General features: G+C 36.8%; 6 protein-coding genes across 7 annotated transcripts; 2 read left to right on the top strand and 4 right to left on the bottom strand.

Moving 5' to 3' along the window:
• Positions 1-2057: 2057 nt before the first annotated feature.
• On the top strand, positions 2058-3011 carry LOC128101408 (olfactory receptor 4C15-like). Its single transcript, XM_052724494.1, has one exon. The coding sequence runs from the start codon at positions 2076-2078 to the stop codon at positions 3009-3011; it is 936 nt and encodes a 311-aa protein (XP_052580454.1). The 5' UTR covers positions 2058-2075.
• Positions 3012-16377: 13366 nt separating this feature from the next.
• LOC128100920 (olfactory receptor 4C6-like) lies at positions 16378-17313 on the bottom strand. Its single transcript, XM_052723660.1, has one exon. It carries the CDS (start codon positions 17311-17313, stop codon positions 16378-16380), a length of 936 nt encoding a protein of 311 aa, XP_052579620.1.
• Positions 17314-35666: 18353 nt separating this feature from the next.
• LOC128100919 (olfactory receptor 4C6-like) lies at positions 35667-45615 on the bottom strand. The gene is made up of 2 exons (XM_052723659.1): positions 45419-45615; positions 35667-36648 (listed from the first exon to the last, which is right to left on the bottom strand). The coding sequence occupies exons 1-2, from the start codon at positions 45613-45615 to the stop codon at positions 35676-35678; spliced, it is 1170 nt and encodes a 389-aa protein (XP_052579619.1). The 3' UTR covers positions 35667-35675.
• LOC128100798 (calmodulin-1-like) lies at positions 45438-46198 on the top strand. The gene has a single exon (XM_052723436.1). It carries the CDS (start codon positions 45614-45616, stop codon positions 46061-46063), a length of 450 nt encoding a protein of 149 aa, XP_052579396.1. The 5' UTR covers positions 45438-45613; the 3' UTR covers positions 46064-46198.
• Positions 46199-51933: 5735 nt separating this feature from the next.
• LOC128102420 (olfactory receptor 140-like) lies at positions 51934-52900 on the bottom strand. Its single transcript, XM_052726179.1, has one exon. It carries the CDS (start codon positions 52861-52863, stop codon positions 51934-51936), a length of 930 nt encoding a protein of 309 aa, XP_052582139.1. The 5' UTR covers positions 52864-52900.
• Positions 52901-61312: 8412 nt separating this feature from the next.
• LOC128102293 (olfactory receptor 4C6-like) lies at positions 61313-64335 on the bottom strand. 2 transcript variants are annotated; one of them, XM_052725908.1, is made up of 2 exons: positions 64327-64335; positions 61313-62461 (listed from the first exon to the last, which is right to left on the bottom strand). In XM_052725908.1, the coding sequence occupies exons 1-2, from the start codon at positions 64333-64335 to the stop codon at positions 61550-61552; spliced, it is 921 nt and encodes a 306-aa protein (XP_052581868.1). In that variant the 3' UTR covers positions 61313-61549. The 2 variants fall into 2 exon arrangements, with proteins under 2 accessions (XP_052581868.1, XP_052581869.1); XM_052725909.1 differs by lacking the exon at positions 64327-64335 and having other exon boundaries at positions 61313-62478.
• Positions 64336-72089: the final 7754 nt, after the last annotated feature.

Below are 72089 nucleotides of genomic sequence, written 5' to 3'. Positions count from 1 at the left end.
AGGTATAACTCATGGGTGGAGATGGAGTTTGTATTATAGACACTGGTGAAGATTGGGGTTGAGAACACATGGGAATTGTTGCTTTAAGGCAAAAGTACATTGTTGAGTACTATAGTTCTATAAACATGCAATAATAGGTCCACTGACTCTGCCATCCCTTGAAATCAGCTTATCTTTCTTCCTTTCTATCTCTGTTTCTCTCTCTCTGTATGTATATATGTATATAGACGTATATATATTTAGTAATAAATATGTATTACTCTATTCAGACATTTTAACAAATGCATATATAAACATATGTATGTACATATATATGTATATGAAAATGTGTGGGCATAAAAATGTGTTTTACTAATGTATTTCAGTTGTCTATACAAGAGAGGACTCACATACAGTTGCAGCAGTATATGCCTGTGGAAAATGAATTTAAGAGCTGGAATATTTATCTGGTGATCTCATGGGAAAGCTATCTGAGAATAAGGCAACTGACTTTAGAGATGATTTATAACTAGAATTGGTAAGGACATTTAATGTGAGTCCTGTTTTCACATATTCACATTTTATGTTTTTCTTCAACCTTGCAGTCGATGAGGTAAGCTATTTATAAACATCTCTGCTATAGGAAGTCTTCTAAATTTCAAATCATATATCTTGAAAATCTTTGTTTGCATAAACAAGGCCAAAACTGACTAAATAATTGGCAATTATAAATTTTCAAGACTCTTCAACTTACAATTTCTCCTCCTTACTTATGTGTCTGCTGACAATTTCTGTATGTGGATGATTGAAACATTGAGTTTTCTTCATCATTTTCTCTGTTAGCTTGATCAAGAAGTGTCACTCACACATAAACAAAATAATAATTTATTTTAGTTTTTATACCTGGAAGTAGAGTGTATAAAGACCACCACTGTTCTGCAATTCCTGTCTGAAAATATAAATTCCCTTTCTTCTCTGTTTATCCCAAGGAGAGATTTTTCACTTTAGAACTAGAAAGTCTGTACTAAAATACCAGAATAAGTATCTTTTGTGAGTTTGAATTTAACACCTTCTAGCAAACACTTTCTACCATGAAAATAGTAGTAGTACACCTACCACTTCTTGTTAGCTAAGTTCTAAGCAGTTTCTTAACTTGCGGTATCTCATTTATCATGACAAAAAGCATTATTACATCACATTCTAGGCACACTTTAAAATAATGAATTAAAAGAAAAATCTCTGCACTTTGAACATGCACATTATAATTAGTGACAAACATTTCTGGTAGGTCTTTATGCTTTTTAAGAAAAAAATTAGTTCATCTGAGATTCTAATTATCCTTAGGATGTTCAAGATAATTTAAAATGTGATGAGGATTTCCAATTGCATTCTACACTATATTTTGCCCATTTTTCTGATCAGACATGACGGAATATTCATCTCTGCCTCATTCCAAGTAGATAGCAGATATGATTAATATATAGTCTTTTCTCTATGGGTATAACATGTAAATATCTCACAATGCTTTTTGATACTCTACTTCAGGAATCCACTAGAGAATCATAAATGTCAGCATTTCAAGGACAAACTGCATGTGAATACTTTGCAGAATGAAAATAGCCAGCACTTTAATTCTACATGATCTCTGAATACTGAGTTCAGGAAATGACTTTTTTTCTTTTGTTAAAAACAAATTCATACATGTATGCCTTGTCTATGTCATTTCTACCCGTACTTTTCTCCTTCCCCTCCAGACTCCTACTGTAATCTTCCCATAAGATTCATGGTCTTTTCCTTACTTATTATTAATATACATGTAAATATATACATATATATGCCTATCATCTATCTGTCTATATCTATCTAACTATCATCTATCTGTCTATTATATGCATAAATATATATATATAAAACGTGTTGAATTTACTTAGTGTTGATTGTATGTACATATGTTGGGCAATTCACATAGTTTTTCTATTCTCAATTCCAGGAAAAAATTATTTACTACTACCCCAACTTTTTGATGATAATATACACTTAATTGAGGCAATTTTTCCTAATATTTGCAGATTCACTTCTAGATTCTCCTTGAAATTATGCAAAACCAGAGTTTTGTAACAGAGTTTATATTCCTTGGACTTTCACAGAACCCTAAAGTCCAGAAAATAGTTTTCATTCTATTTTTGTTTGTCTACATTGCAACTGTTGGTGGCAACATGATAATTGTGGTGACCATTGTCTGTAGCCCAGCACTGATAGACTGCCCCATGTACTTCTTCTTGGCATTCTTGTCACTACTGGATGCATGCTTCTCTTCCGTTATCACACCAAAAATGGTTGTGGACTCCCTCTATGAGAAGAAAACCATCTCCTTTGAAGGATGCATGACGCAGCTCTTTGCCGAACACTTTCTTGCAGCAGTAGAAGTGATTGTCTTGACAGCCATGGCCTATGACCGTTATGTAGCCATTTGTAAGCCCTTGCACTACTCTTCCATCATGAACTGGAAGCTCTGTGGGACACTGATGGGGATAGCATGGACAGGGGGATTCTTGCATTCTATCATACAAATTATCTTCACTTTGCAGTTACCCTTCTGTGGACCCAATGTCATTGATCATTTCATGTGTGACTTGTTCCCATTACTAGAACTTGCTTGCACTGACACACATATCTTTGGCTTTTTGGTGGTTGCCAACAGTGGGTCTATCTGCATAATAATCTTCTCTATTTTACTAGCATCCTATGGTGTCATCTTGTTCTCTCTGAGAACCCATAGTTCTGAAGGACGATGGAAAGCTCTCTCTACCTGTGGATCCCACATTGCAGTTGTGGTTTTGTTCTTTGTTCCATGCATATTTATATATGCACGGCCTCCATCTGCATTCTATTTTGACAAAATGGTGGCAATATTTTATACTATCCTAACTCCTTTGCTCAATCCTGTGATTTACACTTTTAGGAATAAAGACATGAAAAGCGCCATGAAGAAAATGTGGAAAAGACTGATGGTGGTATCTCATGGGAAGTGAGAGATAGAACATTATCAGTGCTGGAGATGAGCTCCTGATGAGGGCAGGGTCTGAAGCTGGAGGATGCAAGAGTGGAGATGGAGAAATCAGACACAGGACACCTTTCAGTTTGTTTTATGAGAGATAGACAGAGAGAAAGCACAACTCGGCATGGCTTGACCTACTCTGACAATCTGCCTCTCTTACAGGTTTTATTCATATGTGAAATTTCCTCAGAGATTTTGATAATTGATTACAAGACCTTCTAATGGTACATACTTTTCCTAAAGTCTCCTTTGATTATGTAAGCATATCAAAGTAAAAGAAGCAAATGAACCAACAGCAAATTTCATGAGAACTAAAATCTATATTTTAGTTCATAAAATATTATGATAAAATCAATTTTTCATTTTTAATTTAAAAGCTTTTTTACATACCAACCACAGTTCCCACTTCCTCCCCTCCTCCCATTTGCCTCCCACCTTCTCCCACCCCACCTCCCATCTGCATTCCTCAGAGACAGTAATGTCTCCCATGGTGAGTCAACAAAGTCTGTCACATCAAGTTGAGGCAAGGCCAAGCCCCGCCCCTCTGCATCAAGTTTGAGCAAGGTATGCCTCCATAGGGAATAGGCTCCAAAAAGCCAATGAATGTCCTAAGGATAAATTCTGGCCCCACTTCCAGGGGCCCCACAAACTGTCCAAGCCACACAACTGTCACACACATTCAGAGGACTAGTTCAGTCCCATGCAGATTTCCCAGCTGTCATTCCAGAGTCAGTGAGCTCCAACTAGCTTGGGTCATCTGTCTCTATGAGTTTCTCCATCATGATCTTGACCTAAAATCATTTCTTTTTAAACTCAATGACTTTTTCCTTAAAATCAATGTTGTAAAGCCTTGCAGTTACAGAATACTAGACAGAATGTCTCTATTAAAGTTTGACTAAGTTAACAGAAGTTATTTCCTACTACCTGTTATATAAAACTACTCCTGTAATTTTCTATCAATCTACTATAATGAATATCTGATATTTCTATGGAAACCTAATCCCTCAGTTCCTTGTTTAATTTTTTTCCTTTTTCTATTTTCTTTCATCTCTGACATGAGACCACCATACTTTCTTCTGACTTATGAAGTGCTGTGCTCTGCCCTTTATTCTTTCTACAGTATCAGCAAAGTCCTGATCCAACAAGTCTCTCAGGAAGCCAGGCAGTTTACTCAGCCAGAATATTTCCCTTTGTGTCTTTGTCATAAACTCTTGTTTAATATAGTCCCCATCTTTATTACAACCCTGAAAAAAGTAGAAGAACATAAGATTCCTAAACTGCTTACTTTGCCTTCAGGAGGGTACCAAGGCTTGTCATTAGTTTTATAAACAAAAGCTTTTCCTGTCCATGCTAGTTCTGTGTTTCTGAGGCAGAACATGAAAATCGAATGATTCAGTTATAGTTTGGCAGCTTCTGAAATTTCCCTAAGTTTTTCTTCTTTAATGATTTTTCCAGATCCTATGTCTCATGCTTACTAATACTACTTAAATAAAAGGTTCTGTAGAAGACTCTTTTTTTTTGGTATAGCTGATTTTCCTAGGGAACTACCATAAGTTTTATTCTTTTTTTTTGGTTTTTCAAGACAGGGTTTCTCTGTGTAGCTTTGCGCCTTTCCTGGAACTCGCTTTGGAGACCAGGCTGGCCTCGAACTCACAGAGATCTGCCTGGCTCTGCCTTCCGAGTGCTAGGATTAAAGGCGTGCGCCACCACCGCCCGGCTAGTTTTATTCTTATTAACATCAACTTCTATAGGAATTGTTACATTATCCCAGTCTTAGCCCTCAGTGTAGGGCCCTTAACAAAAAGGAATTCAAACACTAAACCTTAACAACAAGTAATTCAAACATTAAACCTTAAAAACAAGGAATTCAAACATTTAACATGTAAAAGACACAGCAAGAGTTGTGTGGCAAATTCCACCATGGCCAGGGAAGGGTCAGTCCAGGCCATGCAATCACTGGAGGTTTGTCAGGCAGTGACTTCAAGATGCTTAGCATCACCATTTCAATAAAGAAGCCAAAATGATTTTAATAAAAAACATTCTGGGTTTTCCTTTGTACAGAAGAAGTCATGTCTGTTACTCGCAAAAAATCTTAAAAGGGTCAGAAATGATGTGTTCATTTTATTTTAAGTATCAGTTTTTACCTGGCAACCCATTATTTTCAAGTGTATATTAATGAGATTTGAAATTTGTGCTTCTTTATGTTGAAGTAATTTTAGAACAATCAAAAGGGAATTTATGTATTTAGTTATTTGTCATTCACTCTACACTAAGCACAATTAAAAACATTTTATAGATTTCAGTGACTCCTGGAAATAACCAGGGCTCAAGACAGGCACATAGGAAAGTCCTCACAGAACCTCAGTTGTAGATGTTTTTGTGTGATAGGATGCCAGCATTCAGTGTGGGATTATCAGTAGCAGCTACATAGTGTGAGTACCATCTTTAATTTATTGAGATATGTAATTTGATTAAGTCAATTGTGTGGGTTCCTCTACTGACAGGTGAGATACTCTTTTCTTCTGACTTGGTACAGGAATTGATTGGGGAAGATATTTTTATTCAAGTTTCAAGAATGTGAACACTTAAGCAACCACAAACTAGCAACATATGAAAATGGAGGGACCCAATTTTCCCAGTTCCTATAGTAACAAGGTATCCAGAGAACCAAAAACTAAAAAGTTGAGCCACATATTACATATTAACCTCTTAGTTGAGTCTTATTAATCTCAGCCAGCCATGTGGTTTCTGAAATAAATGTATTTTCCAGAAAAAAAATGAATTTCTCTTGTTATATCAATAAAGATGAAATGCCGTTTAAACATGTATTATGGAAACAATAATGAAAAATCCATTTGTTCTTTTCTTAATATTTCATGCCAGTTCAAAGTAAAAGAGTACATTTTTCCCTCAAAGTGAATGTAGCATAATTTTTCATCAATATTTGGAAGGAAAATTTCATGAGGGATTATGCTTAGGGTATAAACAATCATCTGAAACATGCTTATGTATTACATATGACCACATGGGTAACAGAAGCACAGGGACTTTAATGGGCCTCCCCTCTCCATTTCTGTGGTCCATCATCTTTCTTCATCCTAACAGGTTTGATTCTTGATGTCTTTTTCTCTCCAAACAATGATTTTTACTCTTGATCAGTCCCTTTATTTACAAGTAATAATGAGGAAAACTAATTCTGGTTAAATTGTTTTATGATTCTTTGGATCCACATTTTGAAACACAAAACAACAAAACCTTACTCAGGACAGAGTATAGTGATGGATATAGATTTATGACAAATTCAAACTTAAAAACAAGTACTTGCTTATAGTTTTATCCTCTCACAGCTCTGTGTAGACTCTGCCAGTGATGCACAAGGAGAGGAATTCCTAATACTTTTCTTGGGGATAAACAAATGCTGAAGGAGGGTTAGTCAATACTTTTCATTCTGACGTGTTTAGTTCATAGTTTGGCAAAATTCTTTCTATAACAATTGCTGATTTAGGTTTTCATTTTGTTTCCTAAGCTGAATTTCCATAAGCATGGTGAAAACCATTCTCATATTTTTAGCTCTTGGACAATACATTTCTTGAGCTCACGCTAAATTAGCTCATTGCTGTTACTATAAGTATTTAAATAAATTTAAATAAATGATTTCCAATGTTAAAATATAAATTAAAAAAATCTAGAGACATATAAATCTCTAGAATATACTATATATGTGTATGTACTCAACATATATTAAATATTTATGTATATGTGTACATGTACATATACATACACACACACACAAACAAACACACACAGAGCAAGAGAAAGAGTATTTCTCAAAAGCTCAGGTTCTCCTTGAGTGTTTTAGTTAGCTATGCCCTTGATTTGATATCCTGCATCCATCTACAAAGTGCCAAGATTCAGTCATTCGGCATTGTGCCTTGTTCTTGAAGCGTTGGCACATAATCCAGCAACTTGTATATACCAGGCATGGATTCAGCCATCTGAAACACATTAGTAAATCAAATCTATGAAAGGAATCTAAGTGGTGTGTGTGTGTGTGTGTGTGTGTGTGTGTGTGTGTGTGTGTGTGTGTGTGTGTATGCCTGTACATAAGCACAAACATCTAGTGCATTTTCACTGTGTGCTTGTATTCATGAAGAGAAGAGGTCAACATTCAGTGTTGTATCTCAGGAGTCATCCTCCTAGTTTTCTTGAGCCATTGTCTCTCATTTGTGAAGAACATTCCAATTAGTTAGGCTGACTGGTGAATGGGCCCTAGGAATTAGCCTGTCCATGTTTCCATAGCTCTGTGATTATAAGTGTACCATTATTTCTGGATTCTTTATATAGTTTCTGGGCTTGGAATCAAGATCTTGTTCTTGTAGAGTGAATTGTATCCCATAGAGCATTTTGTTGGGAAAGGAGCAAGAATGACTGGCTAGATAATTTTTTGTCAGCTTGAAGCTATTAAAAGTCATCAGGAGGAGGGAATCTTAATTAAGAAACTGTCTCTATAATATCAGGCTGAAGGCATACCTGTAAAACATTATCTTATATACTGATTAATGGGGGAAGGTCTACTTCATTGTTGTTTGTGCCATTCCTGGGATGGTGATCCTGGGTTCAATAACTAAGCAGGATCTATAAGCCATGAGGAGCAAGCCAATAAGCAGCACCCTTCCATAGCCTTTACATCAGCTTCTACCTTCAGGTTCTTGCCTTGTTTGAGTTTTGTCTCTTGTCCTACCTTCATTTGATGATAAACTGTGCTATATAAGTGCATGCTTTATTTAAACTCTTTCCTCCCAACTTACTTTTTTGTTATGATGTTTCATTATAGTAATAGAAACCCCAACTAAGACACTGACTGTGGTGGTTTGAAAGAAAATACCCCCCAAATGAAGTAGCATTAATGGAAGGTGTGACTTTGTTGGAGTAGGTTTGGTCTTGTTGGAGGAAGTGTGTCACTGTAGAGGTGGGCTTTGATGTCTCATATACGCTCAAGCCATGCCCAGCGACATGAACCACTTCCTGTTACCCACAAGTCAAGATGTAGGACACTCAGCTACTTTGCCAGTACTGTATCTACCTGAATACTACCATGTTACTATACGGTGAGAATGGACTAAACTTTTGAAAATATAAGGCACTCCAGTTAAATATTTTTCCTTTATAAGAGTTGCCATGGTCATGGTGTCTCTTTATAACAATAGAAACCCTAACTATGACAGAAGATTATATCAGGAGTGAGGTATTGTTGCTATAGGCCTGACCATACTTTTGTGTGAAGAAATATGAAACCTGGGACTGTGGATTAGAAAAGCAGTTGGACACTTTAAGTGCTGCTTAATGGGCCATATTAGTAGGAGCATGGAATAAAGGGAGTGGTGACCTCAGGGCAAGATCGCACCTAGCTAAATTGGAAATTTCTGAAAAAGTGTAGACAAATTTCTAAACAGTCTAACAGTTTCTTATTAAATAAGAAACACAGAGCCAAATACAGAGGTAACAGCCAAAGAGATCAGAGCAAATGGACATGACTAGCCTTAGCTTACCACCACTCAGTAGCTTCCACAGAGAGAGTTTCTTCCTGTCTGACCTGTGTTTTTATTGCTTTCTTGTTCTGCCTTCTCATTGGCTCTAAGCCTAACTACATGATCTCTTCATCACTGCCTGTCTATACAGACCTCCAGGTCTCTATGGTTGGTAATGGGATTAAAGGCTTGTGTCACCATGCTTGGCTGTGTCCTTGACCACACAGAGACTCTGCCTACCATGTGATTGGAATAGGGGCATGTGCTACCACCACCTGAGTTCCGTTTATGGCTATGCTGAGAAAGCCTGTAAACAGAACTGCTAAATGCTGGCACACACTATCCCAACTGCATCCTTGAAGCCTTCAGGTCCCTGTTTTAAATGTGGTTGAGAAGGCCACTGGGTTCATGCAAGCGGGGTCCAACATGGGCCACCAAAGGGCCTTGACTAAAGTGCCACCAAGAGGGACATTGGTCAGCTGACTGGCCCCATGCGCCTTGTGGCATGAGGACATCAAATGAAGACCACCCTCTAGCTGATCTCCTAGGCTTGGTGTTGGGCAAGGATTGAAGGTGCCCTATTCCCAGCCTGACCACAGCCATCTCTCACAGGGAACCCAGGATAGCCATTACAGTATTGAGGTGATCCATTTCCTTTCTTTTGGACACCAGAGCCACTTACTCAGTATGAGGGAGTTTTGGGGTCCCACCTCTCCTTCTTGTTTCCCTATTGTTGGGGTAGGTGGACAGCCTTACCCACTTCACCAGACCCCTGAAAATACACTTAATTGTATTTATCCCTCTCACCCACACATTTTTAGTTGTGCCAACCTGTCCTGTATCCCTAATGGGAAGAAAATTTCTAGCTAAGGTAGGAGCTTTTATTTCATTTGTTCCCCCCATTTGCTTCAATCCAGACTCATCAGAAAAACCTTTTCTCCTCCTCCTAGTCACCCAGCCCACTAGCTCTATTTCCTTTCCCTTGACAGTTCCCTGTGACTTCTTCTTAATTTGTTTAAAAATTCTCCAGAGCTCCAGAGCCAGCTTGAATCCACCTGGACAGGTCAGATCCACTCCAGACAAGTATAATTCAAACTTTCCTGGTCCAAGGACCCCCTCCCTCACCTTGGGATACTTTGGCGAACTCCCCAAGATAAATTTTTTTCTAAACTTCCTCTTCTGCCTTGCCAGCATGTTGTCAGACCCAAACAGCCACAGAGCCCTAAGCAGCAAAAGAGGATGGGTGATTCCTAATGCAGCAGAGGACAATCTACTACTTCGGGAAGTCTAGTTAACTCAACATTCCCCTTTCTTGCCCCCAAGAGTTTAACCAATGCCCACTGAGTGAGCAGGAAGCAGTTTTGGGAGACATTGCACCCCTATTCCTGTTCACCAGTCATTTTTTACCAGAACAAAGAGTCTGGAATGATAGCCACTCTCCCATGACTACACATGTGCTTGCAAGACAATTAATCATTCCAGGGCCTTATATCCTATGTAATCTCTGTGCTACATGATCACTTAATTTATGTGCATGCATGGTGTAGCTATGTAAGCCCATATGCACATGTGTGGTAGAATCCATAAACAAGGGTCCCACATACCACTGCCCCCTCCTCCTACACAATCTTTCAGTAGGCCTAAGCACCCCCTTCTCTTCCCTTCCCTTAATAAACTCTTATAGTGGGTTTTGTTGTGCCTCATGGCTTTTCTCACATGGTAGACAGTGCGGCTTAATGAATAACATTGTGCTGCATAATAAACAACACAAGCCCTTGTGGATCAAGGAGTGGAATGTGGTAGTTTGAAAGAAAATGGCTCCCAAAGGAATTAGCATTAAAAAGAGATATGGCCTTGCTGGGGTAGGTGTGGTCTTGTTGGAGGAAGTGTGTCACTTTGGAGCAGACTTTGAGGTCTCATATATGACCAAGCCATGCCCAGTGATAAAGACCCATTCCTGTGGCCTGCAAGTCAAGATGTAGGACACTGGGCTCTTTCTCTAGCACCATGTCTGCCTGCATACCACCATGTTGCACCATGATGATAATGGACTAAAGCTCTGAAAATGTAAGCCACCTCAATTAAATGTTTTTCCTTTATAAGAGTTGACATGGTCATGGTGTCTCTTCACAGCAATAGAAACCCTAACTAAGATGCTGACTAATGAAACTTTCTAGGTCATATGAATGTCATATGATTCAAAAATCTTTATCCTGTAATGTGAACATATTTCCCATATGTTCATCCCCACTGACACTTGTGTTGCCACCTGAATTGAGGCCATTCCCAGATATCAAAGTGGTGAGGCTATCCAATGTCAACCTCAAATAAAGTACACAGATATTATGCATTTGGTTATAAAAACTTGGTTATCATTTACTTAATGGCTAATATCCATTTGTAATCAAATACATACCATATTTATCTTTCTGGATCTGGGTTATCTCACTAGAATGATTTTTCCTACTTCCATCCATTTACCCACTCTTCTGTTTAGGAATATCTATGCTGTTTAGGAATGCCTGGCTATTATGAAAAAAATGCAATGAACATGTGTGAGCCAGTGAACATTTTCTGGTCCATGCATTAGGATGGAATAACCTTAGGGTACATGCCCAAGAGTGGTATAACTGGATTGAGGTAGATGGATTCCCAACCTTCTGAGAAAATGTCACACTGATTTCCATAGTGGCTGTACAAGTTTACATGACCACCAGCAATATGAATACAGAGTACCTTATTCCACATCCTTGCAAGCATATGCTGTCTCTCATGTTGATGTCTTAGTCATTTTGACAGGTATAACATGGAATCTCAAAGTAGTTTTGATTTGCATTTCACTTATAGCTAAGGATATTGACCATTTCTTTAATGTTTCTCAACTATTTGAGTTTCCTCTAATGAGAATGCTCTGTTTAGATCTGTATACCATTTTTTATTGGATTATTTGATATTTTGATATCTACTTTTGAATTCTTTATATATTTTAGATATTAGTGTTCTATCAGATATGGATTTCGTAAAAATCATTTCCCATTTTGTTGGCTGCCGCTTTGTCTGAATGACAGTGTCCTTTGCCTTAGAGAGAGTTTCAGTTGCATGAGGTCCTGTTTATCAATTATTGATCTTAATGTCTGAGCTATTAGTGTTCTGTTCATAAAGTTGTCTCCTGTATTAACGTTTTTCTTTTCTATTTCTCTTTTGTCAGTGTCAGTGTATTTGCTTTTATATTGAGGTCTTTGATCCACTTGGACTTGAGTTTTATGTAGGGTGGTAAGTCTGGATCTATCTGGATTCTTCTACATACAGACATCTAGTTTGACCAGCACCATTTGATAAAGATGCTACCTTTTGTCTAGTATGTGTTTCTGGCTTCTTTACCAAAAATCAGAAATCCATAGGTGTGCTAGTTTATGTCTGTATCTTCAATCTGTTTCCACTGATCAACATGTCAATTTTTATGTGAATACCATATGGCTTGTAATCCTATAGCTCTGTAGTACAACTTGGAATCAAGAATGTTGATACCTCTAGTAGTTTTTTGTATGTTTATTTATTTGTTTTGTTGTTGTTTGTTTTTTTGTTCAGGATTGTTTTAGCTTCCCTACATTTTGTGTTTTTCTATATGAAGATTAGAATTGTCCTTTCAAGGTTGAAGACTTATGTTGTAATTTTTTATGGGAATTGCATGGAACCTGTAGATTGCTTTGGTAGATGTCCATTTTTACTATACTAATCCTACTGATCCATGAGCATGGGAAATACTTTCATCTTCTGATATTTTCTTCAAGAATTTGAAGTTTTTATTATATACAAGTCTTTATCTTGTTTGATTAGAACTATCCCAAACTTTAAATGTTATTTGAGGTTATTGTGAAAGTTATTGGTTCCCTGATTTCTTTCTCAGTCTGAGAGGAAGAGGAGGACCCATGAGCCAGCCACCCAGCCACACAGCCAGTCATAGAGTATGAGTAAGATTTATAGAAGTAAGAGAACAGGAAAAACCCAGAGGTAAAAGGTAGATGGGATAAGTTATGTTAAGGAAAGCTGGCAAGAAACAAGCCATGCCAAGTCTGGGCATTTATAATTAAGAATAAGCCTCCATGAGTGATTTATTTGGGAGATGAGTGGTAGCACACACACACCCCGCCCCAAAGGAGCAAAAACAAACAGCAACACTGTCCTGACTGTCCTGATAATAGACTGGATTTTATAAGGTGAAATAAACTTTTTCTTCTCAAAGTTGCTTTGGGTCATGGTGTTTTATTATAGCACTAAAAATCCTAACCAATACACTAGATGTGGTGTTCTAGGGATTGATATCATAGTCAAAGCAGAGATAGATAATGGCTCACAAGATCTCATAAATAGAGAGAATGCCAAAAATTATCATAGCCTAGAAACTTGACCATGGCCAATATCAGCTAGAATAATCATGTTCATAATATTGCAGTTATCAATTTAGTGCAGTCTTATACAGAAACTAATATGGAAATAATGCCCTTGTCAGATAGTTCTCCTTCATCTATGAGACTGAGCAAAAATACTCATATAATTTGATATGTACATCAGTCAAAATATTTTGGACATGAGTATATTACATGATATTATGTTGGAGATCACTTCCATGTGGAAAAAACTGGGATGAAGTTCATATGTATAGGTTTCTGGTTGTGGCACCTCAGGAGACATACTACCTTTTCCCCCACACTGAAGGAGAACTTGGAGATACAAACATGGTAGGGTATGAAGTCAATAAAAGCAAACTACATGCTCAGTTCCAACACATAATATCCAATGTGTCAATTATTCCTATCATATAATATACACTGAATACAAATAGTCATACAAATAGGAAGGGACACATCTTCCAGATAGCCAGAGTAGCTTATGTGAAATGCATATAAGAAGATGATGACTTGCACAGAAGGATCAGTTTAACAGATTTCAGAAAGATAATAACATAACTGCATTATGGCTCTTACCTTAAGAATTACAGACATGCAGTTTGATCATATTTATGAATTTGAAAGATAACCATCTTTGTTTTCTGTTTCGAGGACCAAATATTAGACTCATGGAATATTAGTTTCAAAGCAGGGAGTCTATCTAGGAAGCAATCACAATCACCCAGGGAAAATATGATGTTGAGTTGACATGAGATAACAGTTGGAAAAGGATTAAAAGTGATATCCTTTAGGATATATGTGGAAGATGATGTCAACAGGATAAGGTCTTTGAAATAAGAGATAGAGGAGCACTACCCAGGAAAAGGAATTTAATTGGCTTTCAATTGGAACACAGATAACTAATGCAGAGTGGCATGTAGGAAGTGGCACCTAGGTGGTTAGATGATGAACTCATGAGATTAGCTTTGTATTCTTTTTTTTTTTTCTCTCAAGACAGGGTCTCTCTGTGTAGCTTTGGAGTCTTTCCTGGAACTCAACTCTGTAGCCCAGGCTGGCCTCGAACTCACAGAGATCCACCTGCCTCTGCCTCCTGACTGCTAGGAATAAAGGCGTGCACCACCGCTGCCCAGCCTAGCTTTGTATTCTTACATTGTACCTCTTTAAAAGCACAAATCATGTTGATGTTTGTACATTTTAATATATAATTTTATCAGTAATTAACAATAGCAGTAAGTTCTTATATTTTACCACCTAGTCAAGGTTTGTCCTAGAAGTCAAGAAGACTGAAAAAAATTAAGATGTTCAGCTGTTAAGTAATGTGTTTAATGAGTCATCCTAATGCAAATTAATTCAGTGAATATACAGAACATAGAAGAGAAGAAATTTTTGAAATTATATTAACAAAAGACCTGTCATAATTTCAGTATGAGTGATGAGCAAAGCTCATTTATGTAATAAAATGTAAAATATTATTATTAGGAAACATATCTCCTTTATTGAAGTGTCAAAGACTAAATATAAGCAAGATATAAAGGTTTTTTTAATGCTAATTTCTAAAGCTATCTGGAACTACATGAAACATTTTATTTTTAATTATAGTGGATAAAGTCAATTTGATATTTACATTGTGTTTGAATTTAATGATTTAAAAAATAATAGAATTTTCTAACCAGCACTCAGCCATGTTTCTAATCTCACCTTGGCCTTGATCACTGTCACAGACCAGCATATACTCTTATTTCTATCTTGTTTCCTTCAGGCTTATTTCTAATAGCCTTCCCTATTTTGCCTACCATATTATTCCCATATATTTGCCTTTAGAGAATTATCTTGCATCTTTAATGTCTTAATATAGTAGTCCCCCTGAAAGCCCCCCAAACACAGCTATGCAGCACTTCAAAGGCATTTTGTGAGAAGCAACATGTGCTCTGTAAGTTTTTAACCTAAATTGTTTTAAATTGCCTCCTGCCTTAAAATACGAGCTCCAAGCTATAACACAACATTCTCTTATCTACTAGATTTTATATACAGCTCCTAGACGAGCCTCTGAAATAAATAACTGAAAATGAACACTGTGTTTACTGCAGATATTTGATGTTCATTGGGGTTAAAATGCCCATTCAACAAATATATTTTACAACTGAATGTTATAATTTAAATGTTTTAATTCCATAACTGATCCTGCAATTTATTGTCACATTATCATCTACATTTGCTTTAAGAAAATGTGATACTAAATTATCTAGGCCCCAAGGATTACCACGTACCCCATCATGGCATTGTAAAATGCCAAATATTTCTCTCTAATATTATCATAATAGAGCCTTAAAGGAAACAAGCACCCTTTGTTTCTGGGAGCCTAGAAAATATCTCTAGTCAACTAGGAAGCATCGTTTCTGTTTTCTTCTCTAAATCAAAGCAAGAGGTATTTTATTAAAATAACACACTAGGCCGGGCGGCAGTGGCACAGGCCTTTAATCCCAGCACTCGCGAGGCAGACCCAGGCAGATCTCTGTGAGTTGGAGGCCAGCCTGGTCTACAGAGTGAGATCCAGGAAACCCTGTCTTAAAAAAAAAAAAGAAAGAAAGAAAAAGCACACTAATGGTCTGAAAAATGTTTCCTGAAAGAATACTTGGCAGCATGCACACTGGAGAATTTGGTTTCCTAAAGTATTTAGATGTATTGAGCCTTTCATTATTTTCTTATTGTTTATTTGTGAACATGTAGGTCTCTAAGTCATTTTTAGGCTTAAATTCCATCACCAGTATTCATGAGAATGCACCTGACCACTAGGAATGTTTTCATTGATGGGATTTCTACCCTCAGAAGTGACTGTAACCCATATGGTCTGAAAGATTACAACTTGTGAGAGTAAAGACTGTAGAATCCAAGAGATATTGTAAAGAAGAGTTTTTAATAATGAATCTTAAGGATACCACCTGGATATAGAAGTGGAGAATAAACAATGGCAATGGATGAGAAAGCCAAGAAATACTTCACTTTTATTTTCAAGTAGGAATTCACTAGGAACCTTGAGAATACAGGGGGAGGTAGTCAAGTAAAACCTCCAGAAGAGATCATTTCAGCAGAGAAGAAGGAAAGAAGTTAGAACATTAAACTGAGGAACTTTATACTGTTCAAAAAGCAGGTGTGAACATGAGTGTGTGTTAATGTGCATGCTTGTATGTATGTGTGCATGTGTGTGTATGTACATCCTTTTCAAGAAGAATGTGTATCATAAAATATCTTGGTGAACTGTCCCAGAAACTAGACAATAGCCAAAACACAACTTTATCTGGTTGTTAAGTTCAAAAGATGCTCCTGGATCCTTTGTCCCCAGAGGACTGGAATTAATGGGGGGAGTAGATCTTCACTGGCTTTGTAGGAAATATTTCTTCATGCCTTAACAGTTAGTGGCATCCCTTGTCCCCAGCTTCGTGCACATGTTCTTCAGAGCATTTTTCACCTCTGCATTCCTCAAGGTGTAAATCAAGGGATTTAACATTGGCTCAACAACAGTAAAGGACACAGCCATTGCTTTGTCTACTGGAAATGTCACCACGGGCCTCACATATAAGAAAATACATGGCACAAAGAATAACACAACCACTGTGAAGTGTGAGCTACATGTGGAGAGGGCTTTGCGTCTCCCTTCAGAGCTATAAGACTTGAAGGAGCAGAGGATTACTACATAGGAAGCAATGAGAATAAGGAAAATGGACACACACATCACCCCACTGTTGAGAATGACTAAGAGACCCAAGATATGTGTGTCCATGCAGGCCAGTTTCAACAATGGAAACAAGTCACACATGAAATGGTCAATGATATTGGGACCACAGAATGGTATTTGATACATAAAGAGAAGCTGAATGGTTGCATGCATGCATCCTCCCACCCAAGCCCCTCCTACCATCAAGCTGCACACCCGAGGACTCATGATGGTTACGTAGTTCAGGGGCTTACAGATGGCCACATAGCGGTCATAGGCCATCACAATGAGAAGGATGATGCCCACACCACCAAAGAAATGTTCTGCAAATAGCTGGGTCAGGCAACCTTCAAATGAGACAGTAGTCTTCTCAGAAAGGGAGTCCATAATCAACTTTGGGGCAATAACAGAAGAATAAGTGACGTCCATGAGTGATAGAGATAAAAGGAAGAAGTACATGGGTGACCACAGACTCGGACTTCTAGTTATAGTTACCACAATAAGTAGATTTCCCAATACTGTGGCCATGTACATAATTAGAAACAAAACAGCCAATATTTTCCTCAGCTCTGGATTCACTGTAACTCCCAAAAGAATGAACTCAGTCACATTGTTTTGATTCACCATTTTTACGGTCTGAAGGACATAGAAAATTCTGCACTGGAGGATCTGTAAAAGGAATATTACTTTTAATGAGTCATCATGTAGTGCTGTGGACATTTGTTTCTTCTTGTCTCATACCTTCCTGACACATGTATTCTCCATCCATTTGTGCAGAAGCCAATAGCATTTAGAAAAAGTCTGATAGTAGTTTCAGTCTCATTGAACTCAAGACAGCTTTGTTTCTCATTAATTCAACTCTTTTTTCTTTATAATTTAATTTTACATATCAACCGTGGATTCCCCTGTCATCCCTCCTCCTGCCACCCCTGCCCTCTGCCCAACCCACCCCCCATTCCGATCTCCTCCAGGTTTCTGTCCAAGTGCTTGATGCTTGGACAATTTGGAAATTCTTCTTCACAGCTCAGTGTGTGCATATTCCTAAGAATATTGTATAATTAAATTCTGAGAAAACCTTGACATTGGAGTATAGGTGCTAACAGCTACTTAATAACTTGTTTTGCACACTCTTGGCTTGCTCCTTTGTCATTCTCTTTCTCACACTTCTTTGTTCCTACATCATTTTTTTTCACACACAATAAAAGAAACATTACACATGCAAGACTTCCTGAACATCTCAAAGGCTCTGCTTTTGCAGACTTGAAAGTAGAATGTTAAGCTTAACTTACCATTTCATGTACACATGGACAATGTTTGAGTCTGAATGGACTCATGCCATGTATTTTTTGAACATTTACCATGTTCTAGTTGTAGAACCTCGAGAAAAATCAAACACCAAGGACTAAATACCAAAGACAACATCTTTTACACATGAACATTTACTTTATAAAACTGGACTAGTAATAACCTTATTACATATTGCTAACATTTGGTGAGTGTTGTGCCTCATGAAATTGCATGTTTTACAATTTTTTTTTTCAGTTTAGAGAATAGAAAAAAGTCTTAAAGAGGTGGCAGGAGATGATACAAAATTCTCATAAATAATAAATACAGAAGTCAAATCCAAATTTAGTATTTCTGCTTCTAAAGCTAAGAGCACTTCCAACCTATATTATTTCTCCCAGGTTAACGGCTAGTGCTCAATATGAATGACATTACTATATAATTATCATTAGGAGAATGGTCCTCTGAAATAAATTCATGCTTCCTATGTCTACTTCATTCATCAATTCAGTAGTAAAATTCAATGACACTCCTGTAAAAAGTTAATATTCTAATTTTAAATTATGCACACATACATACCTACATATATGAATATATATATATTAATAACAAATTTAGAATATGAAGCCATCATTTAATTTGTCAAGTATCAAACAACTTTCTAAAATCCCCTTTTTAAATTAATTAAACCTTAAATGCATTTCTCACTTCCAAAAGTCCATATCTATAATGTGTCTGATATTATCATTTTATATGCTCTAAGTCAGTGGGATGACATAAATATTCTAGTATAAAGGGTAATATAAGGAATTATAAATCCTCCATCATAACCCACTTCTTTTCTTCCTGTTTTACTTGTGAAATCACCAGAGGAAACAAAGGATTCTAAGTGAGAATGGAAATGTCAATTTCTACACCTACTTTATTTTGTGCTTATTATCTTCCTTCCAGATAGTATACCAGTTATTTATTATATCACATGAGATGGACACAATTAAAATTTTATGTTGAGAATAAGGAAGTTGAGTCTTAGAAACATTAAGTTATATAGGAATACAACTTAACGTGTCAAGTGCTTGCCATGAGGTCTATAGAAAACACATAAAAGAGCTGAGTGCAAGTGGTTATGATTGTATCCCCAGTTCTTGAGAGGCAGAGACAGCTAGAAATCTGGGGTGTGAAAACTAGCCACCTAAACCATTTGGTGAGATCCAAGGTAGTTAAATATCACATTTCAAAAAGAAAGATGCATGACATATGAGGAATAATTCAGGGGATTGACCATTGAGCTACATACACACACGTACACACATGCACAGGAGACAAGTGAGAAAGGAGAGTCTCATATCAGATGAACTGGAATTATGAATCAGGTACTCTCATTTTGAACTACACATTCTGAACTACACTAAAACTCTGAAGAAATAAAGTGACCACAGATAGCTATAAAAAAAAAGAGTTACAACAGTCAAATATATGATTTGTAAAAAAAAAAAGTCTTAGTAGTAAAATTGTCTTTGCTGGCCACAAACATAAGTCATGTGTTATTTGGTTCACATATATTCTTTTTGCTCTCCCTATTACTACTTAAAATAGACTGCTGCCAGAAAGTTCTTTGTAAACCTAAAATAGAGACTAACACTGATTCCTATCACAAACTGAAGGACCTCCAAATTTTTGAATACTACTAAGTAGAGGGAACACAACTTTAGAAAACAGAATAAATGAAATTTATCATTTCACTCTCTAGCTTCTAGTGTATGTTGAATTGCTAACTTTCTACATCTCAAAGATATTGTTATAAACCAGTGGAAGGCTATGTGCTCAAGGAAGTCATGTATGGGACTTCTACATTAATACATAAAACATTTCAGATCTTACCTGCATTCAGTCTTAATGCTTCCAAGTAAGATTTCCTATAAGCAATCAGAAATCCTAAATAGTTTAAAATAACAGGTAGCATGTCCTTGTAGTAATGTATAACAATGCCCTCCTTTTTTCTTCAATCTGGAAATCAGTCACAATTATCTCTTCATTTATAATAATAGATCTAAATCAAATTAGTCTGGCAGTCAAACTGTGTTGATAATAATCAAATCAATCTCCATTCTCTTCTTTTCATGGGTCATCCTCCCAAGGCCTGGAGTCCAAACCTCGGCATGCATGTTGCAATGGGCAAATCCCTGAGGTAGAGTGAGCATTGTCAACTCTCTACAAGACTACTTACTGACTACTGAACACTCAATCCTGCAGAAAGCCCCTGTGCAGTCTAGATTTTATGTAGATTCATAAGAACTTGTATGAGTAAATGAGGTAAATAAAGAAGTGAACCTGTCTGAGAAATGGTTAGAACTAAGAACAGTGGGGAGGAAGAGAAAAATGAGTATGTGGGCAGAATATGGTCAAAGTATACTTTATCTTGCATGAAATTGTGTTTATGAAACCCACTACCATGAATGATAAATGTACACCAAGAAAGAAAAAAGTTATGAGCATTCACTTTGTCTTCAGTCTTTCTAAATATAAAACACAGTAAATTGACTCAATGCAGATACAATAGACATGAGATCTTTCTTAATTTTTAAGTTGGAAATGGCAACACAATATCTGAACACATGTGCTTCCACAGGATTTTATGCTTATTAGTGCAACTATTCTAAGAACTTTGTGCACAACCATGTAACTATTTACGTGTCTATAAAGGAAATAAAAAGCACGATCTTCGACCACCCTTTCTAGTTACTTTACATAATTGTAATAGTCTCACCTTCCCACTATCTCTGCTTAGATTCTCTATCAACAAATCCATGACCTTTTCTTCTTCATCCATTTATTTCCCACCATTGTCTTCATTACCATCATCCTAAGCACTTGTTAGATCTTACCTGTATAGTTCCCATATAAGCAATAATTTATCTTTCATTATTTTAATTCAGTTTTAGCCTTTTAGGGGTATGTTCAAACATGACCAATATATTCTATTCCATCAAACTTCAAATTATATATATATATATATATATATATATATATATATATATATATATTCATTTGATTATATTAAATTGATCCATGGCTCCCTAGCAAGTCAGATGACATTCTTACCTCCAGAAATGGAAGTATCACCAGCAAAACATAGCTGTCAGTCCCATGGCATACTGCTTCAAATAGCACATTCACCATATTTCATAATTACTATTCCAGCTCTTAGACATGTGATAACCAAGTTCAGGAGCTGAACCACAACTTGGTGTCTCAATTCAGCCTTCATATCCTTTTCACATATGATCTTTTTGACAACTTCCAAAAAGAAGTAAAAATTCAAACTATAAATTTTTATTGATAGCTCAGGGCTCTTCATCATCAGACCATATTTGTGCACATAATAAAACACCCAAAAAATTACTGACACATCAAAAAGTATATTTGTGAGTATATTTGGTGATTCAATTATTGCAACAACTTGAACTGTATCTCAGATTAAAAAGAACATATTTAATAATCAAGTAATTAAAAAATGTCTTCAATTTCATTTCTTTATGGTCTCTGTGACCATAAAGGCCAGTTAGCTGGATGACGTCAGTAAGTAAAAGAAAAGGTTGTACAGGTAATTCTTTAAATCTAGGTCAAGGTGATAAAAAGCACGGCTCCAGCAGAGATGTTCTCATGTTGACTCCTCTACAGAAGAGCTAGGAATCTGAATAGAAGCAGACAATCCAGTTCCACAAGGAAGTTATATTGACAGGAATAGAGTTTCTAACAATCTCACAGAAAGATTAAATACAGATGCTCTGACTGTTCATGTACTTAAAGAGAAAATAGCTCTGAGTTAGGAAAAGGGACTTAAATTACCTTTACACAGGAAAAGTTTTCTAAAACTCAGCTGTTGGGGACCGACTCTGGACAGCTGTGTCCTGGACTTTGTCAAGCCTTGACAGAAGGTTCCTGGCCTAACTGCAGGATATGCGATTAGATAAACTTTCTGGAGCCTGTCAGCTGCAGGGGGCCTGGGATCAAAGCGACCTCACCCTGACCCCTCCCTTAGGAATTTTCTCTCTCCCTGCTTCCCCTGCTCCCCCTCCCTACCTGAAGCCCTGCTTATAAGCCTCAACACCCAGTCAATAAACGAGACCTCTGTCTTCCCTTATGCTCCTGGTCTCCTTTCTCTCTCGCCCCCATTGATCTTTCAGGAGGTGCCTCCTTGGGTCTCATCAAATAACCTGGCCCGCGGGATGGGCCAAGTGGTGCCCGAACGTGGGGCTCGAGGCACTGTGACCTGCTGGATGAGGGACAACGGAAGGGGCCCTGGAGAGGATCAGGGTAGAGATGCCCGGACCGCATCACTTGTGCAATGCGGGAGAGTCTTGAGGTAAGTGTGTCGTCCCATCGATCATGGGCAAAAATTTATCTAAAGAGGCTGTTTTTCTAAAGGAGATGAAAGGTAATCTTAGGGAGAGAGGAATAAGAGTTAAGAAAAAGGATTTAATAAAATTCTTCCAATATATGGAGGAGAAATGTCCCTGGTTAGTGATTAATGGACCAGGAATTCACCCTTTGACTTGGAACAAGGTTGGAAAAGATATTAACAAATTAATCAGAGACGGGAAAATGTCCCCGACGCCTTTTTTAGTTTTTATGGTGTGATTAGAGATGTTCTAAAGGAAGCAGAGGCAGATAGGCATGTTTCACATTTACTAGCCCTTGCAGAGGATTTTCTCTCAAACTCCCCCTGCCTGACACCCAAGGGTCCAGAGGTTTATTGACATCTACCGGTAAGAGCGCTCTCTGTCTTGTCTGTGTCTCTCTGTCTTGTTACTTTTGTTTTGTACTTTGCAGGCTTGATTTTTACTTTGCAGGCTCTCACTGGGACAGACGTGTCCGGACAGTGAACCTGGCGGCCAAGGGAGACGTCCCAGAGCCCTAAGGCCACCTCAGAGGTGACCATTTGGTTTAGGAGCATCTTTGGGTATCTTTCCCCACGGTGGGAGGAAGTGCCACTTTGTATTTTGTCCCGGGAATTTGTCAGAGCCATTTTGTGGTTTTTTTTTTTTTTTTTTTTTTTTTTTTTTGTATGTTTTGTTGTGATCATTGTTACTTTACTCTCTCCTTCTCTTCCAAAAAAAAAAAAAAAAAAAAAAGGGTGCATGTCTGACTGACAGGGATGTGGAAGCCCCTGATGTCTGTTTGATTAAGGACAGAGATCCTTGAGTCTGGATTGTTTTTGGTGTGATTGAGCCTGGAGGGTTACCCTTCCCCCCCCTCCCCCCCAGAGCACATCAGGCTGTCATTGTTCTTGGAGCTTTGTTGGTTGTTTTGTTGGGGCAAAGTTTTTTTTGTGTGCCTTTGGTCTTGTGTGTAATGTATTAACTGTTCTCATTGTTGACTTGACTGTGATGGACGCTATGGGACAGTTCCCTTCTTCTCCACTAGACCTTTGCCTAGCCCACTGGAAGGATGTGTAAGCCACAATAGAGGGAACTGGGTTCCCCACCCCCACTCCCCGATTGAACTGAGATAAACAGGTAGCTCCTGCCAGGTGGGCCTTGCATACTGCAAGAGGGGCTTGCTGGCTGTGAATGAGGTCCTTATCTCAGTGCTGATGTTCTGGTTCTTGGATTGTCTGTGTAAATGTTATTTGTTTCTGTCTACTAACCTCCCTTATTTTCCTAAAGAAAGAGGAGGAAAGAGAGGCATGACAAAGGCCACCTCCGTCCCTCCCTAGCTCTCTTGCTATAAGGACTGCAGCCAGCTGGCTGCTCTCACGAGGGTGGGGGGTGTGTGCTCTCCATATAGGCGGGCAAAGACAGGAGCTCTGGACAGGGCAATGGGGACTGCCTGCAATTGACAAAAACTGTGTGAACACTGAACAGAGAATCTGACTTTAGTCAGAGGAGTTAACAAAACCTTTTTTTCAGGAACACTGGCAGCCAAGGACATGCTCTATGCCCACTGCTCCCCCTCCCTTCCTTTACTGTGATAACTTTAAGGTCTCTTCTGCCGGCCAGCAGCTTCTCTTGTTAACCCTTCTCTGTCCTGATATTGCTTAAAAAGAAATGTTAGGCCGGGCGGTGGTGGCGCACGCCTTTAATCCCAGCACTCGGGAGGCAGAGCCAGGCGGATCTCTGTGAGTTCGAGGCCAGCCTGGACTACCAAGTGAGTTCCAGGAAAGGCGCAAAGCTGCACAGAGAAACCCTGTCTCGAAAAACCAAAAAAAAAAAAAAAAAAAAAAAAGAAATGTTAAATTACCAGTTCAAGATACTGGGAAAATTATGCTTTTGTTTCCACAGGAAAAATAAAAATTTACATGGTGTGAAACCTCAATAACCCCCCTTCCTTTATCCCCTACAGACAAAGAGGAGCCCAAACCAGGATTCCTAAGTGTAGATAAGAAGTTAGACCCCTTTTTTCCCAGGTGGCTTTATCAGCTACAGAAACTTAAAAAAACAGAGTCCGAATATATGACCATCTGGCAGAGGCTAAGTGGTCATAAAACATCCCAAACTTCTCGAACCCGGGAGACAGCTCGTAAAACTCCTAGACACGGTTTTTTAACAAACAAGAAATAAAGATAACATGAAAAATTACTGATGTGAACCAGAAAGAAGGGAGGCAGGCTGTGAGAGATGAATTATGTGGTCTGTGCCTTTAAGAACTAGCCTCACAAAGAAAGGGCATGATCCTTCCAATCTCCCTGCTGTGTATGAGAGATTTGGAACTAGCCCCCTGCTGAGGCTTGTAAACTTTGACTTCATCTGAATAAACCTTGCTTTTTGCATTCTGTACCTAAGTCTCCAGGTGGCTTCTTTGGGGCCGATCTGGGCATAACAATGGGTTTTGGTCATTTGAGTTCAATGGGTTACAAATACTTGCCATCATTTAAGAGAATTGGTTTCAAATTATTGTTGGTTAAGATAAAAAAAAAGTTTTAAAAAATATGTAAAATGCAAGTTATTAGAATACGTAAAAGCAAGGTATAAAGGTCTGAGGATAAAAAGGTTTAAATAATGATTTAAAAAAAATGACTTGAGATATATAAAAAAAATGAAACGTGTTTCAGATTTCTTTGTCTTGCTATTCTGCTGTTACATTGAGACTCCAAAGGGTCATAGTTGTAAAAATGTCTGTCTACTCTACAGGTATGAATGAAAAATGTGGCCACATGTATGTTTGGTTTTGAATGTCTGAGTTTGCATGTCCTTTATGTTAAGGAATACAAGTTAATACTAGTCATCTGGCTATTCAGATACTAGTTTAAAGCATAAACTGTTCTATCTTAATAAAAAAAAACCTGAGAGGTATATTTAACTAATATATCTATAAGAGAACAAATTGACCTGGTTATTGTTACCAAACTTAGAGATATTTTCAAGATTGGGCCTAGATTTGTTTGGCTCAGATACATTTAATAGATAATGGTCCTCAAACCTGTCAAGATCTGATGAATATGGCATTTGCATTATTTGATAAAAAGCTTGCTATAGCAAACAGAGACTCCAAGCTCCCCAACTCCTAGCAATGACTCCCAAGGTCTCCAAAGAAGATATGGAACAACAACAAAAAGATGCCACCTGAATTGCGGACAACACCGACCACTGGGCAAGACGCTCTGACTCAACACCTGCTGCCAGGGATCTGGCCTAGGAGACACTGACAAGATAAGGTCAGTTTTTACCAAGTTGCTCCTCAACAGGGAGAATTTCACATTATGGGCCCAGCAGCCAAGACTGATGCTGTCCTGACACCTGTCCTGCCAACACTATGAAGACTATAGGAGCCTGGGATGATGACAGTCTGGGTAGTGGATAGTCTATGTTGTTTTTTTAAATAGATTTAAAAGTCTGCACTCAGGTAAAGTTTATCCTTCTCAGATCTTTGATGACATTGATGACTAGACTAGCTATAGCTTTCTCAGCTTAGTAATTGATTGATCAATGGATTAATTAATTAAAGCTAATAAGTCTCTTTAAAAAAGATAAACAGGTTCTAAATATAGACTTACAGATGCTTTTCATTGGGCCAAGGAAATTTCAGTCTAATCTATACTTGGCTCTCTAGATAGAAAAGACACTGTGGATTTCAGGGCAAATTGATAATACTACAATTATTAAGACTATGGGTCTAAAAGTTCCAAATAAGTTTGTAAGTTTTAACTCCTGTTCCTAGTTTATATCTATCTCAACAGGTTTCCACTTGGCTGACAGATACATCCTAGCATCATTTGCTGGTGACAACCTACTGCAAATGACTGTGAGCCCTGAACTTGCTGAAAGCTGATATGGACCAATTCAGCCGATATGCATACCATCTCTTCAGCTGGTCAATAAAACGTTCCCTCTTGTCTTTGACTAACATTCTGGCTTTCCAGGGCCTTGACAACAACGTCCCAATGTCAGCAGGAAGTAATTACAGAAGAGAAAACATCGCCCTTGTTTCCCGCCCCCCTGGAATGTTAGATCAAAAGGGAATTTCTTGTCATAGGGAACCTGAGATAAAGTTCCAAGTTCCTTGAGGATAAGGAACTCTGTCAGCCATCACAAGGCTTTTGGCCCTTGTGCTTCTGCTAATTACTGTTGGCTCTTATATCACTGATGTCTTAACTAAATGATGATTCATGTCTGGGTACCACTAAACTGAGGATGCTAGAATTCCAATATCCACCTCTGAACCCATGACATACTTGCAGATGGTAAAAACTAAATAAGGGGAAGCTCGCTTTGCCATTGATAATGAGAAAACTCTTATGTTCTGGTCCAATTAGTCTCCAATATGGAATTCTTTGAGCAGAGAGGCAGATACACTCGAGAACCTGTGTCTATGACTATTGCCCTCCTGTTAGGTATTGGGGGCATCACTGCAGAAATTGGTACAGGAACTACTGCCCTCGTGCAGAGCAACCACCTTATGCAGTTACAAATGGCTATGACTACTGACCTAGAGGCCATAGAAAGATCCATTTCTGCTCTGGAGAAATCTTTAACCTCGCTCTCTGAGGTTGTGTTACAAAACATAAGAGGTCTGGATTTACTATTTTTAAAGGAGGGGGGATTATGTGCAGCCTTGAAGGAAGAATGCTGCTTTTATGCCAACCATACTGGTATTGTCAGGGAATCGATGGAAAAATTAAGGGAAAGGCTAGCCCAAAGAAAAAGGGAGTTTGAAAATTGGCTGCAAGGGTCCCCCTGGCTCTCCACCTTGCTACCTACCATTTTAGCCCCCTTAATTGTTTTTCTCCTTCTCATTACCTTTGGTCCCTGGGCCTTTCAGTAGTTGACTCGGTTTATCAAAAATCAGATTGATTTGGCCTTACCACGACACATCTTGATTCATTATCACAGAGTAGATTCTGAGGAGGCCGGCCAGGAGCCCCATCAAGGACTCAGATTCAGTGTCCTAAGGCCCTAACATCCCCACGGTCTTGCTAGAGGGTACCCAATGATGGGAATAGTACAGGGCTCACGGCGGAGACAACAGCATACAGAGGTCGTCGAGACTGGCTCAACATGGCACACTGCCGAGCGTGGGAAGCCCCCTGTGTAGCCTAAGACAGGGACTCTCTCGGACCCTAGCCACCCCGATCACAATGGACTTGGTCCATTTTTGAGAAAAGAGGGGGAACTGTTGGGGACCGACTCTGGACAGCTGTGTCCTGGACTTTGTCAAGCCTTGACAGAAGGTTCCTGGCCTAACTGCAGGATATGCGATTAGATAAACTTTCTGGAGCCTGTCAGCTGCAGGGGGCCTGGGATCAAAGCAACCTCACCCTGACCCCTCCCTTAGGAATTTTCTCTCTCCCTGCTTCCCCTGCTCCCCCTCCCTACCTGAAGCCCTGCTTATAAGCCTCAACACCCAGTCAATAAACGAGACCTCTGTCTTCCCTTATGCTCCTGGTCTCCTTTCTCTCTCGCCCCCATTGATCTTTCAGGAGGTGCCTCCTTGGGTCTCATCAAATAACCTGGCCTGCGGGACGGGGCACTCAGCCAGCAGCTTTTTATAATATCCCTCATCAAACCATGTCCATCATTCAGCCGTATTTTGAGCTTATTATTGAAGCGTCTTCCTAACTATAAACAACAGTAATATATTGTCTCTTGGGTAATGTACTTGGGGACAAAGAGGTCACAGTGAATATTGCAAATGGTACAAATTTCTAAGGCATGTGGGCTTTTATCACTTTTACATCCCTTAGTGGCCACATCTCTACTGATGATCCAATCACTTTGCCAGTAAATTCCTATCTACACCAGCAGTGATTATGGTTTTCCCAGCAGCAGAGATACAGTGGAACTGGGTCACCTGATACTTCAATAGCAAATAAAACAAAGAAATAGTAATGATATTGGTATCACCTATTTAATTATTGACTCTAATATTAAGTTGTAACAATTGCCACACAGTTATCTACTTGTCTGAAAATACACAAGAAAGAGAATACTGCTTGTCTAGGACATATACCAAGGTCCTTGTATCAGTGTTCGTTATCACTTATTTTGACAATCTCTTATCTGTTCAGACAACTGCTGAAATTTTGTCAAAATTAAGAATTTTGAAAATGTACCTTACTTAAGAAAATTAAGAAATAAATTATTTCTATCTTCAAAAGAGTAACAGTTCAGAAATGTTTCAAATTTAGAAATATTTGTAGTAATATGTTTAAGTAATATTTTTAAATATTTATAATTATAAATATTTTAATATTTTTATTAATTTAAATATTTTAAGATTATTTAATTATTTTACATTTAAATATTAAATTTAAATAATTTAAATACTTTTTGGGCTTCATGTTGAAAAGTACTAATATTCTCCATTCACAATGTTCTTCCATGATTACTGCTGACTAATAAGCATATTGAACTAGAAAATGTCTTGAGGGGGCAGTATTATACCTAATGATCTAGACATGGGTAAGATCAGTGTTCCTCAGTTCATTATTATCACCCACACAATTGAGGATAATTTTTAGATGTTTTGTTCTTCTAATAATCCTGTCTCTGAAATTTCACATGCTGCTACTACTTATGTTCATATATTATTTATACTTGTGCTTTAAATATAAAATGACTATGATATTTTCAAATATTATCATGCCGACTTTTAAAAATTTAGGAGACTATGGATTTATTTATTTATTTATTTAGAGGCTATGGATTTATTCCAGATTAAGATACATCAGGTTTGACCAGTCAAGACCCCCTGAAAGGTGACACCAAGGCCCAGATGATCCAACATCCAAAATGGTTTGAAGGCATCTGGCTCAGACAATACAGCCTCATGGACTATTCCATAATCCTAAAATTTTCTTTGTGTCCCCATAAGATACAGCGCCTCCCTCCAACAGGAAGTAGTAAGAGAAGCTACGCCCAAATTCCCAAATTATATGTAATTTTACTTTGTTAAGGTTAAAACCTTCCTTTTTGAAAAAAAAAAAGGGGAAGTGCTATGGGATGTTCTGTATGGCAAATGTGTTGCTGATTAGTCAATAAATAAAACACTGATTGGCCATTGGCTAGGCAGGAAGTGTAGGCGGGACAAGGAAGAGAATAAAGCTGGGAAGTGGAAGGCTGAGTCAGAGAGACACTGCCAGCCACCATGATGAGAAACAGCATGTGAAGATGCCAGTAAGCCACGAGCCATGTGGCAAGGTATAGATTTATAGAAATGGATTAATTTAAGCTATAAGAACAGTTAGCAAGAAGCCTGCCACAGCCATACAGTTTGTAACCAATATAAGTCTCTGTGTTTACTTGGTCGGGTCTGAGCAGCTATGGGACTGGCAGGTGACAGAGATTTGTCCCAACTGTGGGCCAGGAAAGAAAACTTAAGCTACAAATGGCATCCAATGTGATGGCAAGAGTTTCCACCTAAAACCTGAGAAAAAAGATTCTAAAACGGAGCTAAAAACAGTTCCTAATTGTCTCTCTCAAATGAGCGGCAGCTGCCAGTTTGAGCTACTTGTGGGTTCCTAGCTCGACCCACAGTATGGCGGGAATGAGGCCTCTGCAAGTGGCACATTAAGCTGCATGGTGGATTTAGACTTTGCTAGTACAAAACAAAAAAAGAGGTTTCTGGACTACACGTTGCTTGGCTAAAAGCATAGACCCATGATAGCTCCCAGAGCTGGTGGAAAAGGTAACACCGCCATGTTGGGAAGCTGAGGTGGGTGGAGCCAGCAGCCACAGCTGCTGCAGTTTAAGGCAATAGATTCACAATAAGACAGATTCAGATGTAATAGTTTACATTGTGTATAAAAGATATGTAGGCTTGAAAGAGACAAAAAAGATGATATATAGAGTTATAGAAACAAATACATAGTTTTAAAAAATAAAGTCTTTAAAGAGACAGTAAAGGTAGTATAAAAAATAAGCCATGTAAAAATGGATATTACACAGAGAATCTGCATTGTGTTGTCTTTGGGACTTTTAACTGCAGAAAAACATTTGATTGTAAAAGCTGTTGAGTTATGCCAAAATGTATATTTTAAAGGTACCTTGACTTCAAAATTTGAATATAAGGATATGTTGCTTTGGAAAGGAGACTCTGCTTTTGTTCCCACAGAAAGCCAGAGGCTATGGATTTACTCCAGATTAAGATACATCAGGTTTGACCAGCCAAGACCCCCTGAAAGGTGACACCAAGGCCCAGATGATCCAACATCCAAAATGGTTTGAAGGCATCTGGCTCAGACAATACAGCCTCATGGACTATTCCATAATCCTAAAATTTTCTTTGTGTCCCCATAAGATACAGCGCCCCCCTCCAGCAGGAAGTAGTAAGAGAAGCTACGCCCAAATTCCCAAATTATATGTAATTTTACTTTGTTAAGGTTAAAACCTTCCTTTTTGAAAAAAAAAAGGGGGAAGTGCTGTGGGATGTTCTGTATGGCAAATGTGTTGCTGATTAGTCAATAAATAAAACACTGATTGGCCATTGGCTAGGCAGGAAGTGTAGGCGGGACAAGGAAGAGAATAAAGCTGGGAAGTGGAAGGCTGAGTCAGAGAGACACTGCCAGCCACCATGATGAGAAACAGCATGTGAAGATGCCAGTAAGCCACGAGCCATGTGGCAAGGTATAGATTTATAGAAATGGATTAATTTAAGTATAAGAATAGTTAGCAAGAAGCCTGCCACGGCCATACAGTTTGTAACCAATATAAGTCTCTGTGTTTACTTGGTCGGGTCTGAGCAGCTGTGGGACTGGCAGGTGACAGAGATTTGCCCCAAATGTGGGCCAGGCAGGAAAACTTTAGCTACACATCTCATGTATATTCTATTTGTATTGGGTCATATATTGTGTTTTATAGTTAGAGTGAAGACAAGATGAATGCACATAAATTATTTTCTTTCTTGGAGTATATTCATTGTTCATAGTACTGGGTTTAATAAATGCAGTTCCATACAAACATATAATATACTTTAACCATATTCTTCCTTCATTCTCCTTATTCTCTTTCTCTGCACTGCTGTTAGTTCCATCCATTTCTCTAGATAGGTTCACCTCTACTTTCATTTCTCAAATATGATCTTATGAAGCTACATAGATTCCCCCAAAGAGAGAAAACATATTTTGTTTTGACTGATTCCATTTACTAACCATAATAATCTCTAGTTCATCCATTTTCCTTTAAACAATATAGTGTTTATTCTTTATGGCTACATAAAATCTCATGTATCACATTTTCTTTATGTATTTCTCTGTTGATAAGCACCTTTGTTGATTCCATAATTATGTTGATTGTGGATGTTGCTGCAATAAAGAAGATGCTAGTATTTCTATTATATGTTAAATTTGATTCCCTCATGTTGTATGTCTAAGGAGTGTTATCACTGGATTATATGCATATCTATTTTCAGTTTCTGAGTAGCCTCTGTGCTGATGTTCATAGTGAGCTGGCTAGTTTAATTTCCCTGCAGCAGTATGTCTGAGTTTAGGCAAACTGCTGTTACACTTTCAAACACAGAACTGAGTCCTCTGATATGAGATTCACTCTTCAATCCATGAGGAAAATATGTACTGTTTGTATGATATGGTGACAAGGAGTGAATACTGAAGAGAGATATTATATGTAAATATGCCAAGTGGTATGTACAAAGCAAAACATTGTTTTCCTCAGAATCTACATGTGAGAGTACATAACTTTAAACTGAAAATACAGTTTCTAAAGAAGGAATTTTTCTCTTAATTTTATTTAAACCACAATACTGAAGATCTGTCTAATACAAGGATAAACAAAATTGAGGTCACAGTTTGAGAGAAAACTAGGAGAGATTTCTATGGGGCCCTTTAGAAAAGGTCCACATTTAACAACTATTTTGTAGTACACATTTTAAGTACTTTATTCCATATATTTTTGTGTGCATTTACAGCCTACAGAAAAAAATGAAGACTTTGATGATTCATGAGAAAAATTAGACAAAAGAAATCAAGGAATAGCAACCCACCCACTAAAGACAAGGCCAGATATCAACACCTATAATTTCAATAATATCAAACCCAGAAGCCTAGGCACCAGCACAAAAACTCAATCATTAGCACTCAAGACAATATGTCTTTACCAGAACCCAGAAACCTAACTACAGAAGATCTGAGAAATGCAATATAGCTATAACACAAGTCAAGTACTAAATGGCTGTTAAGATTATGTTCACAGTCCTTAAATAGGATATGAATAAATCCATTAATTACATCTATGAAAAAAATAAATGAACAATGGAATAAAAAGATGAAAAGAGATCAAGGCATGAAAATAGAAGTTGAATCACTAATAAAACCCAAAACTGAGGTAAAACTAGATATGAAAAATTTAGGAAATCAAACAAACCCTCAGAGGTAAGGTAATAGGAACAGAGCAAGGAAGAGACACTCAAGTCAAAGGGCAGAAAACCATAGGGGAGAGGTTCTAGTCCTCAGCCCCTACCCAGATTTCTCTCAGAAATCCTTCTAGGAATGAGGGAGAAGTGAAAGATATCTACAATAATTTCATACATACAGGCAAATGCTTTCTATTCTATAGTCTCTTTATTGTTGTGTTCTTTGGTTCTTCCATCTTTATTGTTCTCTACATCTTTATTCTACTACATCTTTACTCCACTATATCTCTAGTCTATTACATCTATATTCTACTACCCATTGCAAATACATATATTCATTAAGCAACTTGTTAGTAAAAACTACAAAGCAAACTCTCAGGAACAAGCATTCTGATAAAAGTCACACTTGGCAACGACTTGGTCAGCTTAATTGGTGATGGACAACAGCTGCAGATTGTAGAGTATTCTGACTCATCTATTAAAGGGATAGCTACAAGGGTACAAGGAAAGAAATTAAACAAGAGATTTAAGGAAAAGGCAAAGAATATATGTACTATTTTGTGTGATTAATAATATCTGGACATGGTTAATCAGTCTTTTTCTGTTAATCACCTGAATTTGAGTACCTATACATAATTAGTCTACTGAGCCTAAAATCTTACATTAAAAACTGATGAAGAAATAAATATAAAGTCTTAACTGTTTTTTGAATCAGAGCAGGGAGGTGCCAGTGGAGTGTACTTAGGGTAACATAGGTGCTATTAATCTCTTGAAAGACTAAGATATAAAAAGACCAGACACCTGCACTATCACTTCTAGCTCGCTATAATTCTTTTGAATGATTTTGATCCAACAAGGCCAGGCACCCGCTATTCTGCTATGTGAAAGTTCTACTCATCATTCAGTAATGAATTGTTTAATTTCTGAGTTAGTGCAGTTATTAGATATCAAAACAATCTATCAATTTTAAGTGTTATTGCATGTGGTTGTATAGGATAAAAGAAGTAATTTCAGTCTTCTTGAATTTGCAAAGATTTGTTTTGTGCCTGAGGATTTTGTCTATTTTAGAAAAGCTTCCATCTTACATGTGCTGATAAGTAGACAGTGCATTCTTTGATTTGGGGTTAGAATATTCTATAGACATCTGTTATGTCCATTTGATGTATGATGTCAATTAGTTCTCAAGTTTTTCTGCTTAATTTTTTGTCTAGATGACCTGTCTGCATGATTATAGGAAATAGGATATTACAGTCACCTACTCTTACTAGATTTATGTTAATCTGTGTCTTTAAATCCAATGTACATTTAGGATACTAATGTCTCATTGTTTGTTTCTTTGATCAGAATGAAATATCCCTCTGTAGGTGAACTTTTCTGTCCCACCTGCCAGCTCCCAAATAACCACAAGGAGACTTATTATTCATTGTGAAATATCGGCCATAGCTTAGGCTTGTTACTAACTAGCTCTTATAACTTAAATTAACCCATTTCTATTAATCTGCATATTGCCATGTGGCTCGTGGCTTTACCTATTCTTCAGCATTTCTTGTTCCATTTGTGTCTCCTGTTGACCTCACTTTTCTTCTTTCCAGAGTTTTCTCTGTCTAACTTTCCTGCCTATACTTCCTCTCTAGCTAATAGCCATTTAGCTTTTTATTAAACCAGTCAGAAGCTGCCTTGGCAAAGACACATCTTCACAGTGTACAAAAAGATAATTCCACAATAGTCCCTCTTCATCTCTTCTGATTAGTTTTAGTTTGAAATCTATTTTGTCAGATGTCTGCATTACATCCTTAGTGATTAACTCTGAGTTACTAATAATACATTGGTGTCACTTTAAGGAAAGAAATATAAGCTCTTCTCTTGGAGTCATTTAACCGAGAATGAATCTAGATTTGAATTCTCTATATCATCCTCCTTGTGTTTTCACCCCTCTATCTATTGTATGAGTCTGAATCTGTACCTGTCTGCAGGTTGTCTTGTGATTCTATGTAGATCTAACATACATATATTTCTGTCTGTGCTCGTGTGTCTCTTTGTTCTGATGTGTGTTTGATGGGTCTGTTTGTCTGTCCTGTGACTGTATGAATAGTGGGTATCTCCCTGTGTGTGACTGTATCTGGGTTTCTGTCCCCCCAAAAAATAATGGTTCCACAACATTTTTATTTGAACAACATGGAAATCATCACATGTAGGAAGGAATGGGATACATTACAGAAATCTTAACCAAGTTTTACAAGGAACTAAGTAACTGACTCAAATTGAGTCCAACTGATCCAGATAATAAACAACCTTGTTTATCAACCAACATTAATAAATAGTTGTTTTCAATCTTTATGGAAGGTATTAGGAAGTTGATTTCAACCTTTGTATTTGTTGCTATTAGCAAATAAAATACACATTGTCCAGATCATAGACATGTAAGCATATGTAATTTAAAATTGTAGTCGTGTATTAGCTGAGGTTGTAATAAATTGATTACATGGGAAATCCATGATAACAGTCTTAAGTCTTAAGTGACCTCAACATTTACTCTGGCTATGAGGTCTAGCAGAATTTCCATTCCCTTAGAATTTAAGATATTTTCAGAATGTAGCATTCCCAAAGTCAGATAGCAATGCCAAATACTGTTAAACTTTAAAAGGTTCACACTGTTCAAAATATAGATTATATTTTGGTTTGTTTTGTGTGCCTAGGGACTTAGGAAGGAAAAGATGTAGTACAAATTTGATGGATTGATGTGCTGGGGACAATACACTAACCTGCATAGGGGGCAGTGATATCTTTACCTAGTTATTAAGCTTGAAAGATGTCAATGGGCTGTATTGACAGTGGAGTGGAATAATGCAGGGAAGAGATCTCTGTTAGTTTTCTGGGAAGTATTACTTCCTGCATGTAAGCTAGTGATCACCCAGTGTCCCCTGTTTCATCAGAAGCTTCCTTATGGCATTTTTCACCTCTGCATTCCTCAAGGTGTAGATCAAAGGATTTAACATTGGCTCAATAACAGTAAAGGACACAGCCATTATCTTGTCTATGGGGTAAGTGACCACAGGTCTGACATACAAGAAAATACATGGCACAAAGAACAACACAACCACTGTGAAGTGAGAAGTACACGTGGAGAGGGCTTTTCGCCTTCCTTCAGAACTACAGGACTTTAGGGAGCAGAGGATGATCACATAGGAAGCAGTTAGAATAAGGAAAATGGCCATACACATCACTCCACTGTTGAGAATGACTAAGAGACCTAGAATATAGGTGTCCATGCAGGCCAGTTTCAGCAGTGGAAATAAATCACACATAAAGTGATCTATGATATTGGGGCCACAGAAAGGTATTTGATGCATAAAGAGAAGCTGAATGGTTGCATGTGCAAATCCACCTACCCAAGTCCCTCCTACCATCAGGCGGCATATTCTTGGGCTCATGATAGTTATATAATGCAGAGGCTTACAGATGGCCACATAGCGGTCATAGGCCATCACAATGAGAAGGATTATCACCACACCACCAAAAAAGTGATCCACAAAGAGCTGAATCATGCAACCTTCCAATGAAATGGAAATGTTCTCAGAGAAAGAGTCCACAATTAACTTGGGGGTAATGATAGAAGAGTAAGTTATCTCCATGAGGGATAGTGACTTAAGGAAGAAATACATGGGTGACCTCAGACCCGGGCTTCTGGTTATTGTTACCACAATCAGTACATTTCCTAACATTGTAGCTACATACATTATTAGGAATAAAACCGAGAATATTTTTCTTAGCTCTGGATTTTTTGTAATTCCCAAAAGAATAAATTCAGTCACATTGTTCATTTTCTCTCTTTGATGTGGGCTGATAAAAACATGGAATTCTGCACTGTAGATTCTGCAAGAGAAATGTTTTTGTCAGTAATCATTGAGTTGTTGAACAGTTTGGGGGCACTGTCTAATACCCTCCTTATCAATTCTTTCTTCATCTTGTTTTACAAAAACTAGGTGCTCACAATAAAAGCCTGATGTCAACTTTAACTCTACTGGTCTCAGAACATCCCAGCTTTACACTGATGAGCTCATGTTTTCTGTTCAAGTGTTTTCTGCTTGAATTCAAACCCTGCTTAATCCCTTTACTGTACACATATTCCTAGGCAGATTAAGAGGTTAATACTCTAGCACAAGGTTTGACCAACTAATGGTAGCCAATTTAGTGCATTCTTTAGTTAATTTTGTCTTTCTATGCCCACTCCCTTCATGTCTTCATTCTGCATTATTTATTTATTTATTTATTTGTTTGTTTAAAACAACAGGAAGAAAATCTACTTAATATGAAAGACCTATTTAGTGTCTGAATTTTGGAAACTTGAAGTTTGGATGCTGAATTTCATTTATCATTAAGTAATACAAATACTTAGAAAACATAAAAAAAAATTTACTTGTTAATTTCCTGTTATTACTGCCTTAGAATTTCCTAGCTGAAGAACCATGTATAAAAGCTCTTCACTTAGCAACAACTGTACTCTTCAAATCATATGTTTTCTAAAATTGAATCATGAATATTGCTAATATAGATTGCTCATATGCATTGAGTCCTTACTATGTTTCATGAAAAGGAATGTCCTACAAAATCATTTCTTTACTTTTGAGATTAGCATATAAGTCTGAAGAAGTCAAATAATATCTAAATTTCACATAAGAATAAACACTGAAGTCAAATTCAAATCCAGGTCTTCCTACTTCCAAAATTAATACTAATAAAATATGTATTGTTGCACTTATATTAATACCAAGAGGCCAACAATCATGAGATATCATGCTTTCTTATATTACTTCATTTTTATAACTAGTTAGCATTATAGAGTCATGTGTAAGCTAATAACTAGATAGGCAAATTCAGTAATAGCTGTGTAGCAAACTCCAAAATATAATGCTATACATATAGTTATTAGTTGAGTGATCATGCAATCTAATGATTTTCTGCATATTTCTTAAGAAAATATACCCAGCACTCCACACAATTTGAATAATATCATCCTATAATGAACCAATGTCAGTTGGATGATATTAATACTATATCATCAAAGATACTGTAACTCCATTAGTACTTCTCTATCATAACTCACTTTCTTTGCCTCCTTGTAAAATGATATTTCCAGATAAAGGCAAAAATAAAAATTAAAATTAATAGTAAGAATAAAAGCAAGATTAGCCTAAATAATACTCAAAGTATCAATCAAAAATCCCTTTACATTGCACATAATTATATTCTATCAAGGGTTTAAGTTGACTTTTTCAATTATCAGGTTTATGTTTTATATTATATGATATGACTATTACTACTTATCTCATCTTGAGAATGAGGAAACTAAACCTTAGAAACCTAAGCATATCATCAGAGATATATGGGATTTATGAATCAGGCTGTCTGTTTTAGTGAGATCCCTTCATTATTACACTAAACTTTTAAAGAGCAGCACTGATGTCTCTGCTCTCTGTAGAAATTACTGCCAGAGTAGATTAGCAGGATAAAAGGACTTATTCAGTAAGTAGCAACTTTCTCTATGATATGGACACATTATAAAGCTTTATCGTTTGACTTAAATATATGAGAAAGCCTTTCTCTAAAGTCTCTGGTAAGTAATGTAGTTTGAGGAAATTCTTTGTAAACCTACAATACAGACTAATCCAAATTTTCCATATCTTCCTTCAAGAATTTCAAAATTTTCTTGTTAATATTCTTTCTTTTTTGTTGTTTTAAATTTTTTGAAATTAAAATATAATTGCATTATTTCACCCCTTTTCTTTCCTCCTTAACTCTCCCCTTTAGCTCCTTTTCTTTCCTTTAAATTAAATCTCCTTTTCTTTAATTGTTGTAACCTGTGTGTGTGTGTGTGTGTGTGTGTGTGTGTGTGTGTGTGTGTATACATTCTGCTTAGTACATATAATGTTTTGAATATGTATGTGACTTTGGTACTGACAACTTGGTATTGGTTATCTTACTGGTATTATTGATGAAGTAGAGGGAGCACATTCTTATAAATTAAAATTGAATTTTATTTTTAACTCTGACTCCTAGGACATGTAGCTAATTTGATTCCTCTCTGGGTCTCAGAATGTTTCTCATAAAAAGTTAAAGAGCTAGGAGTTTGAAGGAGTGATCTCAGCTTTAATTTTCACTGAAGTTTCCACTAATGCTTACAAGTAGGATTTGCTATATGCATCCACAACATCGAACAGATTTTTAAAACCCCATGCATTAGGTAATATTCATAGCACTGCTTTTTTTGGAAAAGAAAAATTAATCAATGAATTTATGACGGTTCTCTTTTCATTAGTACACATCTTGCTATCAGATGTACTCAATTCTCCCCTGTAGATAATTTTCTGTTTTGGTGTTCTCTTCTTTCTATTGAAATTGAGCATATCTCTTTCCCCAGGAACAAACATCTCAGTTAATTTATGCCTCTCTGGAGTAAGAGGACTTAGTTATTGATAAGTGGACTTTCAGTCTTATAGAAACAAAGCTGTATAATTCTAACACGAGTCTGTATGTATTAGAGAAGGATGAAAAACAGGGTGTTAAGGTCTTCATAACTTTACCACTTAATTTTACAAACACTATCAGAATAGTTGGGCATGGTGGTGCACAAAGATAATCTCTGCTCTGGAGAACCTGAAGTAGGAGGCTTGCAAGTTCACAGTCAACATGGTTTACAGATTAAGTTGGAGGCAAGCTTGAGATACAGAGTGAGTCTTTATCTTAAAAAGCAAACCAAGAAACTACTAAAGAACAAAGTATATGAGATAAGAACAATTGTTATCTTAATATCAGACACAAAAATAAATGTCTTGGAGAGATTGTATCCTTTGAGTTGATACACAGTCAACTTAATAACCAAAAGAACAAAATACTCTTCACCATAACTCTTAGAACTGTGTGTCCTACCTTTTAGAACTTTAGTGATTATAAATAAAACTGCAGGTTAATGAATCTTTGGTGAGCACAACTCATTATATATCATGATTATTTCTTCACTATGAGCATCTTATTTCTTTCTGCCTCTACCTATCATCCCATTACAAGGGATGACACTACAAGTCAACTACCACTTCATCTCAATCTCCACTCGCCTGCTACCCTCTTCATCGTTGTCATCCATGGCATTTGTTACGTGAACTTGCATAGGTTGCATCTTCCTAACACAGCAATAATCTTATTTGTTCTTTTTTTTTTTCTGATTTCATGTTGGGTTTATCTTCTAATGAAGCCACCAAGGATGACTCATTTATTTATCTTTCTATCACTCACAATTTTGTGGTATTTGTACACTAATCACTTAATTAAACTCAATTTATTCTTTAAAACTGATATCCTTCAAAGAAAACTGCATTGAACCATGAGTGCTCAGCAAGTCTGGGGCAAGCTTGACTCCAGAACCGAAAGTGCTATCATCAGGACCTGGTTGTTAATCTACTTGTATACTGCTTTAAATATACCACTTAACATTTTCATCTCTACAATTTCAGTTAAAACACATGATGTGGCCAAACTCCAGAGCTAAATTATATCTTTATCTAGCAATTCTGTGTTCAACCACTGCCATCATATTTTTATTATTTAATAATTTTGGGTACACTAAAGAAAACCAACCTATAAATAGTTATAAGATCAGAATTCTTCATTCTGAAGTCATTATGTGTAGACAAATTTTAAAAAAAGAGGTTATTTACTTACACATTAAAACACATTTTTTTGTTGGATGAGTTAATTATTGCAAGAATTTCAAATAACATCTTAGATTAATAGTAACATGAAAAAACACTCAGGTAAATGTTAACATGTCCCATTTCATCTCCATGTTACCTCTGTGACCTCCAAAAACCAGTTACCTGATAATCACAATGAGTAAATATAAAGATTGCAGATATTGAACAGTTAAGTTGTCTAAGCTGACATCAAGATGATCAAAAACGCAGCTCTGGCAATGATGTTCTCACATGGAATGAATCTTTCTAGCGATGTGTTGGAAATAAGAAGAGGAACAAACAATCAATAATGCATGGGTAAATTATCTTGATGGGAACAGAGTTCCCAAGGAATTCAGAAGGAAGATTACACACAGATACACAGTAGGTCCAGCGACTTAAATAAAGAAACAACTTAAATTTCCTCTAAATAGGAACAATTCCCTAAAACAACAGTCATCAGAGTTTGTCAAAAAAACATCCATGGCATTCTGACTACCATTTGGCTGTATTTTGAGCTTAACTTTGTAAACAGTCTTCAAACAGTATTTTAGAAGGAACACATTGACAATGCCATCTCTTGGGTAGTGGGCTCAGGGGAAAGAGGTCTGAGTGTGATGTGGGAATGGCAGAAATTTCCAAGATGAGAATGATTGCATCACTCCAACTACATCCCTTTGTGGCTATTTCTCCACTGACTCAGGATCTAATCACTTTACCATAAATTCTCCCCATCCCCACTGTGATCAGGATTTTCCCAGGGGTAAAAACACACTGGATGAAGACCCAGCTGATATTGTGTGAGCAAAAGGCAAGCAAACAAACAAACATAATAAAGAGACTATAGTTGTTAGCTCCAAACATAAACTGCTTTTCTGGAACTGAGCAACCTCACAGTGACGCGTCTGCCTAAAATCAGATGAGTGAAAGCAAATGCCACTTAGTTGTTCATTTAGCAAGTGTCCTGGATCAAGGTTTACTTCACATCCCCTGATCTCTTCATCTTTTGGGGCTAGTGTCAAAATTGTCCTCACTTAGCTCCAGGTTAGCTGCCATTATTATACATTTTTTTTAAATGTGCCTTAGAAATTAAAGACTAAATTCTTTCTCAACCAGAAACATTAATGTTCTCCAGTGTTTTCTATTGGAAATGTTTGGAGCATCCCCAGAAACAAGGAATCAAACACATGTGAAGTCAGATAATGTAACAACATGCATAAGACCTAAACAGATTTAAACTGGACAAAATCCTAGCACTCAGAAAGGAAAGTAGACACAAAATCCCACTCCCAACCAAGAAGTTATGAGCTATTGATACCTGATGGGAAAGGAAAAAATCAGTTTTTCCAGTGGAGTGTCATGGGAACACCAACCGCAATCCAGGGCAAGCCCCATGATCAGGAGTAGTTGACCAACACAAAAGGGACTCTGCTTTTTGTGTGTGTGTGTTCTTTTGGTTTTGTCTTGGTAATCTTTGTTATGTGGAATTTCTTATTTTTTCAGTTTGTTTGTTTTTATTTCCTATAACAGGATGACAATATTGTTAATAGATATTACTGATATTTAGCCTAACCCTACTGGAACTCATACAGTGGAATACCATGCAAGAAATATTTTCTTTATTTAGTGATTAAAAAAATGAGGCTTGTGAGGTAAAGAAAAAGTTCATTTTAGATGCCTAGGAGCCCATGTATCTACAGATTGGCTGACATGATTCCTACATGAGTACAAACCATAGAGATGACATAAAAATCATACCAAAGGTTGTAATGAGATAATGATCAGACTTCCTTATCACTAGTTTCTGCTTATAATTTTGCATATTAATTTTGTCTTCACATGAAATAAATAAATCTGAAAAATAATGACTATATCCCCACAAAATTTTCCTGTGTTTTAACATTTTAACATTACATCATGATCCAAGATGCATTGAATGCATTGTCAAATGTACCTTTTGTATCAAATGAGTTTTATATCAGGTCCCATAGCATAAATTGGGCAACTGAGGCTGAGGATCATTTCCTCTAAGATTAATATGGATTATGAATTTTCCAATATTTTTAAAGTAAAATTAACATTACACTAAACCTCTGGAAAAAGATGAGCGTTAGCTCAGAGTTGGAGGAGGGAAATGGGGATTGAATATGATCATATTTTATCATATATGTAGATGAAATATACACTGATATAATTGTCCAAACATGAGCAAGGACAATGCCAATAGACATTCCAAACTGGATAGGAAAACTCAAGTTATCCCAACCCTACACAAAAAAAACTACAGGCAACTAAGGAATGATGAGAGGAGGAGAAGTAGTCTTCCCCAGGGAAAAGCATACCTATTGCTATCCAACAGCAAAGGGTCATCCTGAAAACATACATACAAGTAACAGTGTACATACTAAGCAAGTTATACACAGAGATATTTATGTATATACATATGCACATATACATACATACAATAATAATGAAAAAAGATGTAATGAATTTGAAAGAGAGCAAGGATGTATATGTGTGAAGGCTTGAAGGGAAGAAAGAGAAAGGGGAAATGTAATTATATTATATTCTCAAATAAAAATTAAAATAAAGTCTCAAGAAATAAAATACAATGGAGAAATATTGCTGCCTTAATCAAATTTTTAGGATAACACACTTCTTCAGTAAGTAGTGAAATTATTCTTGTTAGGGAAATGAGTATACATTGTCATTTGTCTCAAATATATCACAGGCCATTCCTGTAATATTCTATATTTTACTCAACAATATAGTCTAATCCCAAGCCTATCTGTCTCCAACTCCCAAAGTTCAGAAATTAATGAATAGCCTTTATGAAGTAGAGAAAGCATAGAAATCTGAATACTTACTTTCATTATTTAACTGTCTAACTCCTACAATATGTCACAAAAGTGTTCCTTCTCTGGTTCTCCAAATTGCTGCAATAAACTTGTGAAAGCATGTGCTCAAATAATCCCTCTCCAAGATTCCTGGCTCTCATGTCCTGGCTTACATCTCAGGATGTCCCTGCTCTGATCTGCACTCTATCTTCCTGTTGTAGGTAAGAATCCCTGTAAGTGATCACAAATCTAGAAGGGTTTAAATATGAGCTCGATGCAATAATGGCTAATAATGATTTCTTCTTTCTTAAAATCTGGGAACACATCACAATTCTCTGTTATTAATGCATGTGTCACTGAACTCAGCCTGGTCTTCAAATTATCTCCCATGTTAATGCATTTCCAAACTCCCCTATCCGCACATGTATTAAGTAAATCTTGGAGAACTAAGGAAACTTGATTAAATCTTTTGGGTACTTAAGTCATGTCACAAGTTCACAGCACAAGCTATGAATGACTGCAATCTCCAACTCTCTCAACGTTGTTCATCCTATCTTGTAGCACATTTTTTTAATGTAAAGGCAATAATAAGCAACAGAATTTTTGACGAGTGGTGATCAACTATCCATCATGATTAATTTCATTATTACAAGCATCTTAACTTCCTGCTGCCTCTGATTATGTCCTTTGTGAAGAAATATGCTATCCTTTCTCCATCCCTACTCTCTTCATTAGTGTCATCCTGGACAATGCTACAATTACCTGTACAGGTTTTGTATTAGCAACATTTCAATCTTCTCTGTTCAGTTTTAAAACTTCCATGCTGTTTTTCAACTATTTACAAAGATTCTAAGAATGACTGATTTACTGTCATATCATTAATTTCAAATATTGTGATGTCTATGTACTAATCATCATTCTATAAATTTAATTGTTTCAACAAAAACTGCATTTAGGGGCCCCCAACTGGATCAGGCCCTCTGAATAGGTGAGACAGTTGATTGGCTTGATCTGTTTGGGAGGCATCCAGGCAGTGGGACCGGGTCCTGTGCTCAGTGCATGAGTTGGCTGTTTGAAACCTGAGGCTTATTCAGGGACGCTTGGCTCAGTCTGGGAGGAGGGGACTGGACCTGCTTGGACTGAGTCTACCAGGTTGATCTCAATCCTCGGGAGAGTCTTTGCCCTGGAGGAGATGGGAATGGGGGGTGGACTGAGGGGAAGAGGAAGGGGTGGGAGGGGGGAGAGCAAGGGAATCCTTGGTGTTTATGTAGAATTAAATTATATTGTAAAGTAAAACAAAATTTAAAAAAACTGCATTTAACATGAAATCCTCAAAGACTGGAGCCACTATTGTCTCCAGAAATGAACACAATCATCAGAGTCTGGCTATTATTACTCTGACATCTGCCTCAACTCTTCACCTTCCCAGTCTTCACCTGTTCAACTTCAATTCATATACATGGTGTGGTTAGACTCTGGTCTGAATTATATCTTGGTTTCTCAGCTCAGTGGTGACCACTTCTGTCTTATCTCCACCAACATGTTGCATCACAGATTTAGGGTTTTTGCTCATAGAGACAGAAGAGGTTATAGATACACAGTAAAGACAGATTCAAAAAAAAAAAAAAAGCTCCAAACAGGTCACAGTGTTTTTAAAACTTTATGTATGCTTGGGAAAGGAAAGAAAATGATAGAAAAAGTCCTTTAAAAAGGAATAGAGTAATAAAAAATATGGTAAGCCACATATAGATGAGAATACACAGAGAGTCTGCATCCTGTCTGGTATTGTGTTGTCTTTGAAAATTTTGGCTGCTAAGAGATATTAGATTATGGAAACTACTGGATAAAATCAACATATATATTTTAAAAACATGTTGACTTCAAAATTTAAGTCAAAAGGTATGGTACTTTAGGGGAGAGGTTATACTTTTTTTCCCACAGGAAATAAGAGGCTATACTAAGGGAAATCAGGTTTGATTGAGGAAGACCTCCTGAAAACCCTGGCTACAAACATAAAATAATAATTCTAAAAGACCTATAAGACACATGATGTATATTTTACCTGCTCAAACACATAACAAAAAAATCTTGAGTGGTGCTGGGAGTCTCGTGTTCATGGTGCCGTTCGCAGTCGGGCGGCGGCTGAGGCTCAGCGCACTGCGCAGGTAGCGCGTTAGCAGCAGTAGCAGCAGCGGAGGCACCTGGGCGGTCACAGCCCCCTGCGCTGGTGCAGCCACCCTCGCCTGCTCCGCTCTTCCTTCCTTCGCTCGCACCATGGCTGATCAGCTGACTGAAGAACAGATTGCTGAATTCAAGGAAGCTTTCTCCCTCTTCGATAAAGATGGCGATGGCACCATCACAACAAAGGAACTTGGGACTGTCATGAGGTCACTGGGTCAGACCCCAACAGAAGCTGAGTTGCAGGATATGATCAACGAAGTGGATGCTGACGGGAATGGCACCATTGACTTCCCAGAGTTCTTGACCATGACGGCTAGAAAAATGAAAGATACAGATAGCGAAGAAGAAATCCGCGAGGCATTCCGAGTCTTTGACAAGGATGGAAATGGTTACATCAGCGCAGCGGAACTGCGCCACGTCATGACAAACTTAGGAGAAAAACTAACAGACGAAGAAGTAGACGAGATGATCAGAGAAGCAGACATCGATGGAGACGGACAAGTCAACTATGAAGAATTCGTACAGATGATGACTGCAAAATGAAGACCCACTTTCAACTACTTTTCCCTCTAGAAGAATCAAATTGAAATCTTCTACTTACCTCTTACAAAAAAAAAAAAAAGAAAAAAGAAAAAAGTTCATTTATTCATTCTGTTTCTATCTAGCAAAACTGAATGTCCAACGTACCTTCTGTCCACACACAAAATCTGCATGTATTGGTTGGTGGTCCTGTCCCCTAAAGATCAAGGCCCCACATCAGTTTTCCAGTATAAATACTCATACTACCTTATGAGGGAGCACTTAGTGGACTCCTTCACGTTCCATTTGCTAATGATTACTACACTGTTTGGGCTGGCCAGTTTCTCATGCATGCAGCTTGACAATTGAGCACAGTCAGGCCTTTGTATTAAAACGGAAAAAATGGACAAAACAAATTCAAACCCTCAGATGGGTTCTACAATTTGTTCTGATAAATTGTCAGTAGCCAGTTTACTGCAAACAGACATTTAAAATTGGTTTACCTCAGGATGATGTACAGAAAATGGGTGAAGGCTAAACTCTGAGACACAGCCCCAGAAATAGGACGGCCCTCTTGTTCTTCAAGTGCTCCAACCCCATGGTGACAGTGACACCCTGGTGGCATGCCCGAGGATAATGGTTTAGCGCTGTGTGCATTGTACTAGAGTGAAGTAAACATCAAGGCTGTCACCAAGTCACACAAATTTTTAATAAGAAATGTTTACCAGGGGAGCATCTTTGGACTCTCTGTTTTAAAACCTTGTGAACCATGACTCGGAGCCAGCAGAGTAGGCTGTGGCTGTGGACTTGAGCACAACCATCAACATCGCTGTTCAGGAAATGATAAGTTACGTCCATTCCAAGTTGTAAATGCTAGTCTTTTATTTTTTTTCCAATAAAAAGACCATTAACTTAAAAAAAATCTTTAACTGACTTGTGTACCATGCACAATCTATATTTGTATTAATATAAACCTGTATGTTACCCTTAAAATTTTATAAATTTTCAGAGCAAGGAGACCAGACACCAATGAAAATGATAGCCCAGGTGGCCCACCATCCAGAGTATCTTTTAGGTTTCTGACTCACAGAACACTACAGCCAAGACTTAACAGTTATCTTAAATTTTCTCTGCCTTCCTGGTAGATAGCCTCCAAATTCATCAGCCCTGTCCTTTACCCTGAACTCTCCATTCTAGGGACTGGACTCTCCTTAAAAGTGTTCTATTACCAATTGTGTAAATCCTGCCTGTGATCCTGATATGTATATTGTAATCAGACAGTTTCCATATGTACTTTTGTCAGTTAATCTGGTATGGGAATCTTGCTATATATGCAATGAAACAGGTTGCTACTTCCCTCTCATTGACCAAATGGTTCACTGGTTGCTTTGATTACAATTTTGAGAACTATGTCAGCTTCAGCTACAGCTTTGGTTTAGCAGATGCATACCATTAATCAGGCAAACTCTTTATTTATAAGTATTTCATTACCATTGGCTACTCAGAAAGATTGATTGAAGACTAACGTTTAGAGCTAATGCATTATAAGAAATTATTTATATGGGGACTCAGATTCAAAATATTAAGACACATTTAACAACATTATGTCATACTAACTATAAATGCATTTGTTACTCCTATTGGAGGGTTCATTAAGGCAACTCCATGTAGTTAAAAGGAGGTTTATTTTGGGGGGCAACTTACAGCTGGTAAAGGGGTTGGTTACAGGATCTGGGAGAGGTGAGGTACAGTCCAGTTGGGTTCTCTGGAGAGTTCTGCTTGGTCTAAATTAGTCAAAAATTTTGTAAAAAATAACTCTTTATGGAGTTTTCTTATTAATTTGGGAATCATTGGATGATTAATTATTCTATTCTATTCCTCTTCCAGTCATCTTCAGATGTTTAAAATCTGCAGTATGCTCTGCCTAGAGGGAGATTCAGGTGGTTCATTGAATAAACAAAATGGGAGGATATTCCAGTAGCCATGTGAGAGGAACAGAAGGTGGCAATTGAAGTTCAAGGTATCAATCCACCAGGAGGAAACTGATGAGTGAATCTCATTTAGGCAAGGCCACAGGACTACAGACCCCAGCATATTTTTAACTTCTGTGCCTTTTCATGTTTGCTGTGGCTATCTTTCTCTGGTCCTTAGCATGGTGCTAATGAGTTTGGGGAGATCCCCATTGCCTGTGATGTAGTATGTTTATCTCATGGAAATATCCCATTTTACTGGGTATTTTTGTCTGTGGATTGTCATGAAGATAATTCCTCCCTAAACTGTACTAATTGATAATAATAATTATAGCTTATACAGAATTTTGATGAATAAAAGTAAATACAAGGATATGTTTTACAGCAATGACCTACAAGTTTCACATAAGGAGCTTCTTTAGGTCATAGCTCAGGTTAATGATTAAGAAAAAGAGTTGGGTCTCCAGGAGCCAGGCTGACTCTGATACTGAAGAGATGAAGTCACAGGTTTTGTTGTAAACCATTAGCTGAAACAAAACCTCAAAATAACTTCAGGTTACACAAGATGACTTGTTAATGTTTTTTAAGATAAAGAATCCCACAAAAACAATCTGAAGTTCACAAGGACACATAGCTGAGCTGTCTGATTCATTAGGCTAGGGTTGTAAACACAAAAGAGTCCACTTGGTAATTCCTTGCACCCATTCTTGACATAAATTTTCTGATATGGGTATGCACCCTGAATATTTAAAGTTCAGCTGACTGACTGTTTTTTTTTTTTTATGTATAAAAGTTTAGGTTTGTGACTCCTTATAAGATTACCTTTCAAGATAGATAATAAAATGATTGATTCTTTCTTTGTAACTGCAATTTGTAGCCTATTAACAAAAGGGTTGTCTGAGAAAAATATACTCCTTGCTTGCTCATGATCTATTAATCTGTGACAAATTACTTAGATATATTATCTGTGGGTTGTCAGGATGACTGTTTTTAATCATGTATGGGATATAAAAATATGTTTTTACCTATAATCATTCACTTAAAAATGGAATGTAACATCTTTGTGACTCCTGTATTGCCTAAAAGAGTTTGTTGGGGTATATAAGCTGTAGAAAGACATGAACAAAAGAGAATGAAAAAATAAAGAAGGAAATTATCAAGGAGTGTGTCAGTGTTTTTTTCCCTAAACCCTTCAGATAGAAAAGTTTTAGCATATGCTGATGCTGTGGATTCCTTTTGAGCCCTGAGCTACCTGAAGGCTGGTCCCCCAGATGGCAATATAATCTCCTTCAGAGATATGTTGGACATTGAAAATACTCCATATGGAGTTTGTTTTCTTTATGGCAAAAGCTAGTCATGTGGGCAAATAAAATCTCTTCCCTCAATTGCTGACAGTTACTGTCCAAATTGGACCAGCAGGACACAAGAAAGGTGACTGCTCAACTTTCCCAGGACAAGGTAGGACAGTCCTTCAAATTTCCTTGCTTCACAGTAAAGTCTATCAGATATGTTGTAGGCCAGAGTTGGATACCCCATCATTACAGAGGAACTTTCAGTGACTGTCCAGGCAACTTGATGTCCCTGTTATTAGGTAACATTTCAACTTTCTGGGATCTTTGATGGAATTAAAGACTAAATAGTTAAACTTATAGTTTTCCTTAGTTATGACAAAAAGCAAATTAGGTATAAAATTTTAAAGTCACCAAGATAAGATAGATAATAAAGTATTTTCTCTAATTTTGCCAAATACGAATAGACTGGATATTGTAACTGTAATTTTTACTTGATAACTTTTTTTGTTGTATATAATTTTACTATGTTAAAGTTAAAACTTTCCTTTTTAACTAGACAAAAAGGGGGAAGTGCTGTGGAATAATTCTTCTGTACACTGTGTGTTCACATATGTTATTATGATTGGTTTAATAAGCAAGCTGATTGGCCAATACCTGAACAGGATAAAGTTAGGTGAGAAAGCCAAACTGAGAATGATGGGATGAGGAAGGTTGGAATCAAAGAGTCACTAGCCAGATGGAGAAAGGGTCAGACATAGAAAATGGGATAGAAGTAAAAGTCATGAGTCTTGGAGCAGTACATAGGTTAATAGAAATGAGTTAAGTTGAAAGAGCTAGTTAGTAACATGCCTGAGCTACTGACTAAGCATTTATTGGTTGTTTCAACTATTGCAATTTAATAGTGTCTTAGATTAACAGAAACATATTTTATTTGCAAGTAATTTTAATGTCACCTAATTCCAATTGGTGTCATCTCTGTGATCTGAAAAAGCCAGGTCTCCACTGGGTCCCCACCCCTACCCCCAGAGCTCAGGAAACCCAATGGAAGAAAGAGGAAAATATGTAGGAGCCAGTGGAGAACATGGCCCACAGACTTCTACTAAGTAGGGCTCATAGGGGCTCACAGAGACTGAAGAGGCATGGGTCTGTGCTAGGTTATCGGCTGGCATATATGTTATGGTTATGTTATTGTTAGCTTGATATTTTGTGAACACCATCTATTCTTACTTTCACCAGTTATTTAACTTTTCTGAACTCATTTTCACTCGCTAATAAAACAGAAATAATCATATTAGTTTCTTCATTTAAACTGAGCTGTAAGAGTTTATTAGTAGGTCTAAGAAAAAATTCAAAGCCTAATAAACTGTACTTACCCATGATTCCAAAGTCAAACATGATGCAAAATAATAAACATAAAATTTTAAAAATAAAAAAATCATTAATTTTAACTTGCATGACATTCTTTGTATCATAAGGAAACCTTATAGGAGGGATTGAGGTCTTTATGCTAAACAATGAGTACTAGGGGAACCTGGAATGTTAAGCATGTGGGATTGTTCATTCAAAGGAAGAGATGCTATACCTATTATCTGCCCAGAAGGCTGGGAGCAGATGTGTTTACTAAGCTGGTAACCTTTTCTATATCTCTGTGGCTAGAAACTCTTCTCGCACTGAATCCTCCTTCAACCCTTATTGTAAATTTATTTTTCTTTTTTTTTTTTTTTTTTTTTTTTTTTGGTTTTTCGAGACAGGGTTTCTCTGTGTAGCTTTGCGCCTTTCCTGGAACTCACTTGGTAGTCCAGGCTGGCCTCGAACTCACAGAGATCCGCCTGGCTCTGCCTCCCGAGTGCTGGGGTAAATTTATTTTTCTTATTCAATGTATAGATCTGATCCTTGTGGACTTTACAAAGAGTTTCAATGGGGTCATGTATAATCTGTATTTAGCTTACATTGTTCCTCAAAGAGATTTATGTTTGCTTTGTTAGGAGCATGGGGCTGAATTAATTATTATCAGAATACATTTTTCACCAAGTTGTGCTATGTTTAAACATGCCTAAAATAAACTACTTGAGGTCAGACTCCAAAATATGAAACAACACCAGCTACTAAGTTGCTTTGGACCAAACTGCCTTCTTATCTCCCATGGATCATCTCTCTGCATGGTGTGAGGGTCACAGAGATGTCTGCAAAAACCTCACATCATCCCATCGGGCCATTTCTAAGACAATAATGATCCATTGACCCAGCATATCCCTATTATATCCTCCACTCAACCTCAACATTTAATAGATAGTGAGGTTACAGCATTTATCATCATGGTATCACAGTGACCATTTTTTTCAAGTAAACTTTATTTTACTTAGTATCTCCAAAGTACAAAATTTTTTATAATATCTTTTTATATTTATATCATTAATATTTGTTAATTTTGTAGTGTGCTTAATTTATAATAGAACTTAGTCACCAATGTATATAGAAATAAACATATGTAACATCACAATATTAATGGATTCTGGCATCCTCTGCAGGCCTTGAAATTTATCACTCATGTATAAAGGGGACTATTGTGATGAAATATAAGACTGCAATAGACATGGGAAGAAAAAAATAGTCATAATATGTCATTTACTATTCAAAATTGCATTCTTTTTAATAATATTTTAATGGCATTTTTTACCTCTGCATTCCTTACTGTGTAGATAACCGGATTTAACATGGGTGTGACAATAATATAAAACACTGCTATGGCTTTATCCATGGGAAAGTTTGTCACCGGTCGCATATACATAAAAATGCATGGCACAAAAAACATTACAACGACTGTGATGTGGGAGCCACAGGTAGAGAGGGCCTTTTTCCTCCCTGCAGAGCTGTGTTTCCTCAAGGAGCACAGAATGACCACATAGGACACCAGAAGCATCGTGAAGGTGATCACGGGAATAACACCACCATTGGCAGCAACCAGGAGACCAAGGAGGAAAGTGTCAGCACAGGCCAGTTGTAGCAGGGGGAAGATGTCACAAAAGAAGTGATCCAAGACATTGGGGCCACAGAAAGGGATCCAGAGGGTAACAAGTATCTGCCCAAAGGAATGTAGAAAACCCACTATCCAACACATTCCCACTAGGAGACAGCAAGTGTGGTGGTTCATCCTGGTCACATAGTGCAGAGGTCTACAGATGGCCACATAGCGGTCATAGGCCATGACCACAAGGAGGACAATCTCTGAAGCTCCTAAGAAATGTTCAACAAATAGTTGTATCATGCAGCCACTGAATGAGATGGTTTTTGTCCCTAATAGCAAATCTACCATCATTTTAGGGATTGTGCAGGAAGAATAGCATGCATCTATCAGAGATAAAAAAGCCAGGAAGAAGTACATTGGGGAGTTTAAAGTCTGGCTACAGACTATGGTACACACAATGAGCAGGTTTCCTGTGACAGTGATGATGTAGGTGATGAGTAAAACCAAAAGTAGAACTCTCTGCAACTGAGGATTCTGTGTCAGTCCCATGAGGATGAATTCAGTCACATTCATTCTGTTTTCTCTCATTTCTCTCATGATGCTGGGAAGCTTAGAAGTGCTGGGTTAGCCTGGAAAAAAAGAATCTTAGTGGCAAAATTGATGAGAAACTTATTTTATAGTTTTCAGATAAAAAGAAAACATTTTAATAATGTGAATTATTTTGTTGCATTGTATGCAGAAGAAACACAGTATTTTATGAAAAGAAATTAGAATTAACCTCAACGTCTTATTTGAAGTCAAATGTCAACAAAATATAGCATTGAAGAACTGGTTTTGGATCTCTCAATTTAATTCCTATCAATTCTTAGCTAGGATATGCATACTTATCAATGAGTATGAAATGATTTCTTACGTAAATTTTATCAGTTTGTAGATGGGGTATATGCTTCACTGTGTGTGTGCACATGCACATGATAATAGTTATCTATATGTAATATGGTGTTAAGATTTATTCAGTAAATTTATAAGGTCATTTCTACACATTTATTAATTATCTCTAGTAAATGAATGTACAGTAGTAGGAAGTACAAATCAAACCTTTTCCTTTCTTCATAGAGAAAAGAGATAGGAAATTAAGAAATAGAATTATATAACATATCTGTTTATAGCACTTGCCTTGAAAATGATATGGCAAGATAAGCCAAATACAGGGCCATAAGTAAACAATTATGTTCAATACAGTAGTTAGAGAACTCCATTAAGATGGAATTCATAACTTGTATGAAAGACAGTGGAGAGGGAGCTAAGATGGCATCTAAAATAAGACTTCAGATAGAAAGATCACAAAGAAAATCCCTGTGGACTGAGTAGAGTCCATGACCTGGGGGTGGGGCATGGGCCTGGGCAGAATAAGCAAGGACAAGGTTGAAGACCTTGCAGGGCTTTAGATCATTGTATAGAGCATGATTTTATTAAATATGACACATTAGGTATTGCCAAATTTTACACAAGAGAACGATATAATCTGACTTAACTGCCTTATGAACTGCTCTGTACAGAGAACAGGATATGGATGATAGAAGCTGACCAATTGAGATATATCACAATCGTGTTGAAAGAAGATGGTGTCTTAGAACAAGATGGTAGCAGTGAAAAACGTTTCTACAAAATTTGGTTAACATGAGCTTTTACAAGAAAAAATTTATTACAAAGTTTTAACTTTGTATCAACAGAAGAAACTATTGTCACTTACTGAGACAATCTAGTGTAGAAACCTCCACCAATACAGCAAACATTTGCATTAGGATTTACCAAGTGCAAGATTCATTTATCCTTATGTTGACATTGAATCTTAATGTTATTTGTATTCTTGTGGATAAAATAAGACAGAGAATGTGAGTGGCCTGTTCAGTATTACTTAGTAGTCTTCAAATGTAGCCTTATGTTGAAATGAAGAGCAAACATATTTCATAAAATGTGGTTAACCACAAAACAAAATTGAATTTTTTTTTCTAAAATGAAGATAATTAACCAGATGAGCCACTTTGAGAGTGACAGGGAGACTAGCTCACTCATCAGAACAAAGTAAGTATAAAGAAGGCAGTTGTCATATAAGCTATTTAACTTGTGCTGACATTTTTAGAAGAGTTGCATTATCACTTCTTACTGTGAAAACAGAAGACATGACCTCTTGACTGTTAATACTGAATGTTGTCTATGGCCATATCTAGGCTTGCTACTCAAAACCACCAAGCTAATAAGAGAATAGTGTATCTGTCTATCATTCATTGGCCTCTGTTTTATTCATTAAATGTGTTCTTTTATGTTTTCTTAACATGATTGTTGATAAAATACTTAACATATGCATATATACACAGCAGACTCACTAGTTAATTTTTTTCACTACATAGTTAAGAGACAGTATTTGTAACAAATAATTAGATTTCTAACGTGAATGCCACATGGGATTTTCTGAAACAAAGAAATGCATGTACTTACAAGGGTTGTCTCTCTCTTTGGTATTTTCCCCTTTAAACCTACTTTTTCTCCTTCACTAATCAATTGTTTTTCTCCTCTGTAAAATCTGAGTTACTCACTGCCCCCATTCTCTTTTAATGATGCCAGACGATTTTTAGCCAGAAGAAAAAATGAGCACTAACATTAGGAAACTATATTCTAACTTCCCAGTCTAGAATAATCATCTTACTTTCTCTTACATCAAAACACAAACAACTCTTCCAAAAAAATTATAATTGTGGAAAAATAAGGCTCCAATTATTTTCTGTATTTCATCAAGTAAGATTATCATGACCCTTGGGGAGAAAGGCAGCCTCAATTTGGTTCCTTTCATGAACATGCATCTTCCTCCAATTATTATGGTGTTTTCATTAATTCCTTTTCATATAGCAATGTGTACATACATATACATATGTACATGGTTGTGTGCTTATAGGATATAATTATATTATATATTTTTTCAAGATCTGTATGATACATAGACCTATATGATGTATATAATATATATAATGTAACATATGTAGATTATATAATATGTATTATACAGATAATATAACCATATATATTATATAAGTGTGTATATATGTGTGTGTGTATATATATATATATATATATATATATATAAAATATACACACACACACACACATCAGTTGGTAGTACATTTCCAAGCAATGTACTCTTAATAAGGAACAAACTCCATGTATGTCAATGTCAAGAAGAAATAATGCTAGAAATGTTTATGTGCATAAGTCATAGTGTTTCAGCATGCTCTTTTATAATGTTGCCTCTTTGTCTCTTCATGAAAAAGGGAACATTTCATCAAATCTTTTCATTGGTATCAATGTAATCACTAGTATACTATTAAACTATACATTTTTTTAAGAAAAATATAAATGTGAAAACTTTTGGATAAATAAAATTTGTAAATGACTACATTAAAAATACTTTTGTATCATCTGTATTTAATATTCTCTCCAATAATGTATGCTATTCTCAGGTTAGAAGTTGTTTTCAATGAAATTTTATTGCTTTTGTGAATGTTCCAATAGCAATTTTCTAATCTTCTTTTCATATTCATGGTTTTAGGATTAACACAAACTCTGAAAAGTTTAAGAAATAGGGAACTGTATCTTACTTTCCTCATGAGGAATGGGAATAGCACAGTGAACTACAAAATTCTGCAAAATACTACCCATAATTTACTGTTCTTGTTTTGTTATATAAAAATGAGACATGGAGAACTTAAGCCTTGTACTCCAAGAAGAACATATATGAGCAACACAAACTCAGGATGCTCTGGCTTAAGTCTTGGTCTTGACTTGGTCCCACAGAACTTCACATTTAACAACTCACCCAGACAGGCTGTTCTTTCCTAGGAGCAGCTTCCAGATGAGCCCTTAAGAAGACTTCTCCTCCTAACTCGTGTAAGAGGTATAGAAAAAAAGTGATTAGAAAAACACTTGAGAATTTGAACTATGTGAACTCATAATCCTCTGAGAATTTCTCACTTTTACTCTCAGGAGAATTTAGAAATACCAACTTATTTATTTTACAAAGTTAATTAATAGTACATGACCAGCTTTACTTAAAGAGCATTTACTATCTAAATTCAGTATTGAAAGACAATATACATTGTTCATGGTTTATTTTTAAGCCACATCTATATTTACTACACAGTAAGTTTATGATAAAATTATATTTTTTCCAACTGGGACATTAGTCTAGTTTATTTTGCTTACCCAGGATAATGTAACTAAGAAGACATAAAATTTAAATCCAATTTCTGCTGTTTCATTGTCCTGTTTTCTGCCTAATTTAAGATTTCTCTACACTACAGAGTCTCCAGAAATTGATAGACCATGCCTCATTATTTGCTTTTTCCTTCCTTCCTTCCTTCCTTCCTTCCTTCCTTCCTTCCTTCCTTCCTTCCTTCCTTTCTCTCTTTCTCCCTCTGTCTCTGTCTGTCCGTCTCTGTCTCTCTCTGTCTCTCTGTCTCTATCTCTGTTTCTCTCTGTCTCTGTCTCTCTCTTTCTCTCTCTGTTGTTTGTTTGTTGTAACAAAATCTCACTGTTATCAGGCTAGCCTCAAACTCATAGTGATGCTGCTCCATCCTCCCAAGTAGCTGGGACTATAGTCTCAAGCCATTGCAAGCAGCTCATGTTTCATCTTACACAGAAGAATAATCTGTGTTTTATATTACATTACGTTGAGTTATCTGAGAATTCAAGTACATTGCAGAGTAGGCTTTTGAAACCTCAGAGTCTACTCCTAGAGACACACCTCCTCCAAAAAGCCCACATCATGTAATCCTTCCTGAACAATTCCACCAACTAGGACCAAGTATTCAAGCATATGAGCCCATGGGGGCCATTCTCATTCAAACCACCACAAGTATAGAGAGCTATGATGGAAGGATAAAAAGTGGAGATACATTTACCACTCAAGAAGGGAAACCATTTTCTTAGGCAAAATAAACCCTCACAAACTGAGGGTTCAGTGAATTCACCTTGATGTTGCCCTTTCAGGATCTCCCATTCACCATTAAATGTCCTTACTTTTATTGCATACATCTTGAAGAACGTTACTTAAACTTGTATGGCCACAGGTATATGAGTGTCACTTCATGCATCTTTAAGCATATTTTGCAATGCTTGTAATTGTGGCTTATATATTTGCATCTGGGTAAGGCTGTTTAATTGTCTGACTCTCTTAGCAGCTTGCATAGTTTTTTTTATTATAAATTTATTTATTTATTTTGCGTCCTGGCTGCAATTTCCCCTCCTTCTTCCCAGTACCTCCCCTACCTCTCTCTGTTCTCACCCCAAATTCACTTCTCCTCCGTTTCTGATTTTTTTTTCTGTTTAGGAAAGGACAGGTTTCTCATGAATATCAGTAAAGAATGACATATCAAATTGTAGTAAGATTAAGCACCTCTCCATCCATTAAAGCTGGGTAAAGCAACCCAGTATAAATAGTAGAGTCCCAAAAGCCAGTAAAAGAGTTGGAGACAGCCCCTTTTTTCACTGTTAGGAGTCCCAGAAGAGGACCATGCTACACACCTGTAACATGTTTGCAGACCTAGGTCAGTCCTAAGTTTTTTAGAATCATGGTTATTGTACTTCAAGAAAGAAGCTTTGAGGTCAGATGCAGCTTGAAGCATCAGAGTTGTGCCCTAAGTGGGTTATGTCTTCAGTGAAAGGGAACCACCCTCAATATCTGAGAGACAACCTAGGACTAGATCAATGATTCATATCATTTGCTTTTGGGAGTTGTTTCAGCCACCATGACCAACCATTCACAAGATTTCTCATGGCTGGTACTGGCGCTTTTGTTAGTTTATGATTCCTTTTGGGAACATTGTCAGCACAAGTGGTTTAACTTCTATATAGCCATATATTCTTTCTTTCTATCTATCTATCTATCTATCTATCTATCTATCTATCTATCTATCTATCGTCTCTCTATCCATATGTCTATCTAGATATACATACATACACACATATATGCATATATTACATATAGTGTTATATATGTATATATTCATACACATATTACATATAATGTTAAATATTAATATAATATGATGTGAATCCTTAGACTCTATCAAATCACTGTGGGGCTATTTGTTCTTACCTCTCCTTCTTCTATATTGCTATCACTTTTTCCCTCCCCAGTTGGCAATTCCTTTCTGTTGCTCAGTTTCTCCAATCCTATTATCTGTATCCATTCCTCTCCCCACCTCACCCACATGGTCCCTTTATACTTTCCTCATTTTGTGGTTACTCAGTGTTGTATACTCATATCAGAGGATTTGGAACCAGGAACTACAAGATGGAGGAATATGTGTGGTGTTTATCTTTCTGGGTCTGAGTTAAGTCATTCAATATAATCTCTTCTAGGTCCATCTATTTACCTGCAAATTTCTCAAGTGTCTTTCTAATCACTTTTTTTCTATACCTCTTACACGAGTTACTTTATAACTGAATAGTATTCCACTGTGCATATGTACCACATTTTTATTATCCATTCACCTGTTGAAGGATATTTAAGCTGTTTCCACCTCCAGCTATTGTGAATAGGGTGGCAATGAGTATAGCTGAGCAAGTGTCTATGGAGTAAGATGTCAAGTCGTTTGGGAATATGCCAAGGAGATGTATTGCTGGGTCACATTTTATTTTAAAGATTTTTAAATTTTATTTTATTTTGTTTTTGAAAGTTTTAGATCAAAATTTGTTTCAGAAGTTAGAGTATTAAAAATAAGGAACATATTCCTATTGGTAAATAGTATGGTTGGTGAATTAACTAATTTTTATTAATTCACTAGATCTAAGGATCACACAGGATAAGACATTTTTGAAAACTAATAGATCATTCATAATTTCAGTATGAATAGTCAGAAATGTTCTTATCTATGTAATTGTGTCTAGGGCCCTGAGAGTATACAGCAGGTGATAAGTGGTGTTCATATGACAACCCACCAAATAAATAATTCTTTGATGGGAAGCCTCACCTGGCAAGGCCGTTATTGACTATAAATGACCAGTTGCTCCATTTCTGCATTTCTCTCATGTGCCACTTTGTTTCTTCCCTAAGAACTGCATTCCTTCCTTAAGAACAACTATGATATCCCTGCATTTATCATAAATTTCCATGTAATGTGTACATGTAATCTTATGATTACATCTCAATCTTATGGGCACACATAATTGTGTATGATCAAAAAATGGTTTCTCATGTAACTGTATAATTTTGATGAATAGAAATATACTAAAATATACATCATAACTAGGTCTATTGTTCCATGGGGACTGTAGACACTTAGAAGTTTTGTTCTCCATCCTTAGCCACTGACAAGCTTAATCAGCCAAGCATAGTGTCCTTGTGGAACTTTCACAGAATGGAATTGCAGGTGCCTGGTCTTGTTGGACAAAAACCCTTCAAAAGAATTATAGCAAACTAGAAATGATAGAAAGTGTCTGGCCTTGTCATATCTTAGTCCTTCAAGAGAACAATTTAGCACCTATGATGCCCTAAGCTTCCTCAACTGGCACCTCCCCACTCTGATTCAAAAAACAATTAACACTTTGTATTTATTTCTACATCAATTTTTAATGCATGATTTTAGGCTTAGTAGCTGTTTATATTATTAATCACATAAAATAGTAAACATATTCTTTGCCTCTTCCTTAGATCTCTCATTGGTTCAATTTCTTCCTTTTATAACCCTTGTAACTATCCCTTTAAGACATAGCCAAAACTTTTTACAACCTACAGCTGCTGTCAGTCACTAATTAAGATGACCAAGTCTTTGCTACATGTGACTTTTACTGTATCTTCAAAAAATGCCTGTGTTCCTGAGATATGACCTTGTAACCTTTTTGATTACTAACACATTGCTAATGAATGCATGTATATATGCTAGGGGTTTTATAATGGCAGGAAGACAGGGGAATAAGAATGTAGAATGTAGAAGCAACAAAGAACAGGAGAATAAAAAGCATATAGAATGAAGAGCATTGGCCCGTGTATGTGAAGTTATTATAGAAATCTTTCACTTTTCTCTTGCTCCTAAAATCATTTCTTAGAGGACCCCACGTACGGGCTGAGGGCTGGTACATCAATCTCTACATAATGGCAAATGGATATGATGTGCCTGATTCTGGTAGTATACAAGTTGTTTCTTTAAAAAGTGGCATAACTAGATGTGAATTGTGATATTGTGACATCCTCCATATCAGAATAGTACTCTATTAAACAGATTTTTTCCAAAGGTACACCTGGAAGCATTCACATTAGAAGGATTTCAACTCCCAAAGAGCTTTATGTACCCATCTTCTCTACCTTGTTCTTCAGGTTTATTTACAAATGTTTAATCTGGTAAGTTTGATTTTTATTTATATCCTTTAAAATATTTATTGAGTACATATTAGGTTACTAGGTAATGTTAATAATCAGAGTGATGTTAGCGTGAAAGGACAAATAAAATTTCTGCTATGACAAGAATTACAGTTAGAAGACAATATAAAAAAAAGTGTGTGTGTGTGTGTGTGTGTGTGTGTGTGTGTGTGTGTGTGTGAAAGATTTTAGAGTGACTGTCTCTGCTTAACCTAAAACTCATCAATTTGGCTAGGCTACCTGGCCAGCAAGTTGCAGGAATCTGCATGGCCTCTCTTTACCCCAACAGCTCTGGGAATAAAAGAACAAAAACTTTGCCCAGGTATTTGCTGGCATTCTGTGGAAAAATCAGGTCCGTATGCTTTCATGGCTAGCACATTATTTCCCAGCCTCTCAGAAATATTTCTAAATTATAAATCATGATCATAAATTCTCAGACTAAATGTGCCTATAGGAGTAAAGACTAAATGAAGACAATGACCAGATAAAGTTAAGTATTATTTTTCTCTTGGTTTCAAATAGGAATATATCTTGAAAAACACACACAATTAGTCAAACAAATTTTTGGAATATATTTGTCCAGCTAACATAAAAGAAACTACTCTAAACTTGGAGGAGCTCACATTGTTAAAATGTAGTTTTTAAATGTATAACTAGAGACAGCTGGGGAAGATGCAGTACAAACTATGTTTGTGTCTAGAACTAGACTCTGACATGCATAGGTTGTCCACTGTGGTATCTTGGACAGGTTCATAAACTTAAGGGATATCTCTTACTACTATATTCCAAGTGGAATCACAGTACTCTGAAAGATAGATCTCCCCCGGTTTGTAGGAAGTATTTGCTACTTACCATATCAGGTTATACCACTTAAGGCACCCTTTTCTTCCACAACTTTCTCAGTTCATTTTTCACCTCTACATTCCTCAAGGTATAGATCAAAGGATTTAACATTGGCTCAACAACGATAGCAGACACAGCCATTGCCTTGTCTATGGGGTAAGTGACCACAGGCCTCATGTACAAGAAGATGCAAGGTACAAAAAACAGCACAACCACTGTGAAGTGAGAACTACATGTAGAGAGGGCTTTGCGCCTTCCTTCAGAGCTGCAAGACTTCAGAGAGCACAGGATGACCACATATGAAGTCATGAGAATAAGGAAAATGGTCATACACATTACCCCACTGTTAAGAATGACTAAGAGACCCAGGATATGGGTGTCCATGCAGGCCAGTTGCAACAATGGAAACAAGTCACACATAAAATGGTCAATGACATTGGGGCCACAGAATGGTATTTGATACATAAAGAGAAGCTGAATGGTTGCATGCATGGATCCTCCTACACAAGCGCTACCCACCATCCAGGAGCATACTCGAGGAGTCATGATAGTCATGTAATGTAGGGGCTTACAGATGGCTATGTAGCGGTCATAGGCCATGATAATGAGAAGGATGATCCCTGCACCACCGAAGAAATGGTCTGCAAAGAGCTGCGTCATGCAGCCTTCAAAGGAGATGGTTGTTCTCTCAGAAAGGCCATCTACAATCAACTTGGGAGTAGTAACAGATGAATAGGTGACATCTATGAGAGACAGAGAAGTGAGGAAGGAATACATGGGTGACCTCAGACTGTGGCTTCTAGTTATAGTTATTACAATGAGTACATTGCCCAACACTGTGGCCATGTACATGATTAGAAACAAAGCAGAGAACAGTTTTTTTAGCTCTGGAGTCTTTGTAATTCCCAAAAGAATAAATTCAGTCACATTGATTGGATTCTCCATTTGCTGGTGAAGGCATGGAACACTGAACTGGGAGATCTGAAAAAAAAAGTTTGTTTTTATTTTTTGTAACTTTCTTTTTTTATTTAATTCTGCCATACAATATATTTTGGTTACATTTCCCTTTGCCCATTTCCTCGCAGATCCTACCTTCCCTTTACACATCTAACTTCATCCTCTCTTCTCCTGTCTTCCCCTTGCTTCCCCTCCTCTTCTTTCCTCTCTTTCCTTCTCCTCTCCTTTTCTCTTTTTTCTCCTCTCCCGTCTCTGCCCTCCAACTCTTAAAAACAAAATACAAAAATAAAAATTAAATGTAAAAATCCCATGTTTTGGTTTGGACTTTTTGTCTTGTAAGAATGTTATTTTTAATGAGTAATCCTTAGACACACTGGACATTATCCCCCTGTGAATGCCATCAACTAGAACTGTGGAAACCAGATAATGCCAATATAATTTGACAGGTTTTTCATTTCTACTGATCCCATTACACAAAATCTTTCACAGATACTTTTTTTTTTGCTTTCTGTTCTGGTGGTATATTTGGACAACTTAGGAAACTTGCTTCGTCATTTTAGTTTGCACATATTTCTAGAAATATTATATGATTAATACCCTTGGGAAAACCTTGATCATTGGTGGGTAAGAGGAAAGATGTAAGTAATAATCAATTTAGTATAATAGTTGCTTAATCTTTTGTCTATATCTCACACTCTTTAATGTCTATTTTCTTACACATACACACACACACACACACACACACACACACACACACTCACACACACATGTATGTAGAATATCTTCATGCAATTTCTCTTTTTACCACCTTGAACATAGGATGCTGACTTTCATTTATCAGTGAATACATAGAAACACTTGGAAAGAATTGTAAATTTTTAATATAACTTTATATAATTTATTAAAATTTCCTCTGAATGATTACAGAAACTTAAAAGCTCCTGGATCCTCACGTTTATAGAAATAAAGCTATGCTATATTAATGGAAAGCAAAATGTCATGGATTAATACAACATTAAGGTATTCATGATGTCTGGTTTTTATTCTTATGAAGAGTATGAGAGAGACATGTGGCCATCATGGTGCATACCTATTATCCCAGTATGAGATTCCAGGTTTGAAGCACAGATTAAATATATAATGAACTATTGTCTCAAAAAAAATAAACAAACTAAAAGACCTTCATGAGTAAGAGCAGTAATTGTCTGATTGTCAGTTCCTGTAAATAAGTCTTAGTGGATTCATAAAACTAGGTTAACTCCTTGTGGTGGATACATGATTGTGCTTATAACACTAGCCATTAAATATTACATGCTTCAATTCCACGAAGAATTCTGTCTTACCTTGTAGTGCTTTAGAGGACTATAAAGTATACAAAAAAAAATAAAATGTTTACAGATTGCTGTTCAATAATTCACTATGATTATTTTTCTAAGCTTCTCAAATAAGCCATGCCTCTGTTTATAAACTGTCCTAACAAGTTCATAACCTCCCCTTCTTTATTCCTCACTTCCTCACTGCTTCCTTCATCCTCATCCTCAGCATTCATTTTGTGATCCCTCACAGATTTCATATTTGCCAGAATTCAATTATTTTGATTTTATTTTTAAAATTTATATATATTTTTATCTTTGCATGAGTAGGGTTAAGGATGACAAATTTATTACTTTTGTCAATTTTCTATTGCTATAAAATACAAATAATAATTTAAATAATTTAATTCAATACATGAAATTAAATTGAATCACCAGGCACTAGCATGACTATTCAGTCTCCAGGCATGAAAGTACCATCACCAGAGCCTGACTGGTAGTTCTTTGGTATCCATCCTTAATACCCCACTTAACACCCTTCATCTTTACCATTTCAGTCTTACACATGTTATGTTCCAAAATCAGTAACTGAAACTTACCTTGGTGTCTCAATTCACCATTGAAACCTTGCCATCATATTCTTTTTACATATTAAATTTTGATTCTAATTACATTAATGAAAATTAAACTAAAATCAGTTGGTGGTTTAGGGCTCTCCATCCTGAGGCCACAATTGTGCCCACAAACAAAACAAAGTTGAATTAATTTAAAAGACAACTATAAATAATATCTCTGATTAATCAGATCAAATTTACTACTCACTTTTACTTTTATGACTACCTAAAATTTCAGTTTGTTGCCATTTCCATGACCTTGAAAAGCCATTTATTTATTGATCACACTAAATAAAACACAAGCATTTTGCGAGTAAAATGTCTAATCCCACACCAAGATGACCAAAGATTCAGGTCCAGAAAGATGGTCTCGTGTGGATTCCTCTAAAGAAGAACAAGGACTCAGAAGAGAATTAGACAAGCCAGTCATTCATGGGAACCTGTCTTGATAGAAATGTAGTTTCCAATGAGTTCAAAGAAAATTAAACACAGATGTTTGATGTGCCCATGGAGTTAAGTAAGAAATGGTTCTGTGGCATGGGAAGCGGATTAATTGTCCTCTGTATAAGAAAAACTCCTGGAAAGACAGCCAGCATGTTTTCACAAAATCATTCATATGACCATGCCTTCCATTTGGTGGTATTTTGAGTTTAGCTTGTAAACAGTCTCCAAATCACATTTTAAAATAACAATCATTAATATATTACCTGTAAAGTAATGGTAAGGGTAAAAGAACTTAGAGAGCACTTTTCAAATGGTACGTATTTTCAAGATGAGCATGCTTGCATCATTCAACATGTATCCCTTTGAGGCCTTGTCTCCACTGACTGAGTATCTAGCCATTTCAGCAGTAAATTCCAATCCACTGTTACAGTGATCAGGGTTTTCCCAGAGGCATGGGGTTACACTGAAACAAGGCCAACCTGAAACTTAAGAAGCAAAAGCAAAAACAACAACAAAAACTGAAAACAAAACAGCAAATGCATCATCAGAGGATCAAATTATTTATTGAATATGAAACAAAAGCCATGATCCATGTGCTTTCAAATAAAGGTAAATAGAGTAATAATTATTCCAGCCACAGCTCTAGTACTCTGAGCCAAATATTTCTCACGCATACCCTGGTACTCTGTTCATATTTATAGTTTATTATTGAAAGCATTTCACTCACTCCTAGCTTCCAGATAGTTATCATTATTAAAGTGTTTTTTTAATTTGTCATAGGCAAAACAACTAAGAATGTGATTATTTCTCAGTCTGTAACAGTTAATGTTCTAAAACACTCAGTGTGACAGTCAGTTGACTTCCTGCTGTCTTCTGATGAAGAAGTAGTCAGTACCACATCTGCCTATAAACCACCATGATCCCTGTCATGAGGACAATGGACTGAACCTCTGAAACTGTAAGCTGCCATCTCAATGAAATGTTTTCTTTGTAAGAGTTGCTGTGGTCATGGTGTCTCCTCACAGTAATAAAAATCCTAACAAAGACAATTACTTTTGTTTATATTGTGTGACTTATGCAATTTAACCAGGGCCATCTGTGTATTTGGTCATTGGATAGGGTTCATTGGATAGAGCCTAGGTCAAGTGATCAACGCAATGATTTTCCCTTGACCTGAAACTATCAGTACCTTGTATTCAGCACTGAAGAGTAGGGAGCCTTGGCTTATTCCTTTCTTCTCCATCCTTACCTGGCTGTCCATGGGCTCATACTTGTACTCTACATGTTCCTGTCAACAATCATTATCACTTGCTTGAGGTGGAATCTTCAAGAATTTAAAATTTTCATTTCTCAGACGGCTGAGTATTGACCACTTCCTCCAGTATTTTGAGGCCATTTATTTCTCTTCTTTTTATAACCATTTATTCACTTTACTAGTTCTTCATATTTTTACATTAAACTATTTAAATATTTTGGCTTTATTGTATATTAAAACATGTGATTGTAATTTTTATTTCCACTAAGATATTCATTTTTTGTGCATTTTTTCATTATAAGACAAGTTTTATCCTTTCATTCCCCTTTTAATGTTAATTTCTTCCTTCTTTTTCTTTTCTATAATTAACTTATTAATTGGTTTATTAATTACTTTGACACAAGAGTCTGATATATCCCACACTAATGTCAGACTTGTTATGCATGATCTTGGCTTGACCCTACTACCTCCAACTCTTGTTTGCTAGGTTTATAAAGGGGTTCCACCTTGTCCTTTGTGCTCTGCAAGGGCTCAGACCTAAGGCCTTATGACATGTCTTCAAAACACATCCCTTCTTTCGACTAAATTTTAATATATTTTTGTTCTAATTAAAAAAAGTACTGTAATCATTTTATTTTTTATGTCTTCATTCATAACTGTTTTTGCTTAATATTCTTATCACTGGGAACATTTGTAGTTGTTTCTATTTTCTTCATTGGTTGTAATCCCTGCTCTTTTACATCACTCCCCATGACATTGTCCACTTCCTTTCTGTTTTTCTCTCTTTTGGATTTTACTTTGGTTGCCATTTTTAGCTTTCCTTTTCTTCTATTTCCTTGTATTTACTATTTCTGCATCTAATCTAAATCAGATTTTCCTTTTATTGAAAATAGATTTTTTTTTCCTGATTATAGATTCCCCTCCCTCTACTCCTCCCATTACCTCCCTTCTTCCCCTCCAACCTGAATCCATCCCATTGCTATCTTTCATTAGAAAACAAACAGGCTTCTATGGAACAATAATAAAATAAATTCTAACATAACAAGATAAAACAAAAACTAACATGCTGTGGGATGTTCTGTATGTTAAATGTGTTTCTCTGATTGGTTAATAAATAAAACACTGATTGGTCAGTAGCCAGGCAGGAAGTATAGGTGGGACAAGGGGAGAGGAGAATTCTGGGAGGTGGAGGGCTGAGGCAGAGAGACACTGCCAGCCGCCACCGTGACAAGCAAGATATAAGGTACCAGTAAGCCACGAGCCACGTGGCAAAGTATAGACTAATAGAAATGGGTTAATTTAAGACAGAAGAACTAGATAACAAGAAGCCTGCCAGGGCCATATAGTTTATAAGTAATATATGTCTCTGTGTGTTTACTTGGTTGGGTCTGAGCAACTGCAGGACTGGTGGGTGAGAGAGATTTGTCCTGACCTTGGGCCAGGCAGGACTGGAGAAAACTTCAGCTACACTAACATACCAGAATAGGACAAAACAAATTGAAGGAAAAACAGGTCAAGAAGAGATACAAGAAACAGATATAGACACAAAGACCCAATCGATTACACTCAGGAATCTCATGAAATGCTATGCTGGAAGTCATTATATACACAGAAAAGACATATAAAGTAAAAATAGAGCAAAATTATATATATATATATATATATATATATATATATATATGTGTGTGTGTGTGTGTGTGTGTGTGTGTATATACATGAATAAATTTTAAACAATAAAAATAAAATAAAATTAGTGGGAGGAAGTCCTGACATGATATTATGAGACAAGGAACTGCCAAAGTCACTGCCAACCATCATTTTCTGTTAAGTATCTACTGCTGGAGAAGGGGAAGGGAGACTGAAGCAGGTGGTCTGCTTCAGAGTTGGGAATGAGACTAGGGGATTAGATTTGGAGGAGCTGAGGAAGAGATGAACATACCTGCTTCCCAGGCTGGAGTCATTAAGTACATTTGAACAAGTAAGATCCGACAATTTTTACACATTCTCTTCTTCCTGATAGAATCTTTTATTAAATTCTCTTACCATTATTTCTATTAATAAAATTATATTGGTTGAAATATATTTAAGGTATCAAAATACAATGTAATTTTTAAAATTCTGAATTTTTATACAAATAACATAATAAAAATAAAATTGGTTAAAGGACATATGTAGATGTAACCGCCTTATTAAATAAGAAACACAGAGCCAATGCAGAGATGAAAACCCAAGAAGTCAGAGTAATAGCTAAGCGCTAAAAACCTTACCCTTCACTGCTGCTGCTGTCCTCCTCAGCAAGTGTGCTACATTTTGTGTATCTGTCTTTATATATACTTTTTGTTCTGTCTTCTCATTGGTTGTAAACCCAACCACATGACCTCCTCGTCACTGCCCATCTATACAGACCTCCAGGTCTTCTATGGTTGATAATGAGATTAAAGGCATGTGTCTCCATGCTGGTGGCATCCTTGAACACACAGAGGTCTGTCTGTCATGTGATAGGGATTAAGGGCATGTGCTACCACTGTCAGACTTCTGTTATGGTTTGCTATTAACTCTGACCCTCAGGCAACTTTATTTTTTAACATATGAATAAAATCGCATTTTAGTACAAATAAAATATCACCATAGACATATTCCCAGGATCTGAAGAAATTTTCATAATTAAAAAAGATATACATTACAGTCAAGAGCCTTTGTTACTTGGTATACAAAGGACACTAATGTAGGTTTCTAAACCTGAATTGTAAAGGGAAGTCTGAAAGAAAAAGCAAATTTGAAAAACCACAATCTATGAAGACAATCTAACAATCTATTTGTTTTGCGAATGAATCCTGTTCATCCACAAGGATCTGCCATGCTAGTCATAGTGTTGTATATAGGCTACTTGAACTAATTGTATGTACATAACTAACATTTAGGATATATTTTTTTCCGTTATAGGCAGAATCATCAGTCTCCTTTAATCTATCCCATTCTTTCTGGAGGCTTATATTCCTTTCCTATTTGGACTTTAGGTAGTTATTCTAACATGCTTTGACTAATAGAATGTTGTAGTCAGGAGCAGAAATCTAGGCCTTGTGCATTAATGTGTGCAGTAAAGGAGTGGAAAGAAAAGGAAAGGGAATAAAAGAGAAAGGAAGAGAAGTTAATGGATGAAGTTAGGAAACAGGGAAAGAAGAGAGAAAAGAAAGGAGTATCTCAGGAAGCAAAGAAGGGAACCCAAGACAAAAGAAGAAGGAGAAGGAGAGGAAGAGAGCAGATTTGGCTGGAAAATTATTCTGAGTAACAACTAATCACCTGAAAAATGCAGTCCTTTGCACATATAAATTTAAGATTTCTATTCATATGCCTAAAAGATTCTCAAAGTACTAATACTAGTATCCACAATGGTTTTTTTTTTGGGGGGGGGTTATTTTGCAGATTGCTTCCTAGCAGGAATTGCTATAGGAGAAACTGACCTACAGTTTCTAACCATAGTCAGGATACTGAAGAACCAACAATTGTCAAGGTATCTATTCTTGCTGTGTGGCACTGACAAGACTTCATATAATGCAGGGACACCACTGGTGACATCAGTTTTTTATGGTGGGTCCAACCCATTATTGTGTGATATTTGGAATTAGCACTGTGACACTTTGTGTAGGGGTCCATGTGTACATGAACATAGGATAGGGTATAGACAGTGCTCATTCAGTTACAAATCCATAATGAAACTTCTATTTATTTAAAGTTTCCAGTACCATTTTTGTTAGATCCTTGGATAGAATATATATATTCCAATTTATAGTGAGACTTTTATTCTCATTCTCATTATTCACTTTTTAATCTATGTTTAAACGTCCTTTTCATGCCATGTATTTCAACCACACTCTTTCCACTTCCACACACCTCCCATATATCACCCACCCTCCCAACTTTATGCTTCTCACACCCAAAAGGAGAAAAAAAAAGGAAAAATCAAAACAGATAAATTACAAAGAATGAAATCAATAAAATAAGAAATACCACAACAAAACCAAAAACAAACCTAAAAAAGCACATACACAAAAAAATGCCCTGTGTGGACTAACAACTCCTACACATAGGATCCAACCTGAAGTTTCCTTGATATACCCAGTGACACTCCATTGAAGAAAACTGATGCTCCCCTTTCTAGCAGATATCCATTATAAATAGTTTCTTATTTAGAGTTGGGACCCCATGTCTACTTCCCTTTCTCGTTGCTAGGACCCTGTTTATCCTGAGTCTGTAGAGGTCTTATGTTTATTGCATAGTTTTCTTGGGTTCACATGTGTATAAATCCTGTTGTAACTGAAAGAAACTCTTTATTTGGAGTCATCTCTCACTTTCACCTCTTATAATCTTTCCACGTCCTCTTTCACATGGATCCCGGAGCCTTGAGGTGGGGCTTTGACAAAGATATCCTATTTAGGACTGAGTGTTCCAATGTCACTTACTCTGCATCTTGTCCAGCTGTTGGTCTTTGTTATTCCCATCTATTGCAAGAAGTAGCTTCTCTGACTAGTGTTGAGCCAAGCTCTGATTGACAGGTGTAGCAATATGTTATTAGGATTCACTTTCTTGCTTATGTTTTTAGCAATATAATAGTAGTAGGTTTCCCCATAGGCCCATGACCTATCCAGTCTCAGGCTTCTTGCTACTCTATGTACACTCCCAGAAGGATATTGGTTGTTTTCCATAGCCTGATGGTGAGACCCCTTTGCTGATACACAGCTTGCTTGTATTATTGAACACGGAGAAATAAATCTGATTCCCAACTAGAAATTTTGCCTCTCCTGATCATTGTTCATGGTGATGGAAGGTACTTTGCATCATCCTGGAGGAAAAAAGTAATCATCAATATCACTGAATTATAAATCCTGCCACCTAAAACAGAACCTGCCTGCAAGCTATACTGGTTTAATGGTGTTACAATGTTATGGGAACAACCAATCACTTTTTGATTGGATTTGAGGCCCACTCAATGAGATGGAACCCATACCATAATGAAATTCTGATTTCTCATTGGATAGAACTTTGGTTACAAGCTGTAGTTAGTGTGATTTGGGTTGTTCTGAGATTAACTTCAGCAAACTTAAGAAACTACCATAATTTGTCTCTTTGTGTAATTTCACCAAATTTGGCCCCATATATAAATATCATGCAATATTTACATTTTAAAGACTTATGGAGTATAGAAAGTAACACCAATTCATGAATGAAACTCTGAAATCTTCATAAAATAGCAGTAGATATTAAGAAACATTTCCATTATAATAATTCTCCTTTGGATGCTACCTGTCAATATTGATAACTGATCTGTCCTCAGATTTCAGAATCCATCATCCTAGGAGTAGAAGACCAATGTCTAGCTATTCTTGTAACTATAAGGTACTTTTCATGGATGAGAAACTGTCGTAAATGCCAGTCTAACAAACTATTCCATGAACACTAATTGAAAACATATTTTCTTATTTTGGGGGGGGGGGGCGATATTTTTTTATTTCCAAGTATTTTTTATTTATTCTTTGTGACTTTTACATCATGCATCTTGATTCCATTCATCTTCCCATCCCTTCATATCCACCCTCTGCCCTTGCAACCTCCCCCCCAATATAATAATATAAAATTTAAGAGAGAAAAAAATGAGAAAAAAGAAAAGAAAAAGAAAAATAATGTCCTGGAAGCTGTAATGTGACACAGTGAGTCATGTAGACAGTTTCTAAATAGTCTTATTAAATAAAAAAACATGGAGCCAGATATAGGGGTGAAAAAAAGCCACAACTAACCTCACCTCACCAACTCTACAGCTTCCAAAGATGAGATATTTTCTGTCTACCCACACCTCTATGTCTTGTTGTTCTGCCATTTGATTTACTCTCTCTGTCCAGCTACATCACTTACTCTTCTTGCCCAACTCTGTTGCTTCCTGTCTGTCTGTCTGTCTCTACAGACCTCCAGATCTCCATGGTTAACTAGTG

This window comes from Peromyscus californicus, unplaced genomic scaffold (genome assembly GCF_007827085.1).
Source record: "Peromyscus californicus insignis strain IS unplaced genomic scaffold, ASM782708v3 Scaffold_7__1_contigs__length_154581171, whole genome shotgun sequence".
Classification (NCBI taxonomy): Eukaryota; Metazoa; Chordata; class Mammalia; order Rodentia; family Cricetidae; genus Peromyscus; species Peromyscus californicus.
This window is presented reverse-complemented; position numbering and strand designations above follow the sequence as displayed.

Bases quoted from the DNA above. Each gene is read 5' to 3' on its own strand.
- LOC128101408 (XM_052724494.1), top strand. From the start codon at position 2,076: ATGCAAAACCAGAGTTTTGTAACAGAGTTTATATTCCTTGGACTTTCA.
- LOC128100920 (XM_052723660.1), bottom strand. From the start codon at position 17,313: ATGGTGAATCAAAACAATGTGACTGAGTTCATTCTTTTGGGAGTTACA.
- LOC128100798 (XM_052723436.1), top strand. From the start codon at position 45,614: ATGGCTGATCAGCTGACTGAAGAACAGATTGCTGAATTCAAGGAAGCT.
- LOC128100919 (XM_052723659.1), bottom strand. From the start codon at position 45,615: ATGGTGCGAGCGAAGGAAGGAAGAGCGGAGCAGGCGAGGGTGGCTGCA. The intron at 36,649-45,418 runs GTTATGTGTTTG...TTTCTCTTGCAG, and splicing joins GCACCACTCAAGATTTTTTT to AATCTACAGTGCAGAATTCC.
- LOC128102420 (XM_052726179.1), bottom strand. From the start codon at position 52,863: ATGAGAGAAATGAGAGAAAACAGAATGAATGTGACTGAATTCATCCTC.